This window comes from Benincasa hispida, chromosome 3 (assembly GCF_027475165.1).
Source record: "Benincasa hispida cultivar pf3 chromosome 3, pf3_genome.v1.1, whole genome shotgun sequence".
Taxonomy (NCBI): Eukaryota; Viridiplantae; Streptophyta; class Magnoliopsida; order Cucurbitales; family Cucurbitaceae; genus Benincasa; species Benincasa hispida.
This window is the reverse complement of record NC_143480.1, coordinates 58,994,133-59,066,221: the sequence shown is the minus strand read 5'-3', so window position 1 is coordinate 59,066,221 and position 72,089 is coordinate 58,994,133. Positions and strand designations below refer to the sequence as shown.

Genomic DNA, 72,089 nt, shown 5'->3' with positions numbered 1-72,089 from the left:
CGTTTGGTGCCCCAAACAGCTATTGGACCCAACGGGGGTGCCCCAAGGCCTAATTTTTTTGCAAGTACTTTCCAGCTGACAAAAATTTGAAAACAGAACCAAGGGTTCAGAACGATGAGAAAAAACCGTGCGCGCAGATGGTTTTGAGAACGGAGCTCGTTTGGTGTCCCAAACGGCTATCGGGCCCGACAAAGGTGCACCATGGCCCAATTTTTGTGCGCGAACTTTTCGGCGGGTGAAAATTTGAAAATGGACCCAGTGGTTCAGAACGATGAGAAAAAGATGTGCGCACAGTCATTTTTAAGAATGGAGCTCGTTTGGTGCCCCAAACGGCCATCGGGCCCGGCGAGGGTGCCCTAGGGCCTAATTTTTGTGCGCGAACTGTCCAGACAGAGAGAATTTGAAAACGGACCCAGTGGTTCAGAATGATGAGAAAAATCTGAGCGCATAGACGGTTTTGGGAACGGAGCTCGTGTTGCCCGAAACCTCTATCGGGCCCGGCGGGGTGGCTTTGTGGCCAGTTTTTGTGCGTGAACTTTTTGACAGGCGAAAATTTGGAAATGGACCCAGGGGTTAAGAACAATCAGAAAAATTCGTTTGCGCATACGGTTTTGTGAACAGAGCTCGTTTGGGGCCCCAAATGGCTATTGGGACCGACGAGGCCCTGCCTGGGGCTTAATTTTTGTGCGCAAACTTTCTGGCGGGCGAAAATATGAGAACGGACCCAGGGGTTCAAAACAATGAGAAAAAGCCACGTGTGCAGATAGTTTTGCGAACGAATCTCGTTTGGTGTCCCAAACGGCTATCGGGCTCGGTGGGGGTGCCTCGGGGCCGAATTTTTGTTCAATAACGTTTCAGCGGGCGAAAATTACAAAACAGACCCGGGGTTCAGAATGATGAGAAAAAGTCGTGTGCGTAGACGATTTTTCCAACGGAGCTCGTTTGGTGCCCCAAAGGCTATCGAGCCCGATAGGGATTCCTCGGGGCCCATATTTTGTGCGTGAACTTTCCGGGCGGCGAAAATTTGAAAATGGACCAAGGGATTCAAAACGATGAGAAAAAGTCGTGCGTGTAGACTTTTTTGGGAATGGAGCTCGTTTGGTGCCCAAATGGCTATCTGACCTACTGGGGGTGCCTCGGGGCCCAATTTTATGCACGAACTCTCTGGCAGGTGAAAATTTGAAAACAGACTCAAGGGTTCAGAACGATGAAAAAATTCGTGCGCCCAGACGGTTTTTGGAATGGAGCTCGTTTGTTGCCCCAAACGGCTATCGAGCCTAGCGGGGGTGCCCTGGGGCCTATATTTTGTGAGCGAACTTTCTGACGGGCGAAAATTTGAAAATGGACCAAGGGGTTCAGAAAGATGAGAAAAAGTCGCGCAAACGATTTTGGGAATGAAGCTCATCTTGTTCCCCAAACGACTATCAGGTCCGACGGGTGTGCCCCGGGGCCTATTTTTTGTTCAAGAACTTTCTGGCTGATGAAAATTTGAAAATGGACCCAGGGATTCAAAACGATTAGAAAAAGCCGTGCACGCAGATAGTTTTGGGAATGGAGCTCATTTGTTGCCCCAAACAGGTATCGAGCCCCGTGGGGGTGCCCCGCTCTCAAATTTTTGTGAGCGAACTTTCCGGTGGGCGAAAATTTGAAAATGGACCCAGTGGTTCAAAACGATGAGAACAAGCCGTGCGCACAGAAGTTTTTAGGAATGGAGCTCGTTTGGTGCCCCAAACGGCTATCGGGCCAGGCGGAGGTGCCTCAGGGCCAATTTTTTTGCGCGAACTTTCCAATGGGCAAAAATCTGAAAACGAACCTAGGGGTTCAAAATGATGAGAAAAATCCATGCACGCAGATGGTTTTTGGAACGGAGCTCGTTTGGTGCCCCAAACGGCTATCGTGCCTGGCGAGGGTGCCTTGGGGCCCAATTTTTGTCCGCGAACTTTCCGGTGGGAGAAAATTTGGAAATGGAACCAAGGGTTAAGAACGATGAGAAAAAGTCATGCGCATAGACAGTTATGGGAACGGACCTTGTTTGGAGGCCCAAATGGCTATCAGCCTCAATGGGGGTGCCCCGAGGCCCAATTTTTGTGCAAAAACTTTCCGGCGGGCGAAAATTTGAAAATGGACCCAGGGGTTCAGAACGATGAGAAAAAGCCATGCGCGCAGACAATTTTGGGAACGGAGCTCGTTTGGTTCCCAAAACGCCTATCGAGCCCGACAAAGGTTCCCTGGTGCCTAATTTTTGTGCAAGAACTTTCCGGCTGACGAAAATTTAAAATGGCCCCAAGCGTTCAGAACGATGCGAAAATGTCGTACACCCAGACAGTGTTGGGAATAGAGCTCGTTTGGTGCCCCAAACGCTATACGAATTTTTGTTCGCGAACTTTTCGGCGGGAAAAAATTTGAAAACGGACCCGGGGTTCAGAACTATGAGAAAAAGATGTGCGTTCAGATTGTTTTGGGAAGGAAACTCGTTTGGTGTCCAAACGGCTATCGGGCACGGGGGGAGTGCCCGGGGGCCCAATTTTTTGGCGCGAACTTTTCGACAAGCGAAAATTTGAAAACGAACCCAGAGGTTCAGAACAATGAGAAAAAGCCGTGTGCGTAGACGATTTTCGGAACGGAGCTCGTTTGTTGCCCCAAATGGCTATCAAGCCCGTCGGGGGTGCCCAGAGGCCCAATTTTATAGCGCGCAAATTTTCCGGCGGTCGAAAATTTGAAAATGGACCCAGGGGTTCAGAACAATGAGAAAAAGTCGTGTGTGTAGATGATTTTGGTAACGGAGCTCGTTTGGTGCCCCAAATGGCCATCAGGACTAATGAGATGCCCGGGGCCAAATTTTTGTGCGCGAACTTGCCAGCGGGTGAAAATTTGAAAACGGACCCAGGGGTTCAGAACGATAAGAAAAAGTCGTGCGCGCAGATGGTTTTGGGAACGAAGCTCGTTCGATGCCCCAAATCGCTATCGGGCTCGACAGGGGTGCCCCGAGGCCTAATTTTTGTAACTGAACTTTTCGGCGGATTAAAATTTGAAAACGGACCCAGGGGTTCAAAACGATGCGAAAAAGCCGTGCGCAGACGGTTTTGGTAACGGGGCTCGTTTGATACCCCAAAAAGCTATCGGGCCTGGTGGGGGTGCCTTGGGACAAAATTTTTGTGCACAAACTGTCCGGCAGGCGAAAATTTGAAAATGAACCCAAGGGTTCAAAGCAATGAAAAGAACCCGTGCGCGCAGATGGTTTTAGGAACGAGGATTGGTTGGTGCCCCAAACGTCGAACTTGCGGGGATGCACCGGGGCCCAATTTTTGTGCACGAACTTACCGCCAGGCGAAAATTTGAAAACGAACCCAAGGGTTCAGAATGATGAGAAAAAGTCGTGCGCGCAGACGGTTATGGGAACAGACCTCGTTTGGTGCCCCAAACAGCTATCGGGCCCTACGGGAGTGCCCTGGTGCCAAATTTTTGTGTGCGAACTTTCTGGCGGGCGAAAAGTTGAAAATGAACACAAGGGTTCAGAACGATGAGAAAAACCCGTGCGCGTAGACTATTTTGGGAACGAGTCTCGTTTGGTGCCCCAAACGACTATTGAGCCCAGCGGGGGTGCCCCGGGGCCCAATTTTTGTGCACGAACTTTCCGGCGGGCTAAAATTTGAAAACGGACCCAGCGGTTCAAAAAGATGAGAAAAAGCCGTGCGCAAAGACGATTTGGGGAACAGAGCTCGTTTGGTGCCCCAAACAGCTATTGTGCCCGACAAGGGTGCCCCGTGACCCAATTTTTGTGCGCAAATTTTTTGGCAAAAGAAAATTTGAAAACGGACTCAGGGGTTCAAACACAATGAGAAAAGCCGTGCGCGGAGTCGGTTTTGGGAACAGAGCTTGTTTGGTGACCAAAACGGCTATCAGGCCCTACGGGATGCCCCGGGGCCCAATTTTTGTGCGCGAACTTTATGGTGGGCAAAAATTTGAAAACGAACCCAGAGGTTCAGAACGATGAGAAAAAGTCGTGCGCGCAGACGGTTTTTGGAACGGAGATCGTTTTTTGCACCAAACAGCCTTCGAGCCCGACGGGGGTGCCCTGTTGCCCAATTATTGTGCCTGAACTTTCCGGCGGGTGAAAATTTGAAACGGACCCAGGGGTTCAGAACGATGTGAAAAAGTGGTGTGTGCAGTCGGTTTTTGGAGCGGAGCTCGTTTGGTGCACCAAATGGGTATCGGGCCCCGCGGGGGTGCCCCGGGGCCTAATTTTTTGCACGAATTTTCAAGCAAGCAAAAATTTGAAAGGGACCTAGCTGTTTAGAACGATGAGAAAAAGTCGTGCACAGACGATTTTGGGAAAAGGGCTCATTTGGTGCTCCAAACGGCTATCGGGCCCTGTGAGGGTGGCTCGGGGCCCAATTTTTGTGCGCGAATTTTTCGCTGGGCAAAAATTTGAAAACGAACCCAGGGGTTCAAAACGATGAGAAAAAGCCGTGCGCGCAAATGGTTTTGGGAACAGAGCTCGTTTGGTGCCCCAAACGGCTATCGGGCATGGCGGGGTGCCTCGAGATCTAATTCGAACTTTCTGGCGGACGAAAATTTGAAAACGGACCCAGGGGTTCAGAATGATGAGAAAAAGCCATGCGCGCAGACGTTTTGGAAACAGAGCTCGTTTGGTGCCCCAAACGGCTATCGGGCCCAGCGGGGGTGCCCCGGGGCCCAATTTTATTGAGCGAACTTTCCAGTGGGCGAAAATTTGAAAACGGACTCAGGTTCGATGAGAAAAAGTTGTGCGCACAGACGGTTTTGGGAACATAGCTCGTTTGTTGCCCCAAACGACTATCGGGCCCAACAGGGTGCTCTGGGCACAATTTTTGTGCGCGACCTTTATGGTAGGCGAAAATTTGAAAACAGATCCAAGGGTTCAGAACGATGCGAAAAAGTCGTGCATGCAGACGATTTTTGGAATGGAGCTCGTTCGTTACCCCAAACAGCTATCGGGCTCGGCAGGGTGCCCCTGTGCCTAATAATTGTGCGTGAACTTTCCGGTGGCCGAGAATTTAAAAATGGACCCAGGGGTTAAGAACGATGAGAAAAAGCCGTGCGCGCAGACTGTTTTAGGAATGGAGCTTGTTCATAGTAAGTGGGAGAATGAAGTGTGTCAACACATCCTACGGTCTCTTCCATTAGGTCGCACCGTGAGATTCCTATAATGTGCCTGCATGTCTTCCCTGGAGCGACCTTACCAATGGAGGGCTGTATTATAGGATTCGGAACTTCGCGAACTCTAGAAATTGATAGGGTCTCTCAGGTCCATTTTCAATCTTGTCTTTCCAACTTCGGGAGCATAATGATTCCAATCTTTGAGGTCTGACAATGGAGGGTCACACTTACGAGAATTACTAAATGTTAGTAAATTCTTGACCAAAGTAGCGATAACTAAAGTGCTATAAGAATAAAGAGTTATTCTGGGGTTAGGATCTAGTCAAGATTGTCTAAGAGGAATAATCGACTGCCCTTCGGTGGAGGTTACTCTAAACTTTTGAAATATCGTTGCAAAATATAATAAGTAAGGGTACATTATTAGTTTTTTTTTTTTTTTTTTTTACTAAACTTGATTGGATTTAAAAGATAAATTTTTTTCACTAAAAAGGATATGTTTTTCTTTTTAGCATGACTAGCTTTTTAGTTCAACTATTAGCTTCTGAAAAACTTAACGGCGATAACTACTCAACATGGAAAACAAATCTGAATTCAATACTAGTAATAGATGACTTGAGATTTGTCTTAACTGAGGAATATCTTCAGGCCCCTGCCTCGAAAGAAGCATAAGGTAAATATGATTTACTAGTTGCTGAAACATGTTTAGTGGAGTATGATACCTCAACCTAGATATTGGATTTAGGAGCCAATAATCATATTTGCTTCTCTTTTCAAGAAACTAGTTCCTGGAAAAAGCTTTAAGAAGGCGAGAGCACCCTCAAGGTTGGAACAAGAGAGGTTGTCTCAGTCGAAGCAGTGGGATAATTGAAGTTTTTTTTCAATGATAGATATATCATACTTAAAGATGTTTTGTATGCTCCTAAAATGAGACGTAATTTAATATCTATCACATGTATATTGGAACAAATGTATAAAATATCTTTTGAAGTTAATGAAGCGTTCATTTTTCAGAAAAGGTATTCAAATTTGTTCTGCTATACTTGAAAACAACTTATATATGTTAAGACCAACTAAAGAAAAATTTGTCTTAAATACTGAGATGTTTAGAACAGTCGAAACTCAGAATAAAAGACAAAAAGTTTCTTCTAATGCCTATCTATGGCACTTAAGACTTGGCCACGTAAATCTCAAAAGGATTGAGAGATTGGTTAAGAATGGACTCCTAAATCAGTTAGAAGACAATTCTTTACCTCCATGTGAGTCTTGTCTTGAGGGAAAAATGACTAAGAAATCTTTTACTGGAAAAGGTCTCAGAGCCACAATACCCTTAGAGCTCATAAATTCGGACCTCTGTGGACCGATGAATGTCAAAGCTCAAGGTGGGTATGAATATTTCATCAGTTTTATTGATGATTATTCAAGGTATGGTCATATTTACCCAATGCATCAAAAGTCTGATTCTTTTGAAAAGTTCGAAGAATATAAGGCTGAGGTTGAGAACCAGTTAGGTAAAACAATTAAAACACTACAATCAGATCGAGGTGGGGATACATGGACTTAAGATTCTAGGACTATATGATAGAACACGGAATCAAGTCACAACTCTCTGCACCTAATATGCCTCAGTAGAACGATGTATCTGAAAGAAGAAACAGAACCTTGTTGGACATGGTTCGCTCAATGATGAGTTTGCTAAGTTACCTAATTCCTTTTGGGGACATGCATTACAGACTGCTGTCTATATTTTGAAACACCTTATGAGCTATGGAAAAGGTGTAAAGGAAGTTCACATCACTTTAGGATTTGGGGATACCCGACACACGTGTTGGTGCAAAATCCTAAAAAATTGGAACGTCGTTCAAAACTATGCCTATTTATAGGTTATCCAAAAGAAAAAAAAGGTGGTCTATTTTACGATCCTCAAGAGAATAAGGTATTTATATCGATAAATGCCACATTCTTAGAGGAAGACCACATAAGAAGTCATCAACCTCGCAGTAGACTAGTATTGAATGAAATTTCCAAAAACAGTATAGATAGAGCTAGTTCATCTACTAAAGTAGTAGATAAAACTAGTACATCTGGTCAGTCACATCCTTCTCAAGATTTGAGAATGCCTCGACATAGTAGAAGGGTTGTTCATCATCCTAACCGTTACTTGGGTTTAACAGAAACACAAGTCGTCATACCTGATGACAGCATAGAGGATCCATCGACCTATAAACAGGCGATAAAAGATGTGGACCATGATCAGTGGGTCAAAGCCATGGACCTCGAAATGGTGTCTATGTACTTCAATTCTATCGGGAACTTGTAGATCAACCAAATGATGTAAACTCAATTGGTTGTAAGTGGATCTATAAAAGAAAACGAGACCAAGTTGGTAAAGTACATACGTTTAAGGCTCAACTTGTGGCAAAGGGGTTATACCCAGAGAGAGGGAGTGGACTATGAAGAAACTTTCTCTCCCGTTGCCATGCTTAAGTCAATTAGAATATTCTTATCCATTGCCACATTTTATGACTATGAAATTTGGCAGATGGATGTCAAGACAACCTTTTTAAACGGCGATCTTGAGGAGAGTATCTATATGGCTCAACCAGAAGGGTTTATTGCACAGGGTCAAGAACAAAAGGTTTGTAAGCTTCAAAAATCCATTTATGGGTTGAAACAAGCTTCTAGATCTTGGAATATAAGATTTGATACTGCAATCAAATCTTATGGCTTTGAATAGAATGTTATGAGCCTTGTGTTTACAAGAAGATCGTCAATTCTACTATAGCATTCTTAGTTTTATATGTTGACGATATTCTACTCATTCGGAATGAAGTAGGTTACCTAACTGACATTAAGAAGTGGCTAGCAACGCAGTTCCAAATGAAAGATTTGGGAAATGTGTAGTATGTTCTCAGGATTCAGATTATTCGGAACCGTAAGAATAGAACACTAGCCATGTCTCATGCAACTTATATAGACAAAATGTTGTCTAGGTATAAGATGCAGAATTCCAAAAGAGGTCTGTTACCTTACAGATATGGAATTCATTTGTCAAAGGATCAATGTCCTAAGACACCTCAAGAGGTTGAGGATATGAGACGCATTCCCTATGCTGCAATAAGGATCCTGATGTATGCAATGTTATGTACTAGACTTGACATATGCTACGCAGTAGGGATAGTCAGTAGGTATCAGTCCAATTCTGAATATGATCATTGGACTGCCATTAAAAATATCCTCAAGTATCTTAGGAGAACGAGGAACTACATGCTCGTGTATGGTACTAAGGATTTGATCCTTACTGGATACACTGACTCTGATTTTCAAACCGATAAAGATGCTAGAAAGTCTACATCTTGATCAAAGTTCACTCTTAACGGAGGAGCAGTAGTGTGGAGAAATGTAAAGCAAAACTGTATTGCAGACTCCATAATGGAAGCTGAATACATAGCTGCTTGTGAAGCAGCAAAGGAAGCAGTATGGATGAGGAAATTCTTGACAGATTTGGAAGTCGTTCCAAATATGCATCTGTCTATCACCCTATATTGTGATAATAGTGGTGTAGTTGCAAATTCAAGAGAACCGAGAAGGCACAAGCGTGGCAAGCATATTGAGCGCAAATATCATCTGATCCGGGAGATTGTACATCGTGGAGATGTTGTAGAAACCCAGATATCTTCTGAGCAAAACATTGCTGATCCTTTTACAAAGGCCCTTACGGCTAAAGTGTTTCAAGGTCACCTATAGACTTTAGGTCTACGAAGTTTGTATACTAGGATAAGTGGGAGAACTTTTTGGTATATGCCCTAGTTTATTGTATTCATATGTTTATTGTACTCATATGTTTCTCACTTAAATTAAACATTGTGATACTCCACTAAAAGTTTTAGTCCAAGTGGGAGTTTGTTGGATTTTATGTCCTAAAACTCGTAGTTTGTAAATTAATAAACATATTTTGTTTTGTTTTGCGATAAAGTTGTTAATAAATTGTAATCTTGAATCCAATAAACTAAGGTCTTGGGTTATTTAATGTATTTTGAACTTTATGTAGTGACATAAATGTGGATCAAGTTCAAATATATAGCCAAAATGGTCTATAGGATATGAATAAGGTTGGGCGCCTTATTCTGGGGACACTATGGATGCGACCCACTTTGTAGTTAGTACAAACGATGTGATCCTGAATCATTCATATAGAGATATGTGAGTGGGGGCATCCTATGCAATGAGTTTGCATAAGACTGAACCATGAAATAGTCACTTTTTACGTTCTAAATGTCGTTTTATGTATAAAACTGACTATTTCGTTAATTAATGACCTAGGTAACTTAATCTTAATCCTGAGCTAACTATGAACTCCTATTCACTCGGAATTATCCTTAGATCTGCATAGATGAAGGCAACTCATTATCGTTGTCCCAATAAGCCTCCCATTTCAGGGGTAAGATCAGGTGGATAGCTGGGAACATAGGGTGCAAGACGAAATTCACTCCTACCCATTATAAGGATAGTGATAGGTTGTTCCATTTAGTACTAAATCCAAGTCTTGAACAAGGGGCCCCACCTTCTCCTTAGTCCGAGAGGGATTCAGTTTATAGGTTGGACCATAAACCAATTGTTCATTAGAGGATCAGTGGAACTTAAGGAACAAGATGTAGTCTTGGGGGTAAAATAGTTTTATGACCCAGCCGAGATTACGAAGAACCTGTGAAGGATTAGCTTACTGATCATGGTTATATCAAATGGACACAAATATATCTATAGTGAGGGGAGTGCAACTACGGGACTATAGTGGAATGACTCGTTAGTTAACGAATGTTGATTAGCTCCATCTAAAGAGTTTAGTCAGCTAATCTCGGATCATTGGAGCCCATGATCTATAGGTCCATTAGGTTCCCCTACTAGCTCATATGGCATAAACTTAGAATAGTATGATAGAATTATTCGAATTGTTCCAATTAGGTGAAGAGAGAGAAACCGATAAGTATATATGATATAGTAGTCGGTTTTTAGTTTAGAGATATAGCTTTAATATTTATATGTGATTTAAATATCAAGAATATGAATACGTTCATATTCGGAAGCTCGGAAATAATGGAAATGGTCAAAGATGTAAAAAGTCAACGAGTTGACTTTTGAATTTGAAAAGTCAAACTTTGACCGATCTTATATTCTAATGTGATTCGAATTTCGAGAAATGAATGTGGATTCATGATCAAGAGGTCAAAATTAGTCAACACGAAAAAAATCATAAAAAGTCAAAATGTTGACTTTTCGGTCAATGTTTGACTTTGACAAAATGACTATTTTGCCCTTTGACTAAAGTTAGTGGGAAAATCCAAACTTTTTTTGGATAATTCCACTAACAAAATAATGGGCTAGGTATTGGCTTATAGTGGAGATATTAAGCCCACTTAGATAGTGGATTCTAGGTATTGGGTTTTTATGAATTTGTTTCATGCAATTTTGCATGACCTTTTTCTATAAACATGGGCTTTTCAATTTGGATTAAAAAATTTTGCCACTTTTGCCAAAATAGTTTTCAAAATTGGGCTAAAAAATAAAAACCCAAACCCAACCCAAAATCTATCTTCTAATTCGATCTCTTTCTCTCTCTTGGGTTCTTCATCCATCGGATCCTACAATCCGGTTCTGAGTCCAGAGGATAGTAGGTCAGCTCTAGTGGTGGTCCGGAAGAGTTTGGGTTGAGATTCAGTGAGGAAAAGCATTTCGGGAGCTACAAAGGTTGTATTATATCCTTTTTAATTTATTTTTTTTTCCTACTTTTTGCATGCTTTTTTCCTTTAAATTAAAAGCAATTAGAGTGTAGTTAGATCCTTATTCCGCTGCGTATGTCTCGTGTTCCATCATTTGGTATTAGAGCATGCTTTAATTACACTCAATTGCTTTTGATGGGTTTTTTTTTCCTTTCTATTCAAATGTTAAATGAGATATGCACTAAAGTGGATTTATTATGATTTTGGCATTGTTTTTCTTTAAATTTCTTATGGAAATTTGTAATTGCTCACATGTTTATGAGCAGTATTGTGTGGCAAAGGGTCTTTAAATTTCGAGAAAGAGGACAGCTTCATTTTTGGAGAAAAATGGCTCACAGACCCGAGATCCGACCTGGTTCGGAGTAGCCCCGCATGCGTCAGCTGTCGACGAAGCGCTCCAGCCTGTTTTGCGACCCGACCCGATTTCTCCACCCGCTCCGTTCGACCCCATTCGAAACTATCTTGCGCGACCCCATGCGCCTGCCCGCTCTGTCTCCGTCGACCCGCCCCGTGCTTCCGTTGACTACGCCAGCAATCGTTGACCAGCCGGTCTAGACGGTCTGGATCGGTCCGTTTGACTTGGTTGAGCTGGTTTGACTGGTTCAACTTGGTTTTTGGAGTTTTTGGGTCGGTTCGAGTGGTTTCTGAGTGGTTCCAGATGGTTCAAAGTGTTTGAAGCCGGTTCCGGGAAGCTGGTTGCTGTTTTTTATAATAAATTAGTTATTTGTTTGTTTTTAATCCCAAATCAATCCACTTTAGTGTTGTTTACCTATTATGCATATGATGTATAATGTTGTTTGATTATATGTGCATATAGTATGCCATATAGTTTTAAAACCCCACCATAGGAAAAGTGTCACACCCCTCCCAGATTACCCTTTTAATCTGAATGAGGATATGACCGTGATAGTTACTAACCCTACTGCCAATACCCACCACCAAAGCTTTCTAATCTAAATACCAACCTGTTCAACACATTAGTAGTATACGCATACAACAAGCCTCCCTTAAGGTTCTACAAAGATACATAAACACATGTATACAGCCATGACTTAACATCTATGGAAAAATATTCACAAATGACCCAAAACATTCCTATCAAAGCCCTAGTCCCTCTCAAAACATGTGTACATAAACAAGCCATCAACCTAAGTTCTTTTGAACAAGTCGGGCTTTTCAGTGGCAAGCAGCAGCAAGATCAACCTTGAGGAATCTGACCGCTACTTGAAAAGGAAAACATTTGAAAACGTGAGCTAGAAGCCCGGTGAGTGACTTAATAAAAACATAAATCTCTTGCTTAAACTGAAAGCTCGGAAACATAATACTGGAACTAAAATGTACCCAGCAAACTTGTACACAAAACCTTTAAAGCCACCATTAAACATCATTATTCCTTAGTTGAGAACGAGCATACATCGCTCTAGCTCCCAACGCCTGTTACTGGCCAAGAGACCGATACTTTGGCCTCCCTTTGCTGGTATATAGCCTAGGAGACCCATACTTCGACCTCCCTTTGCTAGTATAGCCTAGGAGACCCATACTTCGACCTCTCTTTATCCTTAGTTGAGAGTGAACTACTAGAATCCTCAACGTCAACCTTAGTCAGGGAGAACCCTTTTGCTCAATCCCTCAACGTCAACCTTAGTCGGGGAGAACCCTTTTGCTTAATCCCTCAACGTCAACCTTAGTCGGGGAGAACCCTTTTTCTCAATCCCTCAACATCAACCTTAGTCGGGGAGAATCCTTTTGCTCAATCCCTCAACGTCAACCTTAGTCGGGGAGAACCATTTTGCTCAATCTCTCAACGTCATATTACCAACGTGCCCGTGGTGTTTTCTATGTACTGTCAACACCTTAGGTACATTTATTCAGATACCTTCCTTACCTTCAGTATCCGGCTCACTTAAGCTATCAAGTTCTCAAAGAGCATTAAAAGAATAGTTTTCAAATATAACATAGAAAACTCTTTAGGATACCTTCTCTACCTTCAGTATCCCTTTTCATTATGTTTAGAAATACCAATATATGTACTTTTCCAACCTTAGGTATTTAAGCATAGTACATCAGTACCGTCGTACCTTAGATACTTAACTAGGATACTTTCTCATTGTCTTTCAGTATCCGTCATATAACTAGTCACAAACTTTTAGTTGAACACTAAGGCTTAGTGCTCAAATCATCATACTAGTTCATCATGAAAACGGGTTACTAAAACATGCTGAAAGTATTTGGACAAGATAACATATTTAAATCGTGTCAATTTTCGTGGAAAACATGCTTTACTTAGCATGAGAAATAGCTTCAAACATATGTTGCTTAGCACTTCATTTGAACACTTAGCATGAGAAATACCTTCTAAGAAATCATAGTTTCTAAATCATTAAAACATTAAATTATCACATAGTCACTCACAACTCGTTGGCCTCTTAACGGGTTATATACCTCTTCTAGCTCTTCTTGGCCTGAAAGGACATAATTCCCAAATAACTACTTAGAATTCTTAACAAAATACCTCAAATAGTTCATTTATTAATGGAACTTCCATCATCAAAGACAGCTTTACTAGCGAGATACTCATCATGAGTGCATTCTTCTCATGAGCGAGATCCTTCTCATGGGCGAGATCCTTCATCCTAGCGATACTCACCTTTCTAGCAAGATTCAACCCAATTTCTAGCGAGATTTCCTTCTAGAGCGAGATCCTCATCACAAAATTAGCGAGATTTCCTTCATTAGCAAGATCCTCAGCACAAAATTAGCGAGGTTTCCTTCATAAGCAAGATTCTCATTCTCCATATTAGTTGTTTGCTTGTTCTTCCCAAGCAGTTGTCTGCTTATGCACAACTTCTCTATTACAACTTCAAAAATTCATAACTCAAAATCCAGCCCTCTTTTGAAGAAACTTTCTTCTACAAACATGTTTATAATTGAGTTAACTTTCTTACCTTAAAATGTCAGCCACAAATACCTTATATTTTAACCTAGAGCTTCCAATCTTCACCTCGGGTCCTAATTAATCCGAGATTCTGCCTCCTCTGCACTTTCTTCACTTCTTGTCCTTCTCCTCCTGAAATATTTCTTCAGCAAGACAACTTCGAAAACTAGATTCTCCCAGCTTTCAAATGGCACATATTTTACTAAATTTGCTCATGTAGATTGCCGAAACCAATCTTTCTAAGTTCCTTTTCCCTTTTAATCTTCCTGTCACCTCCCGAATTCAAGGATTAACCGCCACGTGCCAAACCAATAAGTGAGCTTTCTTATTTTGTGTTTTTCTTTTCCTTTCTCAACAACTCTTATAAATAACATGGTTTTTCACTTATTAGATATTTAATATATCATTCCTTTGGCTAAACATGCTTGTTTAGGAAACTTAGAATTCGGGGTTTACACTTAGCTACACAAGAACTTATTTCTTCTTGCTTCCATCCTCTATCCCTCCTAAAACATGTCTTCATTTAACTCACTAGAAGACATCACATTACTTACTCTTACTTAAAGTAATTAGGGTTCGGGTTTTACAAAAAGCATGTGATATACATTTGTTATATGTTATAAGTGTTATAAAATATATACTATGCATGCTTAGTTTTAATATAAGTGTTATATTAAAGCATGTTTGATTGAAGGAAGCATGTTATAGATGAATGCTCTAGGGTTATAATTGTTATAATTTATTTTATAATTGTTATTAAATAACCAAGACTTCTAAAATCTATAACAAAGATAAGATGCATGCTCACTTAGGCTTAACCATCGAGCAAACCCATTTTTCATAGAAAATAGGTCGATATCTTGTAAAACCGAAGTTACAAGAAAACTCACCCGGCAAGATCTTGGCAAAAAGTCAAATAAGATGACTAAGGTTGAGGTTTTTAAGTTGATGGTTCACGGAACACCTACTAACTGGAGATCGAGCCGGCATCTGAGTTAGATTAAACCGATTTTATGAGCATGCATTAATGGTGTGAAGTAAAAATCCAGTATAAAAGTTATACTCGGATGAATCACCTAGACTTAGGATATGTTTAAATTACCCGAAATGTATTTCTAAGTATTTTATACCTTAACCATCTAGCACACTTCAGCTGGAGAGAAGTAATGTACTTTTAGCTCTAGCATCCCTAAAAGTTCACACCGTGAGATTCATGCTTGGCTTTGGGCCGCCCTGGGAGTGGACTCCATTCGAAGAGTGTTTGCATGAGTCAATACCAAGGTGAATAGGGGAAGTTGTTCATAGTAAGTGAGAGAAGAAAGTGTGTCAACACATCCTACGGTCTCTTCCATTAGGTCGCACCATAAAATTCCTATAATGCGCCTGTATGTCTGCCCTGGAGCAACCTTACCAATTGGAGGGTTGTATTTTAGGATTCAAACTCCGCGAACTCTAGAAATTGATAGGGTCTCTCAGGTCAATTTTCATTCTTTTCTTTCCAACTTCGGGAGCATAATGATTCTGATCTTTAAGGTCTGAAAATGGAGGTTCACACTTACGAGAATTACTAAATGTTAGTAAATTCTTGACCAAAGTAGCGATAACTAAAGTGCTATAAGAATAAAGAGTTATTCTAGGGTTAGCATCTAGTCAAGATTGTCTTGGTTCAAAAGAGGAATAATCTACTACCCTTCGGTGGAGGTTACTCTAAACTTTTGAAATATTGTTGCAAAATATAATAATGAAGGGTACTTTATTAGTTTTTTTTTTTTTTTTTTTTTTTTTTTTTTTTTTTTTTAAACTTGATTGGATTTAAAAGATTAATGTTGTTTTTTACTAAAAAGGATATGTTTTTCTTTTCAGCATGACTAGCTCTTTAGTTCAACTATTAGCTTCTGAAAAACTTAACGGCGATAACTACTCAACGTGGAAAGCAAATTTTAATTCAACACTAGTAATAGATGACCTGAGATTTGTCTTAACTGAGGAATGTCCTCAGGACCCTGCCTCAAAAAAAGCACAAGGTAAATATGATTTACTAGTTGTCGAAACATGTTTAGTGGAGTATGATACCTCAACTTGGATATTGGATTCAGGAGCCACTAATCATATTTGCTTCTCTTTTCAAGAAACTAGTTCCTGGAAAAATCTTGAAGAAGGCGAGATCACCCTCAAGGTTGGAATAGGAGAGATTGTCTCAGCCGAAACAGTGGGAGAATTGAAGTTGTTTTTCAACGATAGATATATCATACTTAAAGATGTTTTGTATGCTCCTAAAATGAGATAGAATTTAATATCTATCACATGTATATTGGAACAAATGTATAAAATATCTTTTGAAATTAATGAAGCGTTCATTTTTCAGAAAAGGTATTCAAATTGTTCTGCTATACTTGAAAACAACATGTATAAGTTAAGACCAACTAAAGCAAAAATTGTCTTAAATACTGAGATGTTTAGAACAGTCGAAACTCAGAATAAAAGACAAAAAGTTTCTTCTAATGCCTATCTATGCACTTAAGACTTGGCCACATAAATCTCAAAAGGATTGAGAGATTGGTTAAGAATGGACTCCTAAATCAGTTAGAAGACAATTCTGCACCTCCATGTGAGTCTTGTCTTGAGGGAAAAATGACTAAGAAATATTTTACTGGAAAAGGTCTCAGAGCCACAATACCCTTAGAGCTCGTACATTCGGACCTCTGTGGACTGATGAATGTCAAAGCTCGAGTGGGTATGAATATTTCATCAGTTTTATTGAAGATTATTCAAGGTATGGTCATATTTACCTAATGCATCACAAGTCTGATTCTTTTGAAAAGTTCAAAGAATATAAGGCTGAGGTTGAGAACTAGTTAGGTAAAACAATTAAGACACTACGATCAGATCGAGGTGGGGAGTACATGGACTTAAGATTCTATTACTATATGATAGAACACGAAATCAAGTCACAACTCTCTGCACCTAATATGCCTCAGTAGAACGGTGCATCTGAAAGAAGAAACAGAACCTTGTTGGACATGGTTCGCTATATGATGAGCTTTGTTAAGTTACCTGGTTCTTTTTGGGGACATGCATTAGAGACTACTATCTATTTTGAATAACGTTCCCTCTAAAAGTGTTTCAGAAACACCTTATGAGCTATGGAAAGGGCGTAAAGGCAGTTTACGTCACTTTAGGATTTGGGGATGCCCGGCACACGTGTTGGTGCAAAATCCTAAAAAAATTGGAACGTCGTTCAAAACTATGCCTATTTATAGGTTATCCAAAAGAAAAAAAAGGTGGTCTATTTTACGATCCTCAAGAGAATAAGGTATTTATATCGATAAATGCCACATTCTTAGAGGAAGACCACATAAGAAGTCATCAACCTCGCAGTAGACTAGTATTGAATGAAATTTCCAAAAACAGTATAGATAGAGCTAGTTCATCTACTAAAGTAGTAGATAAAACTAGTACATCTGGTCAGTCACATCCTTCTCAAGATTTGAGAATGCCTCGACATAGTAGAAGGGTTGTTCATCATCCTAACCGTTACTTGGGTTTAACAGAAACACAAGTCGTCATACCTGATGACAGCATAGAGGATCCATCGACCTATAAACAGGCGATAAAAGATGTGGACCATGATTAGTGGGTCAAAGCCATGGACCTCAAAATGGAGTCTATGTACTTCAATTCTATCTGGGAACTTGTAGATCAACCAAATGATGTAAACCCAATTGGTTGTAAGTGGATCTATAAAAGAAAACGAGACCAAGTTGGTAAAGTACATACGTTTAAGGCTCAACTTGTGGCAAAGGGGTTATACCCAGAGAGAGGGAGTGGACTATGAAGAAACTTTCTCTCCCGTTGCCATGCTTAAGTCAATTAGAATATTCTTATCCATTGCCACATTTTATGACTATGAAATTTGGCAGATGGATGTCAAGACAACCTTTTTAAACGGCGATCTTGAGGAGAGTATCTATATGGCTCAACCAGAAGGGTTTATTGCACAGGGTCAAGAACAAAAGGTTTGTAAGCTTCAAAAATCCATTTATGGGTTGAAACAAGCTTCTAGATCTTGGAATATAAGATTTGATACTGCAATCAAATCTTATGGCTTTGAACAGAATGTTGACGAGCTTTGTGTTTACAAGAAGATCGTCAATTCTATTATAGCGTTCTTAGTTTTATATGTTGACGATATTCTACTCATTCGGAATGAATTAGGTTACCTAACTGACATTAAGAAGTGGCTAGCAATGCAGTTCCAAATGAAAGATTTGGGAAATGCACAGTATGTTCTTAGGATTCAGATTATTCAGAACCGCAAGAATAGAACACTAGCAATTCTCAAGCAACTTATATAGACAAAATGTTGTCTAGGTATAAGATGTAGAATTCCAAAAGAGGTCTGTTACCTTACAGATATGGAACTCATTTGTCAAAGGATCAATGTCCTAAGACACCTCAACAGGTTGAGGATATGAGACGCATTCCCTATGCTTCCGCAATAGGGAGCCTGATGTATGAAATGTTATGTACTAGACCTGACATATGCTACGCAGTAGGGATAGTCAGTAGGTATCAGTCCAATTCTGGATATGATCATTGGACTGCCGTTAAAAATATCCTCAAGTATCTTAGGAGAATGAGGAACTACATGTTTGTGTATGGTACTAAGGATTTGATCCTTACTGGATACACTAACTCTGATTTTCAAATCGATAAAGATGCAAGAAAATCTAGATCGGGATCATTGTTCATTCTGAATGGAGGAGCAGTAGTGTGGAAAAGTGTGAAGCAAAACTGTATTGCGGACTCCACAATGAAAGTTGAATACGTAACTGCATGTGAAGCAACAAAGGAAGCAGTTGGTTGAGGAAGTTCTTGACAGATTTAAAAGTCGTTCCAAATATGCATCTACCTATCACTCTATATTGTGATAATAGTGGTGCAGTTGCAAATTCAAGAGAACCAAGAAGCCATAAGCACGGCAAGCATATTGAGCGCAAATACCATCTTATCCGGGAGATTGTACATTGTGGAGACGTTGTAGTGACCTAGATATCTTCTGAGCACAACATTGCTGATCCTTTTACGAAGTCCCTCACGGCTAAAGTGTTTGAAGGTCACCTACAGAGTCTAGGTCTACAAAGTTTGTAAAGTAGGACAAGTGGGAGAACTTTTGGGTATATGCCCTAGTTTATTGTATTCATATGTTTATTGTACTCATATGTTTCTCACTTAAATTCAACATTGTGATACTTGATAACTTGTAGAAATACAAGTTATTTATACTGTTTTATTTAGATATTGCAGTTAAAAGAAAGAAAAGTTGCGTTGATAGTATATAATTGGCTAAGAAATACAATAATTATAAATTGTCATCAATACACCCACTAACACCATTGTGATGGTAGAAGAGAATGGTTTAGTTTCTGTTTTGCAGGAAATCAATCACCGCATGCATTCATGGCTCAAAGATAAAATAAACAACACATCTACGTTGCAGTGTGCCCATCATTTAGGAATGAAGAGATGATCAATGCAATGATGGCACATGCGACAGTCGATGAAGAGCTTAGATCAACGCAATTTCAACCGCATGTAGTAATAAAAAACAACACCGCATGCGGCGAACGATCGAGGATGTGAAGATCAACGCATTTGCGAAAAATTCTGCAAAATGTACAGCTTTCAGTTGTGTATTTCTGACAGGTTGATTGCATAACATAAGGAATATTCACTCCGCCATTTCAGGAACTACCATAACCATAAAGTGGGGACCACAAAGTCAAAGAGCCAAGCTTCGCCTATAAATAGCTTCTGCAAATTCACTGAAAGATATACATGAATACATAGAGACATGTTTACACTGATTCTGAGAGAGAGACTAGTCTAAAGCGACTGTCTAGAGTAGATCCAGGATAATCACGAGACAAGACCAAGAGGTGAGTCTTCGAGTAAGGAATCCTTCCAATCCCTGTCGTTGAAGCTCTGTGCGAAGGTCATTTCTACCAGGAAAGCCTGAGAGGGAAGCTTTCCTCTCCATTACTTCCACATGCTGGCAGGCATAATCTCCGTTCAGATCTGTGTCAAGACGTTGACACTCTTTCTGTATTTGTTTCTAATCACTTTTTCATCATCTGCAGTCATCTTCTCTAATCTTTCATTCACACCATGTATCGAACGCTTAATTTTATAATTAAATGTTATGATAATTACTATTGTCATCTCTCTGTCTATTTTCGTACATCCATAATCCATTTTCTCCATGATGTTTTCTTAATCCCTTGGGTAAATAGCAAGAATTAAGTGAGTGAGTTATTTTTTGTTAAGGAAATAATTAAGTTTAGATAAAGCATGCTCGACGGCATCTTCACCTGTGAGAGAAGAAGTGAAGATGTTATTCCGCCTATCGAGAGAGGGTTGGAAGAATGCGTTAACTAAAGCAAGAAGTATTTCCAGAGATGGAAAAAACCTTGCGTTCATCACGTTCATCCTATTTCACCATAGAGATATGGGAACGCTGCCGATCACCGAGAGGTGTATGCCAAGGAAAAGCGGAACCTTAGTAGCATCTTTAACGCAATTGACAAACTTGCGATGTTTTTACTATTTACTCTTTCTCTTTCTGTTTCATTCATAAAGACTTGCCATCACATACATTGATACTTTGTACAACTTCACAGTCAGTTCTCAACCTCAGTTTCATGTATCATGTATCTTGTATCATGTATCATATTAGTTTAGGATTTTATTTTATTAACGCAATTTTATTTCACCGCAATTTATATTCCTGTATAAACAACCATTCTTTATTCATTGATAAAAACCGGTCGCATGTATCACAATAGTATCGCATTAATGAAAACAATCCCTATGTTCGACCTCAGATTATTCTGAGAAACTTGCGTTGAAATTATACTTGGTTTCAGCGCAAGGAAACTTGTGACATGCATTACTACATCGCATACTACAAGCATATCAATGCATATATTTAGACGTAGTATCGCAAAAATTCTTTTTATCGCAAAAGAAATTTAGCGCATATTTAGCACATCATTCATTGCATCCACAAGCCATGCGTTAGAGTAGATAAAGAGACCAAATTCATGTCAACAATACTCCACTAGGAATTTTAGTCCAAGTGGGAGTTTGTTAGATTTTATGTCCTAAAACTCATAGTTTGTAAATTAATAAACATATTCTGTATTGTTTTTCGATAAAATTGTTATTGAAAATTGTAATCTTGAATCCAATAAACTAAAGTCCTGAGGCTATTTAATGTAGTTTGAACTTTATATAGTGACATACATGTGAACCAAGTTCAAATATATAGCCAAAATGGTCTATAGTATAGGGATAAGGTTGGGCGCCTTGTTCTGAGGACACTATGGATTCGACCCACTTTGTAGTTAGTACAAATGATGTGATCCTGAATCGTTCATATAGAGATATGTGAGTGGGGGCATCCTATGCAATGCGTTTGCATAAGACTGGACCATGAAATAGTCACTTTTTACATTCTAAATTTTGTTTTATGTATAAAACTGACTATTTCGTTATTTGATGACCTAGATAACTTAATCTTATCTTGAGCTAACTATAAACTCCTGTTCACTTGGAATTATCCTTAGATCTGAATAGATGAGAGTAGCTCATTATCTCTGGCCCAATAAGCTTCCTATTTCAGGGGTAAAATCAGGTGGATAGCTGGGAACATAGGGTGCAAGACATAATTCATTCCTACCCGTTATAGGGATAGTAGATAGGTTGTTCCCTTTAGTACTGAATCCAGGTCTTAAACAAGGGGCCCCACCCTCTCCTTGGCCCGAGAGGGGTTCGGTTTATAGGTTGGACCTTAAACCAATTGTTCATTAGAGGATCAGTGGAACTTAAGGAACAAGATGTAGTCTTGGAGGTAAAACAGTTTTTATGACCCAACCGAGATTACGAACAACCTGTGAAGGATTAGCTTACTAATCATGGTTATTTCATATGGACATAAATATATCTATAGTAAGGGGAGTGCAACTACGGGACTATAGTGGAATGACCCGTTAGTTAACGAATGTTGATTAGCTCCATCTAAAAGAGTTTTAGCCAGCTAATCTCGAATCCATTGGAGCCCATGATCTATAGGTCCATTAGGTTCCCCTACTAGCTCATATGGAATAAACTTACAATAGTATGATAGAATGATTCGAATTGTTCAAATTGTTCAAATTAGGTGAAGAGAGAGAAACCGACAAGTATATATGATATAGTAGTCGATTTTCAGTTTAGAGTATAGCTTTAATATTTAAATGTGATTTAAATATCAAGAATATGAATACGTTCATATTCGGAAGCTCGGAAATAATGGAAATGGTCAAAGATGTAAAAAAATCAAAGAGTTGACTTTTGACTTTGAAAAGTCAAACTTTGATTGACCTTATATTCAAATGTGATTTGAATTTTGAGAAAATGAATGCGGATTCATTCTCAAGAGGTCAAAATTAGTCAACACGGAAAAAATCATAAAAAGTTAAAATGTTGACTTTTCGGTCAAAGTTTGACTTTGACAAAATGACTATTTTGCCCTTTTACTAAAGTTAGTGGGAAAATCCAAACTTTTTTTGGATAATTCCACTAACAAAATAGTGGGCTAGGTATTGGCTTATAGTGGAGATATTAAGCCCACTTAGATAGTGGATTCTAGGTATTGGGTTTTTATGAATTTGTTTCATGCAATTTTGCATGACCTTTTTCTATAAACATGGGCTTTTCAATTTGGATTAAAAAATTTTGCCACTTTTGCCAAAATAGTTTTCAAAATTGGGCTGAAAAATAAAAACCCAAACCCAACCCAAAATCTATCTTCTAATTCGATCTCTTTCTCTCTCTTGGGTTCTTCATCCATCGGATCCCACAATCCGGTTCTGAGTCCAGAGGATAGTAGGTCAGCTCTAGTGGTTGTCCGGAAGAGTCGAGATTCAGCAAGAAAAGCGTTTCGGGAGCTATAAAGTTTGTATTACATCCCTTTTAATTTACTGTTTCTTCCTACTTTTTGCATGCTTTTTTCCTTTAAATTAAAAGCAATTAGAGTGTAATTAGATCCTTATTCCGCTACGTATGTCTCGTGTTGCATCACCAACTATGAGAAAGGCGCTCTTTCTCAGTCTAAACTCATGCCTATTTGGCAGCGGAGTTGCGATCATTTATTTATGCGTAGATCACAATTCCTACCTTCGTTTTGGCTTGCCCCCACAGGTGTCATGCGGATATCCAACTACGAGCAGGATCCGATCGCAACGTAATGATATATTTTTTTTAAGCAAGGCTAAAAATAGCAAGGTCAAAAAATGACTACCGCAACCCCAAATTTAAAATGCGCCAATGTCCTTATTGCTAAAAGATTGAAAGAATTCATGCGATGTTCTTAGGAAGTCTCGTAAAGGGTTAGTTTGAAAGAAAGCTAGCAGACCACTAACTTCTAGAAATTTTTCATGAGGTGATTGTCCTAAAATTAAGTTGACTCTAGTATATACGAAAAAATAGAAGCATGTGTTTCATCATTGAAATCATAATTGGCAAAGAGAAATCATGCGGTGACTTACTAAATTGATCAATGTTAAATGATTGCAGCAACCAAAAAGGATGCGGTGATAAAATTTTCAAAATTAAGATGCGATGCGTTAGTGAAAATTTTGGAATAAAGTCAAGGAAAGATACAACCCTCAAATTTGCCCTATCGTCCGCATTATTTGTAGACGCATCCTGCTTTGCGGCGATCTGCTTTCTTTTGATTGCGGTGACGAAATAAGTAGTTGCGTCTTCGTGTAGTGCCTCCGCAATCGTTTACCTTGATCGTTTGCAAAGAAAAACATTGAGAGGGTCAAATAATAAGAAAACAAAGTTAACAAAAACCTTTTTTTTTTAGACAAGCTGATAGCGATCATAATACTAAACGGGAATAGAGATAAGTTCATGAATTCAGAATTTCAACGGATACTTCACAAAACTCGCGTCCCTGATGAATTTGAATCATATGATTGCGCAGGGACCGCCCACTTCTTTCTCATCAGAGTTTCTCAGGTCCACCGAGGCGACCTTGTGATGCCAGTCTTCTCCGTGATATACTTTCACTTGTTGCTCATCAACTTTGAATATGTTGGTTTTGTCATCATTGGATAACTCGACTGCACCATGCGGGAATACCTCTCTGACTATGAAGGATCCGGACCAACGTGACTTTAATTTCCTAGGGAAGAGTCGTAGTCGTAAATTAAATAGTAAGACCTTTTGCCCGACTTGGAGATTCTTTCTGCATAATTGTTTTTCGTGCCAGCGCTTTGCGCGCTCTTTATAGATCTTTGCGTTCTCGTATGCGTGAAGTCTCCATTTCTCCAGCTCGACCAATTGAAGTTTTCTTGCTTCTCATGCTGCCTTTAAGTCAAAATTAAGCTTTTTCACCACCCACAGCGCTTTGTGCTCCAGCTCCAGTGGTAAATGACATGATTTACCAAACACCAACGCATACGGAGACATGCCTATGGGTGTCTTATAGGTAGTCCGGTATGCCCACAGCGCATCGTTCAGCTTTGTTGCCCAATCTTTTCGCGAAGGCTTTACCACCTTCTCCAATATCAGCTTGATCTTCCGATTGGACACTTCGGACTGACCATTCGTCTGTGGAGGGTATGCGGTAGCCATTTTATGGAGGATATTATATTTGCGCAGCAATTCTTTGACAGTGTGATTGACAAAGTGGGAACCTTCGTCACTTATTATGGCACGTGGAGTGCCAAAATGAGTGAAAATATTTTTCTTTAGGAATTTGGAGACTACCGCCGCATCGCTTGCAGCACATGCTACTGTTTCTACCCACTTGGACACATAGTCAACGGCTAACAAAATATATTTGTGACCATTCAATGGTGGGAATGGTCCCATGAAATCAATTTCCCAGACGTCGAACCACTCCAGTTCTAAAATGGTGTTTATGGGCATCGCATTTTTCCATGAAATATTACCCATGCGTTGGCACCGGTCACACTTCATCGCGTAGTCTCTTGCCTCCTGGAATAGTGTTGGCTAATAATGCCCACTTTGTAATATTTTTGCTGCTAGGCGTTGGGCTCCAAAGTGCCCGCCATATGGTGAATCATGACATTCTGATAATATGCGTTGGTGAGTAGCATCCGGTACACACAGTCGTAGAATCTGGTCTGACCCCCTCTTATACAGATTTTGCTCATCCCAAAAGCATGATCTGCATTCATGCCTGAGCCGCCTCTTTTGGTGTCAGTATAATCTTCGGGAAATTGCTCGCAAACCAGATAATTTACCACGTCTGCGTACCATGGAAATTCCTCAATCTGAAATAGCTGCTCATTTGGAAACACTACGCTCACCTCTGACTGATTGCGGTCAACCTCTGGATTTTCCAATCTGGATAAATGATCTGCAACTTGGTTCTCCGTCCCCTTGCGGTCAATTATTTCCATATCGAATTCCTGGAGAACCCATCTAATCAACCTCGGCTTCGCATCCTTCTTTTTCATCAAATATTTTATCGCCAAGTGGTCAGTGTGGATAAGTACTTTTGTTCCCAGCAAATATGCTCTGAATTTCTCCAACGCGAATATTACCACAAGAAATTCTTTTTCTGTGGTGGTGTAGTTAGTTTGAGCAGGATTCAAAATCTTACTCGCATATGCGATGGGATGTAGTATTGTTTTCTCTTCTGCATCAACACTACTCACATCGCATAACCGCTTGCGTCGTACATTAATTCAAAGGGCAATGTCCAATCTGGTGCGATCAACGCAGGCGTGGTCATTAATGCATTCTTCAAAATCATGAATGCTTTGAGGCATTTGTCATCAAAGTCAAACTTTCTATCTACCTCCATCAATGCACTCAACGATCGTGCAATCTTTGAGAAGTCTTTCACAAAACGTCTATAAAATCCAGCGTGTCCCAAGAAGCTCCTGACAGCCTTTACACTCGTTGGAGGTGGGAGTTTTTCAATCGCTTCAATTTTTGCCTTGTCCACCTCCAACCCATCCCTAGAGACCTTTTGCCCAAGCACAATTCCCTCCTTCACCATGAAATGGCCTTTCTCTCAATTAAGCACGAGGTTCATCTACTCACATCTTTTCAATATCTTCTCTAAGTTGTCAAGACAAACTTTATATACGTGCCCATACATAGAGAAGTCGTCCATGAATATTTCTACAGAGTCTTCGAGATATTTCGAAAAGATGGCCATCATACACCTTTGGAAAGTGCACGGCACATTGCAGAGGTCGAACAGCATGCGTTGAAAAGCAAATGTTCCATACGGGTAGGTGAATATGATTTTTTCTTGATCTTTAGGAGCGATCATGATCTGATTATAACCGGCATACCATCCAAGAAGCAGTAGAAGTCATTTCTAGCTAGACGATCCAACATTTGGTCAATAAAATGTAGAGGGAAATTATCCTTCTTTGTTGCCGCATTTAGTTTGCAGTAGTCCATGCAAATCCGCCATCCGGTGACGGTCCTTTGTGGTATCAGCTCGTTATTAGCGTTAGGGACTACCGTCATCCCTCCTTTCTTCGGCACACATTGCATGGGGCTGAGCCACATGCTGTCTGCTATCGGATAGATGATGCTCGTGTCTAACCACTTGATTATCTCCTTTTTTACGACCTCCTTCATCGCAGGGTTGAGTCTACGATGATGTTCGATCGATCCTTTGTGATTCTCTTCGAGACAAATTTTATGCATACAGTATGCGGGGCTAATTCCTCGAATGTCTACGAGCGTCCAGCCAATTGCTTTTACATATTTTCTCAAAATGCTCAACAGCACATTTTCTTAGTTTTCATTAAGTGCAAAGGAAATGATTACTGGTAGCTTTTCATTCTGCCCCAAAAACGCATACTTCAGGTGGTTAGGAAAGGTCTTCAGCTCTATTGTTGGTGGTTCTAAGGACGGTTTTGTTGTTTTTTTTCTTTATTCACTATCAGATTAACTTTTTGGGATGCGAGCACCTCATCTTCCTTGTTTGTTTTTTCTGTGATCGCGCTGCATGCTACAATGGATGCGATCGTATCCTCATCTTCGTTTTCATCTTCAGGCTTCTCTTCTTCTTTCAAACTCTGTTCATCGTCAGATTCATTAAGGTCTTCTTCATTAGGATATTTCATGGCACAGATAATGTCAAACCTGAGCATCTGTCCATTCACGCTCAAGGTGATCTCTCCTTTGTGCACATCAATCTGGGCACGGCCGGTTGATAAAAATGGTCGCCTCAGGATGATGGGCACATCTTTGTCTACTTCGTAATCCAAGATGATGAAGTCTACTAGTAATATAAATTTTTCGATTGTAACCAGCACGTCCTTCACCTTCCCTTTGGATGCACCAGAGATCTATCCACTAATTGGAGAGTCACTATCGTGGGCGCAAGTTGCCCACATTCAGCTGCTTGAAAATTGACAGAGGCATCAGGTTAATGTTGGCTCCAAGATCGCATAGCGCTTGCCCGATGTACAATCCTCCAGTGGAGCAAGGTATAGTGAAACTCCCAGGGTTATGCATTTTCGGTGGGATTATAGATTTTGAACTCTGCACCAAAGCCACTATGGTGAACTTACCAGTGCCTTTCTTCTTTGTCACCATATCCTTTAGAAACTTTGCATATGCAGTGCATATGCAGGCATTTCCTCAATTGCTTTAGTGAACAGAATATTAATATGCAATTTTTTTAACATGTTCATGAAGCGTTGGTACTGTACCTCATCGTTTTTCTTCTTTCTGAGTCTATATGGGAAAGGTGGTAGTTGTATTCTTACGGTCCCCTGTTCTTTTGGCTCCAAGGTGGACGCAATCTCAGGTTCCATCGCTTCTTTTTCTTCTATTTCTTCTCGAGTCACCGCAATCTCTGGTTCCAGCGCAATTAGAGCAATCCGGCTAGGCTCCTTCTTCTCCCCTGCCATAGTCTTTCCACTCCGCATCATCATGACTTGAAATTGCTCTTTACCTGTACCCCCTGGGTTATGTGGGAGTTTTGTTGAACTCGGCAGGGCCCCTTGTGGTCTGTTCTTGAGTTCGCCCGCAATTTGGCCTATCTAAATTTCCAAATTACGGATGAACATCACTTGGTTTTGAAGCACAGTTTCATTCTTTTCAATGTATTGCTTCAACAAACTTTCCAAAGAGGAAGATTGCGTCGCTTGTGAACTTCTGGCTTGATTACTCGTCTGAAAATTGGTTTGCAGGAAAAATCCGGGTGGCCCTTCTTTTTGCGCCACTAATTGGAAATTTTGCTGTTGATTTTTTCATGCGAAATTGGGGTGGTTTCTCCACCCAGGGTTGTACGTGTTAGAGAATGGATTATTTTTCACAAAATAAATTGACTGTGGGTTTTGCGGGCATTCCTCCATTATGTGTCCTTCACCGCAAGTAGCACACCTTGCGTTCCTTTGGTTGATTGCGTTCACTTTCCCATTATGCGTTGATGGGCTGTTGATTATGATTTCTTGTATCAAGTTCATCATCGCAGTCATTTGAATCTGAAGGGATGCAATAGCACCATTGTTCGCGTCACTATCCTTTATTCTCAATCTTTGATCGCTCTCTTCAGTCTTCATAATTTTTAGAAATGTGATCAAGGATGTTCTTGGCCTCATCATAAGTTTTATCTAGCAGACCTCTAGTAGCTGCCACATTGGCAGCGGTTTATGAAACAGGGTTAATCCGTGATAAAAAAAAAATCTCCATCTGCAAGCAATCTGGTAAGCCGTTATGCGGGCAATCTCTTACCAACCTCTTAAACCTCGCCCAAGCATCGGTGACCGATTCTTCATTGTTCTGTTATTGGTTATCAACTTCCTTCTTCTGGCATTCTCTATTGGAGGGAAGTATTTCTTCATAAACTTCTCTACTACTTGCTCCCATGAGGTAATCTCCCCAATTCGAGAGAGTAAGCCCATTTTCGTGCCTGGTCACACAACAAAAATGGAAACAAAGTTAGTCAAACTTCTTCGAGGGAGATATTAAGGAACACTAAAGTATTGCAGATCTTTATGAAGCTCCAGAGGTGAGCATGTGGGTCTTCGCCACACCTCCCACTAAACTGTCCAGCAATCTGGATCATCTGCAGCATCACCAGTTTCATTTCGAATCTCGATATGTCAAGAGCGAGCCTCATGATTCTTGGGGAGAAATCGTAAAGGTTTGGTGACGCATCGTCTCGAATGGGCCTATTGCTGTCGTTCGCCAATAGGATGGGATTCGCCATGACATTATTTTCATTTGGTGCTCCATTTCCAGGTTGTTCCGCCATGTTATCTTTCTCTTCTTGTTGTTGTTGGCGGCTATCTCTCAATCTTCTTCAGAATGTTCTTTCAATCTCTGGATCGTAATTCGCAAGAGATTGAAAGCTGCAAAGAAAATCAGAAAATTATCATTAGCACACTGTATTGCTGAAGTCCCCTGGCAATGACACCAAAAACTTGATGCGTTATTTTATGCGGTGAAATAATGAAAGGGATTATGGTGATGGAAAATGCGTTGTGCAACAAGTTTTCCCATCAGAACCCAAGTATAAATCCCACCGAGTTTCCTGGTAAGCCCAAGGTCAAACTCAGGGACTAAGGAAAACAATATGCGGTGATAATGTCGAGATCACTTTGCGGTAACAAATAAATCAAAGAGTTTGTTGGTTTGTTGTTTACAGTATAAAAAGTATGTGGCGGAGTTAAGAAAAGAGTTAATGTTACGAAAGATGTGATGAATATGTAGGGGAATGGGTTGAGAAGGGGTTCAATTAACACTTCCTAGGATTGCATTCATGTTATGCGATCATGCTACACACATACAATAGAAATCATCTCTCAATGCAAATGCCACGGCTTCTAGTTTTAGAAAGCATGCAATATATGCGATGATGTTTATAGGACTTACACATAAGCCTCTATTCTTGTCTATGCGATGACGGTTGACACACACACATACAAGGAGACCGCATAATACCATAACCTATCTCTAGGGTGCATGCGATGCATGTTGACAAATAGAGCTTATCTCTAAGTCTCTATCTCTTGCTTATGCAGATCTAATCTTGCTCTCTCGAGTCTAGATTCTAACCTAGCTCTCTCAAGTCTTAGGTTCTTTCTTTAGGCTCTCTCTCGAGTAGCTCTAAAGGGGTGATGGGCATAACATAAGACAAGATGATCGCATGCAATGAAAATCCTAGGTCATGTTAGCTAAGTTCTTCTCAACCCCTTCGATAGATTTAGCTACTCATGCGTGTTTTAAAGAGAGTGAATAGATGTAGATAAGCAAGTTCCATTTTATAAATATATAATCGAAATACATAATGACAATGTGGAATAAGAATAAAGAGCCTGGTAGCAATCTCTTGCTTCCCAAGGCTTTTACACTGCTCTTCTCTACTCTGCTCAAAAGATAATCTTGCTCTCGCAAGAGTCGACCCTCTCTCTATTTTTCCACGCCTCCTGGGTTCTCTCTCAAGCTAACCAGGGTGATCTTCCAGCGTCTCTTCCTTTCTCTCGCTCCGCCTTCTAAGTGTAAGAAAACTATGAACAATGCTACTTCTATGTGCGGAGAAAATTATCTAACTGTCGAACTTCTTCACTGAAGGTGGCCTTTGGTATTTAAAGAGCTTCAGGGTGAAAGGCTTCTTCTCTCTTATGATTGCACTAATGGGATGGCATTAGTTCACTGTCTGATGTGCTGAATATTTTTCACCGAAAAGTTGAGTGTACTTGCTACAGTAGGTCGTTAACGGCTTGTCAACCTAATTTGGAATCGATCGTCATCAGCTTTCTATCCCATCGTGATTTATTACGCTTTTCACCCAGATGCGCCCACCATGATGCACTGGCTCTATACGGCAACCTTTTTTAGAAGATATTCACGAGCGATAACATAGCCTTGCATCAACGCAATCTCTTAATGTGCTCAAACATTGATATCTTTGGATCGCATTTCGGCCTTGCGTCAAACACATTTTCTCCACAAAAATACATAAGTTAACTATTTTCATGCGATCACAATGTTGTGAACTTAATGCTTTTGGACGCAATATTGTATATTTTATCATTGCATCCTGCATTGTTTTATAACTTTGTGTTGTAATAATGTGCATTTCTACCCGTTATCAGAAGGCTATGCGATCGTTTGCACTCGCAAAAATCTGCTCAAGGAGGTGGCCACATAGAGTCGGCGCATCAAGGTGGGCGCATCTGGGTGAAAGCTTAATAAATCATGATGAGACAGAAAGCTGATGACAGTTGATTCCGAATTAAGTTGACAAGTCGTTAAAGACCTACTATAGCAAGTACGCTCAACTTTTCGGTGACAATTATTCGGTGCATCAGACAGAAAATTAATGCCATCCCATCAGTGCAATCATAAGAGAGAAGAATTTTTTCACCCTGAAGCTCTATAAATACCGAAGGCCACCTTCAGTGAAGGAGTCGCTCAGTTTACAGAATTCACCATACAGATAGAACTTAGCCTTATTCATAGTTTTTCTTTTGTTTAGAAGGCGTAAGCGAAAGAAGGGAGATTACACCGAGAGATCGTCTTAGTGAACTTGAAAGAGTGTTAGGAAGCGTCAAAACCAGAGAGAGAGCCAACTCTTGCGGAAGTAAGAACATCTTTTGGGCAGAATAGAGATAACAGTGTAAAAGCCTTGGGAAGCAAGGAATTGCTACCAAGCTCTCTACCCTTATTTTCCATTGTCATTTTGTACTCTGAACTTATTTATAAAAATAGAAATTGCATTTTTATATCTATCCACTCTCCGTACATTACACATGAGTAGCTAAATCTGCCGAATGGGTTGAGAAGCACTTAGCTAGCATAACCTGAGATCTTCATTCTATAAGATTATCTTGTATTATATATGCGACATTCATCCATTAGAGATACTCAGGAGGGTAGTCTAAGGATAGAATCTAGGCTTGGAAAAATAAGATTAGAATCTAGGCTCGGGAAAGTCAGATTAGAACCGCATAATCAAGAGATAGAAGCTTAGGAATAAGTTTTGCTTGCTATTAACGCATCGCATGCACCCTAGAGATAGGATATGATTGTATGTGGCCGCCTTGTCATTGTGTGCATCTTTCGTCATCGCGTAGGAAAGAAGTAGAGACTTAGGAATAAGCTCTATAGACATTATTGCATTCATCGCATGCGTCCTGAAAATTAGGAGCTATCGTATTTGCATTAGAAAATGATTTGCTGTCGTATGAGTGTAGCATGATCACATAGCTTGAACACATTCTCGGGGGATGCTAGCTAAAGACCTTCTCAACCCGTTCCTCCGCATACTCAGTGTATCTGTCGCATAATTGATATTTTCTCAAATTCGCTGCATACTTTTTATACCTTAAACAACAAACCAGCCAACATCTTGAGATATCTGTTACCACAAAGTGATCTAAAATTACCATCGCAATTATTTTCCTTAGTCCCTGTGTTCGACCCTGGGCTTACCAGGCAACTCAGTAGGATTTATACTTGGGTCTTACTGAGAAAACTTGCATGCATAACCCATATTCCACCATCGCATTCTACTCCATTATTTCATCGCACAAAATAACGCATCAATGGCGAACTCCAAGGAGCCGATGAGTCACAGACACGACAAACACATAGAGCAGAAGTATCATCTGATCCGCAAAATAATGCATTGAAGGGATGTGATCGTCACGAAGATCGCTTCAGAGCACAATGTTGCTGACCCGTTTACGAAGGCTCTCATAGTTATAGTGTTTGAAGGTCACCTACAGAACATGGGTCTATAGGATCGCTCGCAGCTGGACTAGAACAAGTGGGAGATTTTTTTGTACTAGGATTTTATGCCCTAGTTTATTGTTTTGTACTAGTTTTTTGTACACCTCACTTCGCTTTAGGACAAGTGGGAGATTGTTAGGGTTGATGCCTTAAAGTCTCATGTCCTGTAGTTTATAAACAGTTTGTACGAACGTTTATGTTGTATAATATATGATATTTACTTCACATCTTATTTTTTTGCTCAGTTGCATGTTTTATTTGCTTTACCACAAACAAATAAATATAAAATCCCTGGTTATCTGTATGTAACTCAAGCATGTATGTGGTGACATACAAATGGATCATGTTTTGAGTGATAACCAAAATGGTCTGTAGTATATGGATAAAAGAGGGAAACCTTATCCTGGTAACGCTACGAATGCGGCCCGCTTTGTAGAATGGTCACAAGTGTTATGACTTGTCATAGATGGTCTGATCCTGATCATTCGTGTTGGGGACATGCAAGCGGGGGCGTCCTATATAAAGAGTTTGTATAAGACCTATGTAGGATTGTATCAACAGCAGCGGAAGCACAAGGAACATCTAAGCACTCAAATTCACTAATTTTGGCAAGATATAAAGCATGCTTTTGCAGAAATAAGTGGGTTTCAAGACATACCTCTTGTAGAATTTCTTCAAAGCTCCTTCACCAACTTCTATCTTCTCCAAATCTTGTTGTAGACAACCTCAAGATCTTCCCCAGTATTCTCTTGGTACTCTAGATTGAGTTGTGAGACTCAAAACAAGCTTGAATCAAGGGTTGAAGGAGAAATGCTCACTGCAGAAAAACAGCTGAAGAGCTCTTTCTTCAAACCAGTTTTTCTCTCAAAACTCTATAGATTGCATGTCTGATTTTCACTCCAATCTCTTCATTATATTGTAGATCAACATGCAAAGAGAAGAGTTACATGATTTGTAGCTCATGCTTGGAGAAGACAAGGCCAAGATATTGCTTCATGTGTGAGCTACTTAGGTGATGGATAATAGAAAAAATCTTTTTTCCATTTTGTGTGCTTTTGGTTTTCAATTTTCCAATTTTATCTAAAAATCAAAATTTGATTTTATAAAATCTATTTTGATTTTAAAAACAAAAATTTAATTCATTTCATAAATTAATTATTAAATAAAACTTAATTAATTTAATATCAAATATTAAATTAATTTTAACACATATCCATCTTTATATATTTAAATCATATTTAAATATATAAATTCTCCTATTCCGTTTAATTCTAAAATTAAACATATAATTATATCTCATATAATTACCAATTCCCTTAATTCTAATTTGAACGTTTCAAATTAACATATCACACTATTCTAGAGCTAGTCCGTTAGAGCTAGTAGGGGGACCTCGCGGACCTACAAATCATAGGCTCCAATGATCCGAGATTAATTGGCTACATTAGATCAAATTAATTCCCATTCGTTAACTAATAGGTCATTCCACTAAAGCCCATAGTTAGACTCCCCTCACTGTAGATATATTCTGTCCACAGATTTAACCATCATCAGCAAGTCGACCCTTCACAGGTTGTTCGTAATAACGGCTGGGTCAAATATCTGTTTTACCCTCGAGATTACGTCTTATTTCTCAAGTCCCTACTATCCTCTAATGAACAACTGGTTTGTGATGACGTGAAGCCAACAGACATCATCCTCCTCTAACGATACCTATTGACCCTACTGAATCGTTAAACTTGATAAACATACTAATCTTAGATATAAAATACTTTACAGGTAACACAACACAGCGGAAATCCCTGAAAATCTTTAGACACACATGAAGTGCAGTCCTGACATAACTCGGTTTGGAAAATAACCTGATAGGGATATCACAACCAAAAACATATCCAACAAGGGTTTACACAACCACGACATCTAGTGCTTACACAACCATAAACTATCTAGTTCTTACAAAGACATTTACAATATAAACAGACACAATGTACAACTCCACCCATGTATGAAGCTTGATCTGGAACCTTTTAGGAGAAAACAGACTTTGGCAGTTATCAGGCACCGGAGCTCGATCTCTACCTGAAAAGTGGGAAAAAATTTTGAAAGAGTAAACTACGAAGCCCAGTGAGTGACTAAATTTAAAACTGTAAATCCGCAAATCAGAACACGTGATAAACCTTTAAACGTATAAATTTGTTCAATCAAAGCGTTAAACATAAACGTGTAATGCTAAAAGCTTTCTCAAATGTTCCGCAAGTACGTCATTAAAATCTAACAAGTCATATCAAGTATATAAAACATTTTAACTAACATGACAAATCAACGTTATGTAGGGCACACCCAGTACAACCTACGTTTACTAGCTCTACGATGTAGTGGGGCCCGCCCAGCACTCCCATCGTCTTTGTCGTAGTGGGGCCCGCCCAGCACTCCCGACAGCATCATTGTCACGGAGTACACTCAACATCAACAACGAAATATAACCTGTGTGCACATAGTACCATATAGCCTCAGGCTCAATATCTCAGTCATATAGTCAATAAAAGTCTCAAAAAACCACATGAAAACATTAAAACATGCCTGCTTATCTTTATCTCTCGTAAAAGTCAAGCTTACTCGGCTTGCTCGTGAAAAACTGAAAATCTTTAAACAGTACTCGCTAATACATACTTTACCTTAAATGGTATTGTTTCAACTACTTTTCACGAAGTCAATAATCACGTGCTCGTATATAAACCTCATTAGAAAATCTAAGCTCAAAACTTATGCTTGAAACCATTCATAGAAATCATGTATCATTTATAAGTTCATATTCAAGCATGTAACCATTTAAGCATAAATTACAGTTTAGAAATCATTTTTGAAATTTGTTTTGTCACTCACAGTCTTGGCTAGTTCCCTGGTCTGTAAACTTGGCCTATTTCCTCTTGGCCTGTCAAACAACCGAAACCGAGCATCAGAACTATAAATCATCTTGTCTTTCCATGCTCATGAATTCTAAATTCTAGAAATAAAATCACACCACATTTTCTTTCCAGATTTTCCAGATTCAATACCCTAACTTCAAACACTCATAACTTCCTCAATAATTGACCAAAATTAATGTACTATATATCAAACTCTTCATTTTGGAACCCTCTACAACTTATCTGAAGGAATAAAAACGAGATTCCCAACGGATTTGTCCAGAAATCCCTCGAACATAGCGAATATAGATTCGTGCTTCTCTGCTACCCTCTACATTTCTCCTAAAATTAAACCTATTTCTAATCATTTTTGGCTCACGAATTCTTCATGAAAGTTATAGAAAATTGAATAAAATTTCAAACCATACCCAATTGAGCTTCTAAACCAACCTGTACACCCAAGAATGTTTGAAAAACCAGAGAAAAGCAGAGATCCTTTTGATTTGGACGAAAATTCTGTGCTCTGTATTCCTTTTCAAAAACCATTAACTTAACATCAGATTTAGCTCAAGCTTCCTTCATGAAATTTGTTAGAAAATAGATTAAATTTCAAGAAAGTCAGGCCTCACCTCTTAGTTCTTCTTTTGTAGCTCAAACTGACTTAAAAACCAAAGATAGGTAGGTTGAACCCAAATTCTTCCATGGTTGCATCTGCATGAGCTTTTCCTCCCTTCTTCAACCTCCAACCTGCAGCAACTTCTTCTTCCTCTTCCTTCACTCTCTTCTTCCTCTTCCTTCACTCTCTCTCTCGAAATGCTCTTAAAATATAATGGGAAATGATGGAGAAATGGGCTGAAATGAGTGGGTTCTCACTTTAAACCCTAAGCACCGAATGGGTTTTCAATTTCTTTCATTTTCTTTTTTCTTTTTTTCCCTTTTCCCTTTTCCTTTTCCTTTTCTTTTCTTTTCTTTTCTTTTCTTTTTCTTTATTCCCTTTCTTTTCTTTATTCCCTTTCTTTTCTTTTCTTTATTTATAAATTCCAAAATTATTAAAGACAACTTCAACCAAAAGCTTTGCCATTTTCTTCAATAATGGAACAACAATAACTTAAATCCAACATCCTACAATGTGTGACAAGAGCAAATAATCCAAGGAAAGTCTCGGGTTTACAGTTAGTGCTTAGAAGAATCTAGGAAGTAAATAGTTAGACATTGAGTCAGTTCAGATAGAACTAGCATAGTATGGTCCAAGTATGGATAAGAGTGAGTCCAGTCAGGATTAGAATGTGGGTAGAAGTTTAGTATCATGCATCTGAGTTAAGTATCTATAGCATGTCTGATGTGTTGATATGTTATAGGAGTCATGCCACCATGTACTAGCAAACGACGCAGGCAGAATCAGGATGGGACACAGGATCCTACCCAAGGTCAATCTGAAAGGGGAACTAGTACCCCGAGAGTTCAGACTGGAGTAGGAAACGAGTAGTTTTTTAGATCTGCACAAGAGGTAGGTAGGCCAGAGAGCAGGGCCTAGTGATCCGGAAAAGATGTATGGAATAGAATGGCTGAAGAAATTAGGAGCCACAGTGATTGAGGGTTCCACAGATCCAGCTGACGCTGAGGTTTAGTTAAATATGCTTGAGAAATGCTTCAATGTGATGAGCTGTCCTGAGGAGCGAAAAGTCAGATTGGCCATATTCCTACTGTAGAAGGAGGCAGAGAGATGGTGGAAATCCATATTAGCCAGGCGCAGTGATGCACGTACGTTAGACTGGCAGACTTTCAGAGGCATATTCGAAGACAAGTATTATCCCAGCACACACTGTAAGGCAAAGATAGATGAGTTCCTGGGGCTGAAGCAAGGGTCACTTTCAGTGGTCGAGTATGAGAGAAAGTATACTGAGCTTTCACGGTATGCTGATGTGATTATGGCATCTGAGAGTGACAGGTGTCGAAGGTTTGAAAGAGGGCTGCATTTTGAGATATGTACCCCGGTTACAGCTATTGCTAAGTGGACAGATTTTTCTCAATTAGTAGAGACTGCCCTACGTGTGGAGCAGAGAATAATAGAGGAGAAGTCAGTAGTGGAGCCTAGTCATGGGGCTTCAACAGCTAGTGGTTTTCGAGGTCGTGAGCAGTGGAGGTTCACACCTAGAGTGAATGTTTCAGGCTGTCAAGACTTTAAGCATCGGTCTGGTGGCCAGTCATCAAGGCAGATGAGTTCAGGTAGTGCCTATCAAAGGCAGAGCCAGAGAGCACCCAGTCAGTCTGCTAGTTCAGCAGTAAGACCGTGGATGGAGTCTGTTGCTAGTGAAACCAAGAGAACCCCATGCGCAATTGTAGTAGGAATCATCGGGGTCAATGTCTTGTTGGTGCCGGTGTGTGTTACCAGTGTGGACAGCCAGGGCCTTTCAAGAGAGACTGTCCATAGCTGAGAATAGCAGTTCAGAGGGACCAGGGCATTGAGTCCCACGCAGTTGAGCAGTCGAGAGTCTTAGCGGCTGCAGGAGAGGGCACCAGCGGTGCAAAGCAAAAGGGAGTTGTGGAGAGACCTAAGCAGTAGGGAAAAGTCTACGCTATGACTCAACAAGAAGTGGAGGATGCACCAGACGTGATTACTGGTACGGTTTTTATTTGTAATGTACCTGCACGTTTTTTATTAGATCCAGATGCTACACATTCCTTTGTTTCTAGTATGTTTCTAACTAAGCTGAATAGGATGCTAGAGCCTTTATCTGAGGGTGTTAGTTGTATACACTCCAGTTGGTGACGTTTTACTAGTCAATGAAGTGCTGCGTGATTGTGAGGTTTTAGTAGAAGTCTCAGTATGCTAGTGGATCTTCTTCCACTAGAGTTGCAAGCGTTGGATGTAATTTTGGGAATGGATTTCTTATTCACTCACTATGCTTCTATGGATTGTCATAGGAAGGAAGTGACTTTTAGGAAACCAGGTTTGGCTGAAGTGGTTTTCAGGGGTGAGAGGAAGATTATTCCTATGAGTTTGATTTCAGCCCTAAAAGCTGAGAAGTTGTTGAGAAAGTGTTGCATAGCGTTTCTTGCACACGTAGTAGAGGTGCAGGAAGAAAAGCTGAAACCAGAAAATGTTCCTATAGTGCACGAATTTCTCGATGTTTTTCTAGCTGATCTATCAGGTTTGCCACCTAATAGAGAGGTGGAATTCACTATTGAATTGTTACTAGCAACAACACCTATTTCACAGGTGCCGTACAGAATGGCTCCGAGTGAGCTTAAGGAGCTGAAGGTGCAGTTACAAGAACTAGTTGACAAGGAATACATCAAGCCTAGTGTATCACCTTGGGGAGCTCCAGTGTTATTCATGAAGAAGAAAGATGGTACTCTCAGATTATGCACTGATTACAGGCAGTTAAACAAGGTCACAATACGTAACAAGTATCCTCTACCACGCATTGATGACTGGTTTGACCAGTTAAGGGGAACAGCAATGTTCTCTAAGATTGATTTGAGGTCAGGATACCAGTTAAAGGTTAGGGAATCAGATATTCCTAAGACATCATTTAGGACGAGGTATGGGGCACTATGAGTTTTTAGTGATGCCATTCAGTTTAACGAATGCGCCAGCAGTTTCCATGGACCTCATGAACAGGATCTTCCATCAATGCTTAGATCAGTTTGTGATAGTATTCATCGATGACATACTAGTTTACTCAATTGACAGGAAAGCCCATAAGGAACATATGAGGATTTTTCTACAGACACTACGTGATAAACAGTTGTATGCTAAGTTCAGCAAATGTGAGTTCTGGTTGAAACAGGTAGTGTTCTTTGGGCATGTAGTGTCAGCAGACAGAGTTAGTGTTGATCCGCAAAAAGTGGATGCTGTTGTCAACTGGGAGAGACCAGCTAGTGCAATAGAGGGACGTAGTTTCCTAGGCCTGGCTAGATACTACAAACGTTTTGTTGAGGATTTCTCACGATTAGCATTACCCTTGACAGCTTTGACAAGAAAGAATGCTAAGTTTGAGTGGTTGGATAAATGCGAACAGAGTTTCCAGGACCTAAAGAAGAGATTAGTGACAGCACCTATTCTGACACTTCCTATAACAGGGAAGGAGTATGTGATTTATTGTGATGATTTGAGGCAAGGATTAGGTTGCGTGCTTATGCAGGAAGGGAAGGTAATAGCTTATGCTTCAAGGCAGTTGAAGAAGCATGAGTGTAATTACCCTACCCATGATCTTGAGCTAGCAGCAGTTGTTTTAGCATTGAAGATCTGGAGACATTATTTATTTGGTGAGAAGTGCCACATTTTCACAGATCATAAGAGCCTGAAGTATATCTTTGATCAGAAAGAGTTGAATCTGTGACAGAGGCAATGGCTAGAACTGATTAAAGACTATGACTGTACCATTGAATACCATCCGGGTAGGCTAACGTAGTGGCCGATGCATTAAGTAGGAAGTCGAGACTTCCGAAGAGTGCCTTATGTGGTATTCGAGCAACCTTGCTAAGTGAGTTAAGAGGTTTCAAGGCGGTTGTGACTGCAGAGAGTTAAGGGAGTCTTTTAGCTCAATTTCAGGTTAGGTCTTCTCTAGTAGCAGAGATTGTGAGAAGACAGTCAGAAGATAGTAATTTACAGAAGATGCTTGCAAATTCCAAACAAGGCTCAGAAGCAGAATTTGAGTTGAGAGCAGACGAAGCCATAGTTAAGCAGAGAAGACTATGTGTTCTGAGTATTAGTGAGCTTAAGGGTGCTATACTAGAGAAAGCTCACAGTTCAGCTTACGCTATGCATCCAGGAAGCACCAAGATGTATGGAACTTTGAAGAAAACTTATTGGTGGCCTGGTATGAAGCGAGAGATAGCCGAATATGTTGATAAATGTTTGATCTGCCAACAGGTTAAACCAGTGAGACAGAGGCCAGGAGGACTCCTTAATCCACTGCCAGTGCCGGAGTGGAAGTGGGAGCATATTACCATCGATTTTCTGTTTGGATTACCTTGTACTACTGGTGGACATGATAGTATATGGGTAATAGTAGAAAGACTCACTAAGACAGCGCGGTTTTTACCGATTAAAGCGACGTCTACAATAGCTCAGTAGATCAGCTAGCTGAGCTATACGTCGACAGGATTGTGAGTTAGCATGGAGTGTCAGTGTCCATAATTTCAGATAGGGATCCAAGGTTTACTTCTAAGTTTTGGCCTAGTATGCAGAAAGCAATGGGAACAAAGTTGAAGTTCAGTACAGCGTTTCATCCCCAGACAGATGGTCAATGAGAGAGAACCATCCAGACCTTAGAAGACATGTTGAGAGCATGTGTCCTTCAGTTTAAGGGAAGTTGGGATACCCACTTATCAGTTATGGAGTTTGCTTATAATAATAGCTATCAGTCTAGCATCGGCATGGCACCATTCGAGGCTTTATATGGTAGACCATGCAGAACTCCTGTATGCTGGAACGAAGTGGGAGAGCGAAAGCTAGTTGGTCCTGAGTTGGTATAAGTTACGTCAAACAACATTAAGTCTATTAGAGAGAACCTGAAGATAGCTCAAGATCGACAGAAGAGTTATGCAGATAAGCGATAAAGAGACTTAGAATTCCAGGTTGGAGATCAGGTTTTCTTAAAGTTATCTCTGTGGAGAGGTGTTCTTCTCTTTGGGAGGAAAGGTAAGCTGAGTCCTAGATATATTGGTCCTTATCGAATAAGAGAACGAGTTGGACCAGCAGCCTATAGACTTTAGTTGCCAGCAAAACTTGCCCGAATACATGATGTTTTCCATATGTCCATGTTGAGGAAATATATTCCAGTCCGTCACATGTGTTGCAAGCACAACTGATTGAGTTGAAAGAAGACGAGTTATAAAGAGGAAGCGGTTCAGATCCTCGACAGAAAGGAGCAAGTTTTGAGGAACAAAACGATCCCACTCATGAAGGCCCTTTAGAGACATCACGGAGTGAAGGAGGCAACGTGAGAGTCAGAAGACCAGATGAGGAGGAGTTACCTGACACTCTTCACCTAAGGACTTCTAAATTTCGAGGAAGAAATTTCATAAGGGGGAGGTAAGTTGTAAACCCGAGACTTTCCTTGGATTATTTGCTCTTGTCACACATTGTAGATGTTAGATTTAAGTTATTGTTGTTCCATTGTTGAAGAAAATGGCAAAGCTTTTGGTTGAAGTTGTCTTTAATAATTTTGGAATTTATAAATAAAGAAAAGAAAAGAAAGGGAATAAATAAAAAGAAAAGAAAAGAAAAGGAAAAGGAAAAAGGGAAAAAAAAGAAAATGAAAGAAATTGGAAACCCATTCGGTGCTTAGGGTTTAAAGTGAGAACCCACTCATTTCAGCCCATTTCTTCATCATTTCCCATTATATTTTCAGAGCATTTCGAGAGAGAGATTGAAGGAAGAGGAAGAAGAAGTTGCTGCAGGTTGGAGGTTGAAGAAGGGAGGAAAAGCTCATGCAAGTGCAACCATGGAAAAATCTGGGTTCAACCTATCTATCTCTGGTTTTTAAGTCGGTTTGAGCTACACAAGAAGAACTAAGAGGTGAGGCCTGACTTTATTGAAAGGATTTTCTAACAAATTTCATGAAGGAAGCTTGAGCTAAATCTGATGTTAAGTTAATAGTTTTTTAAAAGGAAAACAGAGCACTGAATTTTCGTGCAAATCAGAAGGATTTCTGCTTTTCTCTGGTTTTTTGAATATTTTGGGGTGTACAGGTTGGATTAGAAGCTCAATTGGATATGGTTGGAAAGCTTATTCAATTTCCTATAACTTTCATGAAGAATTCGTGAGCCAAAAATGGATAGAAGTAGGCTTAATTTTAGGGGAAATGTAGAGGGTAGCAGAGAAGCATGAATCTGTATTCGCTGTGTTCAAGGGATTTCTGGACAAATTCTTTGGGAATCTCGTTTTTATTCCTTCAGGTAAGTTGTAGAGGGTTCCAAAATGAAGAGTTTGATATATAGTACATTAATTTTGGTCAAGTATTGAGAAAGTTATGAGTATTAGAAATTAGGGTGTTGAATCTAGAAAATCTGGAAAAAAAATGTGAAGTGTGATTTTATTTCTAGAATTTAGAATTCATGAGCATGGAAAGACAAGAAGATTTATAGTTCTGATGCTCAGTTTCGGTTGTTTGACAGGCTAAGAGAAAATAGGCCGAGTCTGCAGACCATGGAACTAGTCAAGACTGTGAGTGACAAAACAAATTTCAAAAATGATTTTTAAACTGTAATTTATGCTTAAATGGTTTACATGCTTGAATATGAACTTATGAATGATACATGATTTCTATGAATGGTTTCAAGCATAAGTTTTGAGCTTAGATTTTCTAATGAAGTTTATATACGAGCACGTGATTATTGACTTCCTAAAAAGTAGTTGAAACGATAACATTTAAGGTAAAGTATGTATTAGCGAGTACTGTTTAAAGATTTTCAGTTTTTCACGAGCAAGCCGAGTAAGCTTGAGTTTTACGAGAAATAAAGATAAGCAGGCATGTTTTAATATTTTTATGTGGTTTTCTGAGACTTTTATTGACTACATGACTGAGATATTGAGCCGAGGCTATATGGCACCGTGTGCACACAGGTTATATTCCGTTGTTGACGTTGAGTGTACTCCGTGACAACGATATTGGCAGGAGTGCTGGGTCGGCCCTACTACGACAAAGATGATGGGAGTGCCAGGCAGGCCCCACTACATCGTAGAGCTAGTAAACGTTGGTTGTACTGGGCGTGCCCTACACAACGTTGATTTGTCATGTTAGTTAAAATGTTTTATATACTTGATATGCCTTGCTAGATTTTAATGACATACTTGCGGAACATTTGAGAAAGCTTTTAGCGTTACACGTTTATGTTTAACGCTTTGATTGAACAGATTTATACGTTTAAAGGTTTATCACGTGTTCTGATTTGCAGATTTATAGTTTTAAATTTAGTCACTCACTGGGCTTCGTAGCTCACTCTTTCAAAATGTTTCCCCACTTTTCAAGTAGAGATCGAGCTCCCAGAGCCTGATAACTGCCAAAGTCTATTTTCTCCTAAAAGCTTCCAGATCAAGCTTCATACGTGGGTGGAGTTGTACATTGTGTCTGTTTATATTGTAAATATCTTTGTAAGAACTAGATAGTTTATGGTTGTGTAAGCACTAGATGCCGTGGTTGTGTAAACCCTAGTTGGATATGTTTTTGGTTGTGATATCTCTATCAGGTTATTTTCCAAACCAAGTTATGTCAGGACTGCACTTCATGTGTGTCTAAAGGTTTTCAGGGATTCCGCTGTGTTGTGTTACATGTAAAGTATTTTATATCTAAGATTAGTATGTTTATCAGGTTCAACGATTCAGCAGGGTCAATAGGTATCGTTAGAGGAGGACGACATCTCCCTGACTAAGCTAGTAGGTAGTCTGGGAGAGAGTGTGATAGGACACTTCCAAAGTGCCACGGGGCCGAGCATGCATGAAGCCTCACTTTGCAAACTAATGAAGGAGACTGTAGGATGTGTTGGCACATGTCATTCTCCCACTTACTATAAACACATTCTCCATTGACATTGATATTGACCTATGAAAGAAACCTTATGAAGGGAGGATACTTCTAGGTGCCACAGGTTGAACTTTTACGGAGAGCGTGAAAAGAAAAACGACATATCATATATATCTTTTTCCTCACAATAATTATTTTAAAACCTAGGGTTTATTGCTTAGGTAAATCTGGCTAATAACTTATCTAAATCCTTGTTAATTTGCCTAATATAATATTTATATTGGATAGCTTAACAATGTATGTTTATCACTTATTAAACACTTTTTAATAAATTTTAATCATCTTTTGCATGCTTATAAAATAATTGACTAATTCACCTTTTAGATCGATTCCCAGGAAGGGATGTTCCTTTATGATTAGCTTAAATACCCCATTCTAGACAAAACGTTCTTTAGCAAAGGTACCTTATCGTCAAATAATTTATAAAATCGATCTTTTATTCTCTCATTTTAATCCTATTAAAAGAAAAATAAAAAAAATAACCTATTTCTAATCTTATTAGAAATAATTTAACATGAAGTCTAATTGGATAAATTTTAAATTATTAAAAATTTAATTAGGACCTTATGTTTGCATGTAGTTCTTATTATAGATTTTAATCTAACTCATTAATCAGATAACATTTATATATTAATAATCCATAAAAACCTAGAACATATATTCCAATGACATTATATAAATATAGCTCTTATATTTACTAAATAATTTCATGTTCAATGTATTTTCATTTTCATTAAACAATATAACAATTATATTATTTCTAATGAAAACCATACAAATGCCACCATATGATATAACATTTATATTTATAAATGATGTGTTGTGATGCTTATATTATCATGAAACCATATAATATAACACTTATATTATGATGCATGAACTTGTTTATCCTAAGGTGGGATTTTAAACTATATGACATATATTATGCAACATACATTAATTTAATCCTACAATACAAGTAATAAAATGTAAATATATGACATATTTAACACTTATATTAAATATGATGCATGAACTTGTTTATCCTAAGGTGGGATTTTAAACTATATGACATACATTATGCAACATACATTAATTTAATCCTACAAGACATGCATAAAATTTAGACTAATCAGCAAAATAGACCGAATTTGACAACCCTAAAAATAAAACTAATTAATATAATCTAAATTCTTGAATTTAATTAATAAAAATAAAAAGGAAGAAAATTGATACAAAACTGCATGAGTGCACGGATGGAAGAAAAACTGCCAGAGTACCCTTCCATGATGTATAAACAATGACGGATGACAATAAAAAACTTTTAACATACAAAAGATGACGGATGACAGAAATCTACGCAAAAACCTCTTGGGTTTGCACTTTGAAATCTATCTTTCTAGCTCTGTTTTGGGCCTTTTTCACATCAAACACTTTGCCACAAACAAATGGACTTACAAACTCGGTTACAGAATTAAAAGGCCCAAAACAATGGGCCCTTACATTGATTCATCAATGGAGAACTATAATCTAAATGCTGAATTCTAAATTATCTATTTTGTAAACCCAACATTCATAATACAGAGAACAACCCCAAATTTCTCAATTTTTCGATTCCAAAATGAAAAAAAGGCACAATTTGGCTCTGATACTAGTTGAAGGGATCGAATCCGAATGTGGAAGCGTGTGAACACCGGTGTCAATGATTTCAATTTTGAAAAATCAAGAAAAATAGATAAAAACATGAAAATATAGGATAAATATTCTAAAGCATGCTAATATAAGGAAAGAAATCTTATTCTTGAAGATTGTCTTCTATGTATTTCTTTCCCATATGAACTCTCATGAATTCTTCCTCAAATAAGACCCTATAGGACACTATCACTAGTGTTACCTTGCTATCTGCATGCAAGAACCAGATGATGAAATCCAAGCTTCTAAAGAGGGAATGGGTTTTACAAAAGAATTTTGCTGCAAAAACCTTTTTAGAGTGAGAGAGATTTCTTGGGAGTATTGAAAGTTCTTGTAATGATGTATCATCATTATCTCACTTATCTGCAAAATTTACGATTAAAAAAAGAAAAGTTAATTGGAGGAGGAGTTACAAGTTACAATTCCCCCCTATTAACTATGGATAACTCTCCCTCGGAATTATCTTTTATTTAGTTTTATATTAAATATAATTTAATATATAATTAGATAAATAATATTAACTAATTAACAATTAATTAATTGATTGATTAATTGAATATCATATATTTAATTATACTTTAATTATATTCAAATATAATCCTCTCTCATAACTTATAGTTTTAATATGAATCTCATTCACATTAATTCTAACTTATAGTTTTATATGAATCTCATTCATATAAGTAATATTTCAATCTTATTCAAATATCTCTCTCTTATATTGTAAAGATTAATTTTGAATATTGTAAAGTTTAGTTTTGAATCTCATTCAAAATTAACTTTATATTAAATGTATCCATATACATTATATTAATTACATCTTATACAATTAATTTATATTCCCTTATTGAATTTGAACAATTCAAATTAATCCAAAACTAAATCATTCTTGTTTTATCTTTAATGAGCTAGCAAGGGGACCTAATGGACCTACAAATTAAAAGCTCTAGTGATACAGAATTAATTAATCAAACTCTTTGATTAAATTAATTTATATTAATTAACTGTGGGTCACTCCACTAATTACCTAAGTGTCTACTGATGTAACCATTACCAGCAAGTCAACCCTTCACAAATTGCTTGTAATCACAACTAGGTCAAAGTATCGTTTTACCCCTGTAATTATCTCTAACTCCTTAAGTATCACCGATCTCTTTAATGAACAATCAATTTATAGCCCAACTATAAACTAAATCCCTCTCAGACCAATGAAAAGGTAGACATTATTGTTCAAGATTCAGAATCAGCCCCTAAGAGAGCAATTTATCTACTTACTCTCAAGACAGGAAGAAGTGAATTTCTTCTTGTATAGTTATGTTCTAGCTCCATACTTGGGAAAATTCCTAAGATGGTAGGTTTATTGAGTCAAGAAAATTGGTCACTCTCACCCATACAGATCAAAGGACTGTCTTCATAGACATAAGTTCATAACTCACTCAAAATTGAGATTGGGTTACTAATGGTCATCATATAAAATGTTAATCTCTTCAATCAATGGTGTTATAAAGAGAGATTAACTATTTCGTAGTTCGGTCTTATACAAAATCTTTGTATAGGATACCTCCATTCACATATTTCCACATGAACGATGTGGATCACATCGTTTATAACATTTACAAAATGGGTCTATCTGTAGTGTCATCAGGATAAAGAACCTAACTTTATCCATATAGATTATTACTTGAACATCTATATGTCTTCCACATGTGTTAAAGTTACATAAAATATCTTGAATCTTAGTTTATTAGATTGATTTAATGCAATGTAAATGTCAAATAGTTTTTTATTAAATAATTCGTATATAAAATTTACAAACTAAGAAAACCATGAGATTTAAGACTCCAATTTCAAAAGAAAGTAAGAAGATTGTAAAAATGGATGACGAATGTCATGTTAAGAGGTCAGAAGCAGGTCAAGCTGACATGTCAGTAAGGAGAGCCACGTCTGTCCTCCAGAGAAATTTCTGTCATGGGATTGTTATTTTAGATTTAATTGGGCCTACTGGAGCATCCTTATAGAATTTTTATTACTAACCATTCTTTAAATCGTCCCAAAATTATGGTAGAATCATGTATAAATTGTATACTCCCTATTGAACAAAAATATGATTTCTTTAAAAAAAATATATGTTATTTTAATATTCATTGATAAAAATAAAGTTGAAAGGAAAGAAATGATAAATTTAGGATAGTCTGTTATCTTTCAAGTTAGTTGTTATGTTTGCTTCAACACCACAACTACTCTATTTTTGTCAATAGTTTGTTCTTTAGCCTTACTTCTAAAATTTGTTTCTTTAACAAATTTATTTTTAGAAAATTTTTCCCAAATACCTTACTTTTGTGATTATTTTCAAGAACTACATCATTCTTGAACTTACTTCCAAAAATGGGGAAGAAGTTGAGAAAGTTTTTCTCCCAAATTTCTAGAATATTCAAACCTTGAGTTGAGATTCTTATGCATGATTATGGGATCAATAAGGCTCGTTGGCAATTTGGTATGCAAAATGGAAACTAGACCTAAAGCTTGGGGAATAAAAATGTTTTTATTTTATTTTATTTTATTGAAATGAAGCATTGAACTGAAAGAAAGAAGAGAGAAGAGATAGAGCGAAAATTTAAATTTAAAAAAAAAAAAAAAAGCTCCCGCCACTTATTCATTATCAAGTCAATGGCACATCCCCCTTCCCCTCTTGAACGCACCGTCGCTTCTGCTCTCCTCCTCCTCTCCACTTCGCCGCCTCCTCCGCCCTCTCCTCCGCCACCTACGTATGAAGATATTCAATTTTCTCTCATTTCCTAATCTTCTGTTGTACGATTCTATCTGATCGTCTTTTTTATGTTTTGCTTTCAACCTTTGTTTCTCTGTTTTCTTGGCTGTGTAGACCGATTTCTCAAGATGAATGGCTGTTTGCGAACAACATTATTGGAGGAAAATGCTCCACATAGATTTCGCCGTTTTGTGATTATTCCAACTCTTCCTCTTCCATACTCACTGTATCAGATGAATCGTCCGAGACTCGAGCGAAGGAACCGTTGTTGTTTTCTACCCCGCCTTGTCTCGATGAGCTAAAGCTTACTGTAATGGTTCTCGCTCTTACCTCTTTTGTTTACTTTCTCTTTCTTTTACGTTGTTTGTTTGTTTAGGTATTTTACGCTCTGTTTTTGTTTTCGCACTCTCTGCTGTGTGTGATCCTTACGCCTTGGTTTGAGTAAAGGAACTATTGATTTGGTTCGGCGTTTAGGATTTTTCTTTTTTCATTTGAATTAGTTTCTGCTGGATGAGTTGAAGTTAATCGTATTCTGTTACTGAGACTGGTAGCCGAATTTAGTTTGCATTCGATTATGCTTGGCTTATTATTTCCTTTTATTACCGATGTTTGGCTATCGGATCCTTGTTGTTTCTTCTTCGGTATCAACTTCAATCTGATCAGAATCTTGAAAACTCTACTTCCTCCTCCTGATTACTTACCTATCTGTCACTGAATTTCAATTACATGGATTCCGAGTCACAATACTTCGATCGATGAAGCGTTTAGTTGCTGATTAGTAAATTCTTTGTTGATTTTGAGTGTATAACTCTTCAAAGTCTAACGAATTCCTCACAGGTCGTGAGAAAGAGTCGTTCGAAGATAATACGGATTTCCGAGAAGTGGAATCTCAGTTCTACAGACGATGTTACCTTATCTTCAGACTCGGCGTTCTCGGAGACAACTTCTTGTTTGTCAAGCAGCTCAAGCGTGGTCACAAGCGCGCCGATCCATCGCTTGGTTGCAAGAGCAGAGAAGAAGTTAGAAATGATCCGTCACGCGTGGAGGAAAAAGCAGGTGGTATCGGCTCATATGCGACGGCGTGCGGAAGCCATTCTGAGTTACCTCTCCGGTGGCTGTTCGTCTGAGGTGAAAATACGGCAAGTGAATGGAGACAGCCCTGACACAAGCAAGGCTCTCAGAATGTAATTAGTAATTCATTATTCCCTCTCCCAACTCCTCACCACGTTGGCTCTAAAGTCATGCTTTTATCCAGTGCCTTCCAATTCTCTCACATTTACTGTACACGGTAGGATCATCTATGCCCTCGGATTAATCACACCTCTCATCATAATTTATAATGCATAAGGTTTAAAGATAGAAATTGGGAATGAATTTAATCAATGCTTTCATATGTGCGTTCAAATACTAGGCAATGAATAGATCCATATTTTGAAGGTTATTAGTATCAGTTTTATGTTAATATAATTGATTTGGGTCTTGTTTCACCTTCTTTTGGCGGGCTGTTAAAACTGGAAGAGATCAAAAGATCCGGAACAGGTGGGCGTCAAAATCCCTATATGTACAAGGTACAACACACTCTCAACTCCCTGCAGTTTCCTCTCTAATTGATGGCTTCAAAGCAAGCAAGTCCAATAAAACCCATTATTAGTTTTCACAGATATACTGACCAAAATTTCCAGTGAAAATTGAACATGTTTCTTTGCTTTCCATTTCCCTCTTTTGCAGATTGCTTGACAAACTCCGAGTTAATGATCCGTTCATTTATTGCCTGAGCCGTATTGATTCTCAAGCAAATCCAATTGATTGGGAAGTTTTGATTAGGCCTGCTTTGTAAGCAAATTAAGTATCGTAGAGTAACATAGGATACTAGAATTGATTAAAGCTTCATACGAAACATATGGCTTTGAAGTATAGATCTTAGCTTCATTTTAGAATCTCTCCATATCATTGATTAATTCAGTTATGTGATATAGGTATAATCTTGTACTATAAGCATCGACCCCCTTGTGATTATGGGTTATTTTCTTATACATAAGTTTGAATATTTTATAATCTGTGTACAATTTAATCTTAGTTAGCTTGAGTTTGTAATGTCAAAGAAGAACAAGAATTCTCAGTTCTGTGTAGAAACAAGTCTTCCATCATACAAAGAAGAAACAAGTTCTAACGAAAACATAGCCAAAACATGCTTTCCACTAATTGTGGTTTAGAACAATGGAAAACATTTTTGTTAAACAATCCAACTTCTAAAGCAACTGTTTGATATATATGAGTATTATTTGGGAGCCTAAGATCTAGGCTGGAACAACTATAACATTGTCCAAAATAGGGCCACACAAATGCCCAAAGTCATGAAGCTTGGTGTGATAATAAGCACTGTAAAATGTAATCCTTGTGCTAACTGAAACTGCTTGGAACTTCAAACTTGCAGTTTTGGACCTTCCAATCCCTCTAGATATGAAAGGAACTTTGATGGCTTGTTGAGCAGCAAAAGCTTGGACATCCATGGAGCCATGGCATCCATTTCTGGCATCTCCAATGGTGAAGGTCAAATTATAAAACTTTTTGGGGACTGTTCGGATTATTTGGGCAATGGCACTTTCTCGTCCTGCAACCAATTCAATGGCTGCATTCCCTGAAGGGACAAAGAAATGGCCTCTGTCGATGTATTTTATAGGCTTGAGAGACTCAATGATCCAGCCTGGAAGTGGAGAAATGTGATCAGCTTGCAATGGAGGAAGGAGTATTCCATTGTTGAAGCTCTTTATCACATGAGGTCCAACTTCAAAGTTTCCATTCAACAAAAGGTTACCTGCAAACACAAATATCCCTAGATTAAGTAACTTGGACAAACAAAAGATTTAGGTACCATTTGATTAGAAAATGCATCAGGTAGAGATAGTTTTCAAATTTTGACCAATCTTTAGAAATCAAATGGACAAAAATATAATTATACTTAAATCATTGGCCTAACAAAACATAGATTATAAAAACAAAGAAATCTCAAAGAAAATGGCCTCATATTTTTCATTAACCAACGAGCTCCACCATATTATTGGTAGCAGGGGTGTAATAGATTCAGAACCGAACCGGACCTAAAGAGAAACCGCACCGCTCAAACCACTCAATCAGGTTTGTCCAGTTTGATTCTTTACCTAATGAAGGTATGTGCCATAATAAAAATCCAACACTCCCCCATGTCGAACTCACCACCTTGAGTATATAGGCACACTTCTAGTAACAAACCTTGTGGAAACACTATTTAAAAATATTATCGATGCTTATTACATATAATATCGGTTGATTTGGTTTGTCTTTTTATTTATTTTTCTTTTCTGTCTAACCCAAATCCGACAAAAAGAATTCAATATTATATGATTTCAATCAAAACTTCCAAACCAATCGGTTTCAACTCGAAACGGTGAGCAATGACAATCGGTTTAATGCAGCTTTTTCGATTTTCATGTTTTCATTTGCACCTTAATTGGTAGACTATTATGTCAATTCATGAATGTAACATAAAGTACAAAGACATTTCTTTAGTTAACCTCTTGTGAGAATATAATTAGTTTAGTTATGCACAGATTGATAAGTGAGTACAAACTTTTACTTTACTAATGAGGAGTTAAAGATATCTTACCAGGAAGGCGACGTAGAGGTAACATCTCTTTGATGAAAATGAGATCCAAGAGGGGACCACAAGTGGGATCTTCCTGAATACCAGGGTTATGAAAAGTGACCTTCACAACATTCCTATTAGCCCTAAAAGTAAAGGCATAAGTATCACCTCCATTGCTATACAGTGTCTGAATAGAAAGGTTAGCTGATTGACCCCCAATTTCAATTCTCAACACTTCATCTTGTGCGCAGGTCCTTGTGGCTCCAAATGACAGTGTATAAATGGAATGCCATCTTAACTTCACCATTTGTGAGATTGAAGCCTCGTTCCCCAATCTCGCCGCATGGGTCCCACGAGGAATTGGAAAGTAAAATCCACCTGGTTGGGGCCCACCTGATACATATTCAACGAGGCCATTGATTTCCCATTTTGGGAGGGAATATTTGCCTACAATCACTGTTTTGTTTAAGTTTGATCCGTGTGGTGGAGTTTCAAAGTCACCATTTGGGAGAAGACCTAAAGAAAAAACAAACATAAAAGGAGATTGTGTTAAGAAAGGGAGAAATGGGATTTTAGAATAAGACTGTCATAAGTATTCAAGAATTTAAAAAATAAATAAATAAATAAAAATAAAACACATACAAAATTCTCTGTTTAATCAACCGTAGGAAATAACAATAGAACCAATTTAGTTGATAATAGAAATGGAGGAAGAGTAAGAGAGTGATTTGGGCTTACCATCAAGATAGTGATAAGTATGACGAGGAGCTGGAGAAACAGAGACACCAAAGATTGTGAAAATGAACGAAGAAATTAGAACCAAATTACCCAAACTTCCCATTCTCTCCTAAAATTTTGTTTGGGAATTGGAATTTCAAAGATGTTTTCCTCTCAATTATCTCATCTCTCTCTCTCCATTATATACACACATTTACATTTAAATAAATGGTTGATAATTTAATTTGGAAGTCAAAAAAAGAGGAAAAAAAAAAAAAAAAAAGTAAAATCCACAAACTCCAATGCACCATTTTCTAAACCTCTTTGCCGCTTAATCTGCCGTCAGTGTGTTTCTCTCTCATTCATACCCTCGTCAAATTGTCAATGTATAGGTTAACTTAGTTGTCTCTGGACTAATTTACCAAACAATCTGTCTCATCTTACCATATTTAAAGGATGTTTGAAGTAAAAAATAGAATAAAGAGTTCCAAGAAATTATGAAATCTAGAGAGTTATGAACTATTAAAATAATAATGTAAGAAGTTGATATAATATAAAATTATTTTTGTTTAACACTGAGATCTACAAATTCCTTAGACCAAACAAAGAGTAAAGCTCTCAACTCCTCAACTTCCTAGTCAAACACATCTTTAGATGTCGGAAAAATTTGTATGATGTTAAATCTTAGGTAGGTAGCTATTATGAATTGAACTTATCTACTCATGACTCTTTATTAAATTCACTCATATTTTAATACATTACTAGATTATAGATTACTTTTATTCATCTGTCTCATGTCATTCTTGGATACTTTTATGACTAGTGATAGATGTAGATAAAAACTCTTGGATAGAATATTGAGTAAAAGTTAGTGAATAAATTCGGTCATAAGTTTGTAGTTAAAAACTTTAATTACCATTTTAGAGATTTGTTAAATTAAAGAGAGTGTAGCTAGCATAATATGAAGGCCCTTAATATAATTGTTGCTTACATCCAACAACCCTAAATTGTCACCTGCATTATTTTATTCTACTTTAATAATACAATTTCTTGGAAAATCCATTTCCCTTTCATGTTAGAGATCCATCTTCATCTCTCTCTAGAATTTTGAGTTTTGGTTTTTCTCCAAGATAAGTGCGTGGAGCCCACATGAGCTTTAATTGATTGCCATAAGAGACTGAGATTTCTTGCTTTTTGAAATATGTAATTTTCTGAAATATAGTGCTCCATCTTTAGATCTCTCTTTATATTTTTTTTTCTTTTAATTAAAATATATATTTTGTACCTTCAAAAAGCTTCCTCGGTAAAATAGTGCAATAAAGAATGGTTGGTGTCCACTGTTCCATTAACTCTATATGTTGAGTGATTAGAAGAAGAGTAGTTGACCTATAATAGAGGAATAAACTCTTGGTATGGTAGACAATGAAAACATATAAATTATTGTTTGAAGAGACGTGTTAGACCCCTAATATTCGAAGCTTATGGCATGGCAAGAGAGCCATGTCTGAGGGGCGAGGAGTACGCCCAAGACTGACTAGAGATTAGCCAAGACAACACGCCCGTAGTGTCATGCAAGCTGGCACACCAGGCTGACAAGATGTTAGCTAGACACCGAGTGTGGCGTGGACAGGTGGCCTATGCCTCGTACTTTAGAAATTAGCACGGGCACTCCTTGCGTAGGAGATGCACGGGACGGTACTAAGAGTGGCAGTCACATTAAGTCTGTAAATGTCAGGCACAACCGACAGAGGGTGCATCCACGACCCTATTGGAGTTTGGTTCGTGGAGGAACTAATGTAAGTTCTCTGTGATCCCCCTGGACAACTTTGACATAATTCTAGGAATGGAATTTCTAGTGGAGGCAAAAATATCCCTAATGCCTTACCTCAATGGGGTGATGGTCAATGATGAGACCACCCAAATGCTTTATTAGAGTGGCATCGATCGATTCGAGTGCGACAAGGCTTCACTTTGCCCCGACCGGGCCAACCAAGTCGTAGGAGAGGCTTGAAATAGTTTTCATGTATTTCTTCCACATTTAGCATGAGCGCCCTCAGGAAGTCCAAGTGAATGAACAGCTAGGATCGAACCTTCATGGACCTTAGAAGGTTCAGAGTAGAGACGCCCAGATAGAGGGCTCATTCTATCAACAGTCTTGTGAGGTACAGACACAAGGATGCTGGGAACGTTGGTGAGAGTTGACGGTGAGACCACCAGAAGAGGATAGACCCAAAGAGGACGTTGGCTAACTCAAGCGGGGGAGGTTTATTAGACCCTTGATATGCGAAGCATATGGCATGGTGAGAGAGCCATGTTCGATGGGCGAGAAGTATGCCCAAAGCCAATTAGAGGTTAGACAAAACAACAAACTTGTAGTGTCATGCGAGTTGGCGCACCAGGCTGATGAGAGGTTAGTCGGACACCAGGCACACCGTGGACAGGTGGCCCACGCCTCGTGCTTTAGAGGTTTGCACGGGCACTCCATGCACAAAAGGCACACGTGAGGGTGCCAAGGCATGCGCTAACACTAGGGCGAGCAAAGCATGCGACACACATGCATTGGCGCACGACACTAGACACAGGCCCCATCACGAGCACCATTAGGCACACCGCAGCACAAGAATGTGCAGCATTGGGTGCGCACATGCCAAACAGACGCATGGGCATACGAGGCGTGCACTAAGCAATGAGCAATAGGCACGCATGTACAAGGCGGAGCACAAGAGGTGCAACCGACGCTCACCTGGTAGTCACGAGTGGGCAGTGCACTTAAGTGCACACTAGATTGAGGACCCATTAGAAGACTACCAAGGCATGGCGAAGCCCATGGATGAACATGGGATGAAGCGTGTACGGATAGAGGAGATTTCCAAAGGGAACTACCTACAAAGTAGGATCAGGAGAGTGACCCTACAATCTAGGGTAATGGTGTCCTAAAAATAAGATGTGGGAAATGGAACTAAAATGAAGAAGTGTGTGGGCATGTCCTTCATAAAAGACTAGTTTAGGAGTATAACCATTAGATCCAAAATTGTCTTATCTTTTTTCCTATAAATCTTACAGGGTGATTTTGGATATTTGATTTAAACTATACTTGGCCTCACAATGCTTGCACCTAATGTACAAAAAAATTTTTGCCCTAAGGTTTGACTCAGCTTGATGATCTATTATAAGAGTGATCAACTTGAATCTTTTAGGCTCAAACTAATCTTGAAATATAACTTTATTCGAGTGCATAGGGGTAACATTTAGTGTATTTAATGAACTAAAGATCGATCAATTCAACCTTTTGGGCTCGTACCAATCCTGAAATTGTAAGGTTGAACTTGGCATGATTTTAATTCGTCGTCATAATGCCTGCCTCATACTAACATACTTAAAAGTGATCAATCCCAACCCACTTAGGCTCGAACTATTCCTAGGTCATACTTTACTTGACCTCGTAAGGTTGCACTTAGTGATAAAAATTTGTTGTTGTGATGTTTGACTTGGTTTAGCAAATATAGAGTGATTAGTTCAAACCTTTTAACCTCGAACAAATCCTAAAATCACACTTAGTCTTATAAAACAAACTTAGTGTGATTTGATGCCTCTACTAGGCATGTTTTGGTGGATTTAAACAAAAGCTTTCATTTTTAGCATCGGATGACAAGCAGAGACATGGCATTGGGGGGAAACTCACTTATCAACACATGGAAACTTGAGATTGAAGGGAACATGGTGAATTGGAAAATTCTAGCTTGCGAATTTTTCTCAGCATGTGGATGATTTGGGCTTTAAATTTTGTAGCATGTTAAACATCGATCCATTTGGATTGACTAAAGAAAAGAGCTTTTTAAAAAAGTCATTTATTTTAACTCTTTTGATAAAGTTGTTTAAAATACATTTTGATAGTGTTTCAAAAGCTATTTTGAGTAAGTTTCCAAACATTTCAATTTTATTCAAAATGACTTATTTTAAAATTTACACATTTGAAAAGTTAAATCAAACACACCCTTCGGTACTCGAGAAAATTAATTTCTTTGGACTTTGCATTACCTTAACAAACCTAAGATGACCCTACATTTGGATTTTCTCCTCCTTAGCCTCGGCCAAGCTAAGGCTCTTTTCTTCTTTTATTTCAGCCTTGCAATATACTCCTTGATGTTTTGAAGTTTTTGTTGGTCCTCGACCTCGGCCTCAACCTCAGTCTAATTCATCATCTAGACGTGATGGTGGATATTTTTAGCCTCTTTGTACTTAGAGTCGGTCTCAACCTTCATATGCTTACAATTAGCCTTAGGTGGCTTGTGAACATTTGCTTGTGGATTCACCTTTCATCAACAAGATTGAGCCTTGTAAGGATTTGTTCAATTATAAGACATCAACGCAATTATGGTGGAGATCATTGGCCTTTTACTGCTTAAAGTCGACCTCCGCCTTCTTATGCTTAAAGGAAAATGTCTTTTTGGTTTCAAGTCTTGAATTTAATTTCTCTTTGGTCCCTGAATTTCAAAATGTTACACTTTTAGTCATTGAGTTTTGAGTTTGATTTCAATTTAGTTCATATATTTCAAAATGTTAGATTTTTACCCATGAAATTTGAAATTTGTTTCAATTTGGTACTTAGATTTCAAAATTGGATGCAAAAAAATGAAATGGAATTTGCATGCGTGTCTCAAACTTTTCCCTTTTGCAGATTTAACAAAATCATGGCCTCGTCCAAGCATTAAAAGAGTAAAAGTTTAAAATACTCTATGCTATTGATATACTCAATATCGAGTATATTTGTTAAGTGATATACCTTATGTTGAATATATATAGATGATATACGATTGAAGTACTTCATTTTAACTATATTAGTTAATCAAACATTTATTGATTGGCGTTTGATACACCCATGTTTTATATTTGATGTACACTTGATACACTTGATTGACATACTGTTGATAAACTTGATAATAGTGCACTTGACTGATATACACTGGATACACTACTGATATACACTTGACTGATATATTTGATAATGATGTGTTTAACTGATATGCTTGATATACTTGTCAATCATGCACTTGTTTATACTACTGATAAACTTGATAAACTTGATACACTTGATACACTTGATTTGTATATATGATAATTATACACTTGACAGATAATCTGTTAATCAATTTGTCAATCATTCACGTGTAAACTTGATATACTTGATTGAGATACTATTGATAAACTTGATAATGATGCATTCTTTTATAATGCCAATATAATTAATTGATATTCTACTAATACACTCGATTTATATATTGTTGATACACTTGATAATGATGCACTTGATTGAGTAGATATACTTTATAATAATACACTTACATCATAAAAAAAAATGGAGTTCTCCTCCCCCCAGCACATCATTCTTTCACACAAGCACTCCTCTACACCATCTTTCGTCGCTCATTGCTCCACTTGCCTGTTGTTTACCTCCATCGACTATCACACGTCCAGTCGATGGTCGTTGATCACTATTCACCACTTTTCTCCATCTCTATCTTTCTTTTCTCCAACATCTATTTTTCACTAACTAGCACTGTTCCACGTCGTCTCTTATCGGCCACCGCTCCACCTCCTCCCTACTGACCTCCCTTGACCATCGCATGTCCGTTCGCTGTTTTTCTCTCTCTATCAATTGATTATTTATGGCAAATATGGAATAAAAATAATTATAATTCCAGATTTTGAAGATTTTTCCATATTTAAAAAATAACAAATATGGGTGATATACCTACAAAATGTCATATTCAAATTGCTACCCATTGCAATTTTTCTTTTATTAAATACTTACCCTAGTCTCTGATTTTAGTATATTAATTAATTCAAAGTAATCATAAAGTCAAATTTTAAAATTAATTTTAATAGTATTAAAAAAATGGTAAAACTTAATTAATTTAATATAATTTTTTAAAATGAATTAATACACATCAATCCAAGATACTAGAAATAAATATTTAGTGCAAAATTGAATTTAAAAGTATAAATTTTGAAATTTATCGATTAAGTTGAATTAAAATTAAAATTTAAATGATAAAATTGTAACATCCTAGAAGTTAGAGACAATTTGAATTCGATCCAGAATTTAAAATCTAAAAATACAATCTTTTAAAATCTAACTAGCGAATAGGAAACTAGACTCATTTTGTAAAACTTAAAATTTCATGTAAGAATGGATGCACTTCAAAAATTTTGGAGTAACATAAATAAATAAGTAAATACCGCCGGGGGCTTCCTTTCTCTTTTCTCGAATTTCCGTCTGACAGTAGGTTCCACGCACGTGACCATACAACAAAATCCGTCCGAAACTGGCGTGGCTTTTCATTACCGTCAAACTCCAAATCATCCGCTACAATCAAAACCACTGTAACTTCTGTACTAGTTTTTTAAAGGCGACACGTGTATATTGTTGACTTTTGAGTAGAGCTTCGTACGAATTACGGAGAGAATCCACGTGACACTTAAAGAACACAGAAACAGTTGATTGTGTTCTGAAAACGGAAACCGACCTGCTTCCTCCGTTATTTCCGGCGCACCGACTGAGATGGCTGTCTTTGTCTTGTCACTATTCAAATTTGGGAAATATTCTTTTTTAGTATTTGAATTTCAAAATCGGAATACATTTTATTATGATTTGTTTGATTTAACTTTTTCGGTAGAGTTGACAAAATTTTCTGTGGGTCCTTTTGGGATTCCGTCCCGGTATAGAGAATCCCTAATTTGATTGAGGATGGGTCAAATCAGGGACCTCTTTAAGATCCCGACTCCGTCCCCATTAGATCTTTAAATATTTTTTTATGTATATAATTAGATTTTTAAATATTCTATATATATATATATATATATATGAAGTAGTTAACTTTTTTTAAATTTAGCTTGGTTTTTAATTTAGTTCAATCTAAGTCCAACTAAAATGTCTAAGCCTAGACCAAAGACATTTTTTTTTTTTTTTTTAAAAAAAAGTTTCCATAGAAAAATAGAAGGGAAAATGGGGAATGGGTCTCCAAGGGACCTGTTTCCCAAACGGGAAATCTCCGTTGCCATCCCTGTCTTGAAATGGCGGGGATGGGGATAAAATCCCCCATTGGGGACGAGGATGGGGGAGGGTACCGACCTCGTTGCCAACCCTACTTTTCAGGCGTGTTTGGCTTCGGAAAATTTTCAAACTTACTCAAGATTGTAAATATTTACGTCTATAAAAATATCAAGATTTCGATTTTATGAAAATATTAGTAAAAATGTTCATATCAATGAAAATTTTAAGAAACTTTATGGATATTAATGGAAATTATAGTGTGGTTGAGTCATACTATAATTGTCCATTTTTTATCATTATGTCTATCAGGTAAGACAATATTTAGATGTATATTATAAAATATTTATGTAAATGTCAATGTGAGAACAATTTTTTTTAAAAAAAATGAAAAAATAATTATAAAACAATATCAAATATTAGAAACTAATTACAAGACATGAAATATTTGGATATAAAATAATTGTAAATTGTTTACTATAAAATGAAATAATTACAAAAATGAAAATCATAACATTAAACTAACATAACATAATAACATAATAAGAATAGAAAAATCATAACACAAACATAAAACGTTAACCACAACATAAAGAAAAAGAAAGAAGAAAAATAAAACTCTACAAATAGATTGAGTTGGAGAGAAAATGAGAGGAATATTAAAGAACACACATTATTTCTAGTTTGAGATAAAATAATGTGAAAATTCAATGAAATATATTTAAATGAAAATGAAATAATATATTTTATATCGTAAAAGAGAAAAAAAAAAAAAACATTAACTGTACTTTCCTTAATTAGCATAGCTAATTCCTTAAAAAAATTGAAATTTCAAAATTTTGATAGAAATTTCGAATTTCGAAAAATTGGAAAAAAAATAAAAATTCAATTTTGAACTACGATCGTACCGTAAATCTTCTATACTTCTTTCCTTTAGTAAGTGACATGTGATATGCTTGGTACAATTTTATTTACATATATGTTTTATATGGGCCCACATATATTTAAAATTAACGTTTTTACCACACATATTTAAAACTAACGTTTTTACCATTTGTTCCCTCTCCATCAACCCATCTCTCTCTCAACTTTAATTTAATATTATTTGTCTCATTTTCTTTTTAATTAATTTCCTACTATTCACATTCTTTTTTTTTTTTTGAAAAACTTTTATTCTCAACACAATTTCACTCTTCTATCCTTTCACACTCTCATCTTCCTCTTCTCTACTATTTTCTTTATCTATTTTCAACACGTTTTTTCAATTCACCCTCATCACCACTAATGCCTCCGTTATAAACTCCAACAATTATCGGCAGCGACCATCTTACCAACTTTAACAATCATTATTTTAAAATATTAGTTCATAGTATTTTATAGATATCGTTTATAGTAATTTGACATTAATAAAAACATTTTTAACTTATAATAAACAAAATAACTTATATATAAAAATATTTTGAAAAGGAGTTGCTAAACACATGAATGTTTATTTTAAATAGCTTTGATCAAAAGTGTCTAGATGAAATGACTTTTTAAAAACATTTTTTTCTAAGTTAATCTAGAAAAATGTTTGTATCGTGACAAAAAGATAAGTATGAATTGGAGTTTGAGAGATGGAAGGAAATTATTAGACATATCTATTAGATAGATGATTTGGATGAATGTTTATGTAATTTTTTTGTGTGTGGACTTGACCATTTGTTGGTCCATATCATATATAATTTTTTTTTTTTTTTTTGAATCATATAATTGTGAAGAAGAATGTGGCTATCTATTACATATTTTTTGTGACAGCCATGTTACATGACCATTAATAGGGCCATTATTGTACATTACATTTTGAGGATATTCCACTTACTATATAAATCCAAATTTGTGTTGTTCCAATGAATCTAGTATAATTTTGTCCAACTTAACCAGAAACGTTATATGTACAAATTTATAAAATGATTGCTTAAATTACAATATTTTTTAAATATATGATCCAAAAGTAAACCTGAAATCCCGTTTCCCAAAACTCCCAACAATACATTACTTGAAAAAAAATCAAATAAAATACAATCCATAATTTATTAAAAAAAATATATGTAGAATAATTTAATAAAAAAAGGTTTCAAAAAAAAAAAAAATAATCACCATAAAAATAAATTAATTGTCAGGAAAACTGCACCAGATATCTTGGACATATGAACTCAACTCAATACCCCAAACACAGGCTTCTTAACTCACAAAACAACTATGCACTTCAAACACAGAAATATGAACTTCAAAGATATATAAACTTCATATACCTATGAACTCAACTCAACACTTCAAATAGTCTCTTAGAGTTTTCAAAATTAAAATGTATCATTTTATGTCGTGTTTAGTTTAAATTTTTAAGTGTTTATTATTATTTTTAGAATATGTGATATTATTATATAACAAAAAGGAAGATCCCACAATCTGGGATCAAGATATCAAAGCAACAAAGCACAAGCAAAGACAGGGCATCAAAACCAAAACAAAGCCAACAAGATAAGACCAGAACAAAACCAACACATAGACGTCACAAACCATCAAGAGGAAAGACAGAGAAAAGAACCCAAAACCCCATAAACTAGGGGTTACAGGAAAATAGAGAACAACGTGAAGTTCAAAAGGAAAAAAACATCCGTACACACACTAGATAAGACCAAGAAGGTCAATCCGCTAAGAAGTAGCACGAGCACGAACCGTAGAGACCATAAGATGAACTAGAGCAGACACTGACCTCGATCGACCTCCATGCGGCACCGATTATGCTCCTGCCAGATGTAGTATATGGACACACACCAAAAAATACGGAACAACTTACTACGCATCCCCTGACCCAACCCCACTCAGCACAACCAACTTAACTCTACATCCCAACCAGCCACCCGATGCGTCGAACCCAACTGACGCAACACACTAGATCACACCTCTCTCCCAAACCCACACTCAAAAAATAAATGATCCCGCGACTCCATACCTCCCCCACACAGAAACACCCCCCTCTGACAACACACCCCAACTCCTCAACCAATCTTGCGTACCCAACCTGTCCCTCACTATTAACCACGCATAGAAAGAGTGACACGGAATACCACCCCCCGCCCACAAAATACCAACCCAAGACACCCTAGGACGACGAGGACGTATACTCTCCCAAGCACTAACGATAGAAAATCGACTACTAGCATCCGGCACCCAAACCTAATAATCCTCTCCCCTCACCATAGGCCCCACTGCCTGGATAAATCCTAAAATCTCAAGTAGCTCCCAAGACTCTGTAGGCCACCTCCAACCTCCCTCACCATCCAAGAACTCCGACAATTGTGCTTTCAAACTACTCCTTGCATCATGAACCACCATAGACCCGTATGAATCCAAAATCGCGCTCCCCGGTAGCCAAGGATCCCACCAAACAAAACAAGATCGCCCATCGCCAATCATCAAATGAACCGGATGCTTGAATCTATCTCTACTTCGCAAGATAGCCCTCAAGCACCAAGACCTCTCAACCTCAAGACCTCTCAACCTCACTCCAAACAGCCCACAATGACCGCCCACGCAAAACATACACCTCCACCCACGCCACCCAAAGTGACCTTGATTTAATTAAGAGAAGCCAGAGCAGCTTCATAATAGCAGCCTGGTTCCAAGAGGCCACATGCTTTACACCCAACCCCCCTCTCCTAATGACAAGCACACCTTATCCCACGCCACCCGTCCACCATCTCGACTCACAACACTACCCTTCCATAAATAACTACATAACAGACAATCAACCTCATGAGTTACATATGCAGGCAACACGAATATGCTACACCAAAAAACCTGAAAGGACTATAAAACAGACCTAACAAATTGTAACCTCCCAACAAAGGAGAGGGACCTTCTGCCTAGCTTATAATATGGGCTGTAATCCTCTATATCAAAGGCGCACAATCCACAGCCCTCAACCGACCCGTCGATAAAAGTAAACCTAGATACCTAACAGGCAACAAACCAAGAGAGACACTCATATACGCAGCTAGTTCCTCCGCCTCCCCAGACTCCACACCCGTAACATACATGGAACTCTTCCTAACATTTGCAACTAACCCAGACAGCTCTGTTAACTCTGTAAATACCTGCCTCACAAACTCCAAAGAATCTCTCTCAGCTGCACAGAAAACTATCAAATCGTCTGCAAAAACCAAATGAGTTAAGCTCAAGCACTCACACCGATCATGGAACCTAAACCACACAGGAGGTTTATTCAACAACCTAGACAAAACCTTTATCACCATCACAAACAAAAAAGGAGACAACGGATCCCCCTGCCTCAACTCCTTCCTACCAAGAAAAAACTCTTCAAGGGAACCATTAATCATCACAGAGAACTTAGGCGAAGTAACACAAGCCCTCACCCAACTAACAAACTGAAGGGGTGTACTTATAGCCAACAACACACCAAACAGAAAATCCCAATTTACCAAATCGTAAGCCTTCTGAAGGTCTACCAAACACACAATGCGACTTCCTTCTGCCCTTCTTAGCTCCCACGAGCTCCTAACATAATAAAATGTTATAAAAAATTGACATACTCGGAACAAATGCAAATTGATTACCACTGATGAAATCAGGCAACCACAACCGCAATCTCTCAGCTAAGATCCTCAAGATACACTTATACACAACATTGCAACATGAAATAGGACGAAACTCATCCATACATTCAACTCCCCGCCTCTTAAGGATGAGAGTAATAGTAGTAAAATTAACTCCACCAGGCAGGTAACATGTTTAAAAAAAATTCAGCACAGCATCACAGAAATCATCCCCAACCACACTCCAAGTAGCTCTGTAAAAATCCACTGAAAACCTATCAGGCTTAGGAGCCTTCCCAGATTTCATCGAGAATAAAGCCTTCTGAATCTCCTCCCGACTCACTAGCTGACCAAGTGCCTCCACCCCCTCCTCAGGCTAGCTGAACTGCACAATATCCCGAATTCAGGCAGTAAGATCCCTATACCCCACATGCTGAGCCCTAAGCAACCCCGAAAGAATTCTACCACAAGCCCTGCCACCCTATCATGCACCGTCTAGCGAGTCCCCTCAGCATCCACGGTCGTAAATAAACCACTGCAGTTGCAACGAGAACGAACACAACGATGAAAAAAACTGTGTTCATATCACCTAACTCCAACCACCTGACCCTGGCCTTCTACCGGAGCGACGCCTCCTCCAATCTCGCCACTGACCAAAACACCTTAGTGGCCCGAGCCACCTTTGTACACACCGACTATGAATCAGGATTCCTTTCTACCGTAGCCTGAGATCCTCCATAACCTGCCTAGCTGCAGCACCTCATTAGCTAACATAGAGATACGCCTACTAAACGATGCACGAAAAACCCGTTTCATTGCCTTTAAATTTCGCACAAAACTAACCATAGGAGACACATCCTCAGACCTTCTCCACACTGACCTGATAGTATCAAGAAAACCCTCTGCCTCTGCCCAATGAAAAAAATAACGAAATGTAGGAGGCGGTCTACTCCTCGTCTTCCCTATAGACACTAGAAGAGGGCTATGATCAGAAATCCCCCACTGACCAACTCTAACCTCCGAATATGGAAAAGCTACCTTCCACGCTCATTAGACAAGCATCGATCCAAGCGGCGCAAGATACCATTCCCGTGAAGTTTACTAGTCCAAGTAAACTAGTTACCTGTAACACCCAACTTAAACAGATCCGCCTCCAATAACACCTCATCAAACTTCTCCATCTCCCTCAAGCTAGGGCAACCACCAAAATCTTCCGAACTACTTCGAATAGCATTCAAATCCCCCAAAACAACTCCAGGAAGCTGCCACGAGGCACATACATCAATCAACTAAGACCACAAGTTCCTCTTCTCGCTGACGTGATTAGAGGCATACACCGCACCAATATGTACCCTAGCACTAGATACAATATCCACTAAGATTCCAGAAATGAATTGATCCCTACTGACATCAATGGAAAAATCATAGACATTCTTCTGCCACATCACCCAAATCCTCCCAACTCCCTGCACACTATAGCTACACACACAACTCCAGGCATCACCAAATCTACCCATCACCATACCAAAATTTTCACAACGAACCCTCGTCTCAAGCAAACAACAGAAAGTAACAGAGGAGGAAGCCAGAAAGTCTGCCACCACCCTACACTTGATAGGGTCATTCAACCCTCTAACATTCCAGGAACACCAAATTATGAATCTTGCAAGAGATCACACCTACCACTTTCCACTGGGCCTTTGCCTAAACTCCCGAACATCCCATCCATAACAAATAACGGATTAGGATCTTCCTACACTAGAGCCAATGCCAACAAGTCTCCCCTCTTATCACACAAAACATCAAACTGATTAAGATCATCAACATGCTTTACAAACCCCGTAATTCCAGGGGAACCATAAACTACCCTGCTTTTCAAGGGCGCCATACCTGGTGACCTACTACTACCCCTATGCCCTACACCTCCTTTATCACGCCTACGTCGGCTAACCATAGTAAATTCTTCAACCCTCTCCGTACCCTTAATCTCATCCACTAGGCTAGCTCCCTTCGCACCCATACCCAAGTCTTGCCCCTTCCTCACACTCTCAATTCCCTCGTTCTCCTCCAAACACCCCTCATTGACTGCCATAATACACAACTCTTGACCCTTCTCCACATCATTGCTCACACACCGCCCAATTAGCCAATTAGCCAATTATGATTAAAAGTCCAAACCAGCACTAATTCAGTTTAAAACTTTTCCTTCTTAGCAACATACAAGTTAAAACTAAAAAGCATTAAGAAAGGGTTCAATTGTTGAGACATACACAAGCTGGAAAGCCATACTTGTAGCATGATTTATTTGGAAAGATTACACTAGGGCATACATGAGTTTGGCTCGAAAAAGTCTAGACCCTAACATGCGATCCTAATATGTGCAACTAAATCAATCAATGATGCATAGGCTAGAGTGATTTTGCAAACAATAATTTCATCAAATTAATTCGTCAGAAGAATTTATCAAAATTCCATTAAAATTAAAACAAATCCAACCAAAGAATTCACAAGATTGTAGTTAAATTAATTAAGAAAACTTCAAGAAATTAAATACATGGCTCTTGCTCAAAGAAACTAGGTAGAGATTACCTCTCAATTCATAGAAAAATCTGAGATACACATCTGTTCCATTGATTACAACCCAAAATAAAAAGCGAAACTAACCTAAAGATACTGAAAATTAAAGGGCATGGACGAAGGAAAGAGTTTTACTTCGGCCTGCATCAATTTGGCCTCCCAAATTCGACATATTTTGACTTAGAGACGAAGGGGAGTATTTATAGGAAAGATCGCAGTGTCGGAATGCTGAAAACAACGTTGTACCACTAGTGTTGCACAACTTTGGAGTGTTGCAACGCTGCACATTCTGCCTTAGACCGTCAGGGTAGAGCATTGCAATGCTGTGACAGTGTAGTGGCAGTTTCGTAATTTTCACTGTTTTGAAGCTGTCCTCAGTGCATGATACCTACAAAATAAGACAATAAACTGCCACTACACTATCAAAATTGGAATAAAAGTTAAAATTATTTACTAGGTCAAAATTGGGATAAAAACAAAATTATTGACTAGGTCAAAATTGAGATAAAGTCAAAATGTTGACTATAGAATTTGAGAGTCAAAGTTTGTCAAGTTAACTAATTTAATGGTAAAATCAAAGATTGATCTAGTGGGAAAATTCAATTTTGATTTGATAAAAACAATTTTGCTAGGCGTTCTTCCCACATTAAGACACTAATCCCACTTAAAGTTAATGGTTTTTTTAGTATTAAATTATCATTAACTCAACTTTGCATGATTTGCATGAATTTACCTATAAATAGAATGATTCTATGAAGTTTAATCTTCTTGGTTAAATGGAAATTCTTGAGTTTTTTTTAGAACCCTAACCCTATTTCTCTCTCAAACCCATATACAATTTCTCTAAAAAACTTTGTCACTCACTGGATCCACCATCCCAATCTAAGACCGGAGAATAGTCGAGAAGACTCTCGTGGTAGTCTATGAATCGATCGTGAGAAGAATTGATCAAAACCAAGAAGGAATTTTGTAAACCTCGTACTCCATTTTTCCTACATAAGTGAGTAATGGGCATGTTAAAGTAAAGTTGTAAAAAAGAAGTAAAGAAAGTAGGAAGATGGAAGAAGAAAATTCTAAGTAAAGGAAAAACCTAATCTCAAGTGAGCTATGCGTTGGCCAAGTTGGGCGATGTATTGTTGAAGGAGACATGCTGTAACGACCCGACCTCCTAGGACTTAAGTTAGGCCGTTACTAAATACATGCATGCATGGAACTCAAAACAACACTCGGTTATGGCGAAATAAATGCTAATTAAATAAGGTAAGTTCAAAAGACTTTCATTAAATTCAAATACTAAAACAATAATAGGGTACCCATAATTCATGAAGAATAATAAATGAGTCTGAAAAACAATTCTTAAAGTGAGTTTTAAACATCAAAACTAAAAGTTAAGAGAAACATGAAAAGAACTCTAAATTTCATGATGCGGAAGCGTAAAAACTAGTCCCAGTGGCTCGATCACAAATTCCGCTTGTCCATCGCCGGTGCATCTTTACCCTTACCTGAAACAACAACATGAGAAAGAATGAGTATAAAATACTCAGTAAGTAACCCCACTACTGGGGTCAGGCTGGGCATCTATGTTCTTTAGATACCCACCTCTGGTGAAACATATAAACTACTCTAGTCCTCATGGGACACATCTACACATGAAATAAGAAGGAGACTAAGTCCTATCCTAATGTAGTTAAGTATGCCCACTACCTTTGATGAATCCCGAAGGAGACACAAACTGGTGAATCCCGAAGGAAACATAAACTGGTGAATCCTGAAGGAAACACAAACTGGTGAATCCTGAAGGAAATACAAACTGGTGAATCTTGAAGGAAACACAAACTGGTGAATCCTGAAGGAAACAAAAAATCTAATGGGCATCTAACTAATCAGTAAGGACACTTGCATGGTCTCAACATCATAATTATCACTATATGAATCTATGACATACATATATATCTCAACATCATGGCTCTACAACATACACATACCTCAACATCATCAGATCAAATACAACCATATGGAATTACATACCATCTCATGCTAGCATTCAAGTGTCTATGTACACAAATAAATATTTCAGATCTCGTACCAAAACATACATTGGTCATACTAAACTATCAGTTCATCATGCTGTCATTCTACCATAACATTCATCCATCATGCTAGCATACATCCAGTGCCTGTCCCGTGGGCAGTTCCAGTAGTAAGATCACTTACCTTGATATTAGGTCGAACCAAAAAGCAATTGAATCTTTGTGAAATTCTTGAATCCTTAATCAAGTCTAAACATAAACCAAGTTTTAAAATTAATAGTTAAGGCCAAATTCCAAACACCAAAATATTACAAAATATTTCTAGATAACCTTATCTAAGGTGTGGTCCAATTCGAATTCACCTTCCAAACCTCCAATTTTAAGCCAAAATAATTAGCAAACCAAACTCTTCTTCATCTTGAATGAAATTCTTGAATCAACTCCCTAATCATAATTTGAAATTAGGCTTACATGATTAAGCTTGAATCATATACTTCACTACCAATGTCTCAAATAATTATCCATATGTAGCTTCGTCCAAAAAATCACTTCCAAATGAATTTACCAAAATTTCTCAACAACCAAAATTAATCCACAAGAGGGTCATCAAAGCATAAAACTTACTAAAACTCGCTAAAACAAACTCCAACTTCACTGAACAACACCTCAATACCTTCACAAACTTGAATCCAAAGTTGAAACACAATGGGTATCAACCAATTGATGCCAAAAGTAAATGAGTATTCAAGAATCAACCGAAAACAAACCCAAACGGAAGAAATCTTACCCAAATCGATAGATCCAATGACAGCAAAAGTGAACGACGCTTGAGCAGTGGTGGACGGAGGTCATGAAGAAGAAACTGACGCGACGGCTTTGGGCGGCGTCGGATGGGCTCAAGAACATGAGGAAGAAAAGGGGGGTGGGGTTTGACTTTTTATAAAAAAAAAAAAACAATAATAATAATAATAAAACAAAAAGGGAAATAAATATAATTACATTTAATTCCTTTCCATTTTATACTATTAAATGCCTTTCTGTTTCAAAAGAAAATTAATTCCTGCCATTAATTTTCAATTTGAATAATTTCACGCCAACAATTAAATTCCCACACTTACACTTGAAGTCCAAAATTCCAAAAATGTCTTCCAACTAATAACAATTACTGAAATTCCAAATAATAAAGTTACTGAAATTACATTATTACTAAAAAAATATACGGGGTGTTACATTCTTCTCTCCTCAAAGAACTATCGTCCTCGAAAGTTCATTCTTGGAAAAAACTCCGGGGGTGTTACATTCTTCCCTCCTCAAAGAACTTTCGTCCTCGAAAGTTCATTCTTGAAAAAGCTCCGGGTACTGGGCCTTCATCTCATCATCTCGCTCCCAGGTAGCCTCCTTGAACTGGCGATTCTGCCACAACTTTAACAAAAGCAATTTCCCTGCGGCGCAACGTCTTTACCTCTCTGACGAGAAATTCTACAGGCTTCTCCTTGTAGCTTAATGGCTCAAAGTCAACTACATGGGACGGGTCTACCACATACTTCCTTAGCATCGAAACATGGAAGACATTATGAATTGAAAACAGTGCTGGGGGTAATGCCAATCAGTAAGCTACAAGGCCAATTCGCTCTAAGAGCTCGAAAGGCCCAATGATCCTCAAACTCAACTTCTCTTTCTTGCCAAACCTCATAATACCTTTTATAGGTGCCACCCTTAAGAACGCTTTATCACCAATCTCAAATTCCAGGTCCTTTCGTCTCACATCGGCATAGCTTTTCCGTCTGCTCTGAGCTGGTTACATACGAGCTTTGATCTTCTGTATTGCCTCATTCGTGGTCTGCACTAGCTCAGGACCTAGCAATTTCCCCTCACTAACCTCACGCCGGCATACTGGAGACTTGCAACTCTTTGCATATAGGGCCTCAAATGGCAATGTGCCAGTGGCAGTCTGATAGCTATTATTATATGCGAATTCCATTAAATGCAGGTGAGAGTCCCAACTCCCTGAAAACTCTAGTGCATAAGCACACAACATATCTTCCAATATCTGGTTCAGACGTTCTATTTGACCATCAGACTATGGGTGAAAAATTGTACTAAAATCCAATGATAACCAATGCTAACTGAAGACTCTTCAAAAAAACTAGATGCGAAACGAGGGCCATCGTTTGACATAGCTAAAACTAGTACCAAAAGAGGTGTAACAACCCCTTCCATAAATAACTATGAAACTTAAGATGTTGAAAATCAGCAAGACTTCTACACGTCCGAGCTGAGAACTGTGAAAACGGTCATGAAGTTAAGAAAGTCTTATATACTAAAAACATATATCTGAGCCTACCATGTCACAGGGAAAACTTCATATGTGCAGTGAAGAAACTGGTCATACCATGTCACAAGGATGAGGTGGCAGCTTAACAATGAAGGGTTATTATGCAACTGTTAGTATAAAGGGAAGCTTGGCTTTGAAGAGAGGGTTTGAGCAATTCACTCGTGCAAATGGAGTGATTCCAAAGCCATTCAAACCCTGAGTATGTCTAATTGCTGAAGTTGAATTTTCGAAAGGAAATTTTTGGAGGAATCAAGCTGGAGAGTAAAGAATCTGGCTAAATGTCGAGCTCTTGGGTAAGCTTGGGCCAGTCTTGGTGATTTGAGGATTCCGGCCAAACTATGAGGAGTTTTGAACTAAAATTTTAAGGTAAGCTTGTTAAGAGTAGAAGGAAATTTCTTGAGTGTGTCTCGTTATTTAAATTGTAATTTGAATCTAGAATCTTGAACAAGCAGGTAGCTACTTGGGATGAACAAGCAATCGGCTTAAAGGGCCAGACGGTGATGTTGAGCGCACACGATGAGTGTTGAGTTGTGTGCAAAGGATGAGTTGGCGTGATGCGCTGAGATGCATTGGACCATGTAATGTATTCTGAAGCCGTAAGCGCAAGTGCTGTATGGGTGTTGGACTGTTCAAATAGG

The 72,089-nt window shown here is 38.4% G+C and overlaps 1 protein-coding gene, 2 long non-coding RNA genes and 2 pseudogenes across 9 annotated transcripts; 3 read left to right on the top strand and 2 right to left on the bottom strand.

The window, feature by feature from the left end:
• Positions 1-34,382: 34,382 nt before the first annotated feature.
• Positions 34,383-36,484, bottom strand: LOC120069454 (uncharacterized). 6 transcript variants are annotated; one of them, XR_005479538.2, is made up of 5 exons: positions 36,179-36,484; positions 36,000-36,080; positions 35,527-35,575; positions 34,998-35,127; positions 34,383-34,722 (listed from the first exon to the last, which is right to left on the bottom strand). It is a non-coding gene; the product is annotated as an uncharacterized LOC120069454 (long non-coding RNA). The 6 variants fall into 6 exon arrangements; XR_005479537.2 differs by having other exon boundaries at positions 34,994-35,127; positions 36,179-36,462; XR_005479542.2 differs by having other exon boundaries at positions 34,994-35,127; positions 35,978-36,080; positions 36,179-36,451.
• A 428-nt stretch (positions 36,485-36,912) lies between these two features.
• On the top strand, positions 36,913-39,111 carry LOC150037422 (uncharacterized; annotated as a pseudogene).
• Positions 39,112-41,875: 2,764 nt separating this feature from the next.
• LOC150037421 (uncharacterized) lies at positions 41,876-43,829 on the top strand. Its single transcript, XR_016528599.1, has 4 exons — positions 41,876-42,078; positions 42,252-42,458; positions 42,678-42,726; positions 43,126-43,829. It is a non-coding gene; the product is annotated as an uncharacterized LOC150037421 (long non-coding RNA).
• A 4,466-nt stretch (positions 43,830-48,295) lies between these two features.
• On the top strand, positions 48,296-50,576 carry LOC120069457 (uncharacterized; annotated as a pseudogene). The gene is made up of 4 exons (XR_005479543.2): positions 48,296-48,519; positions 48,636-48,831; positions 49,359-50,089; positions 50,250-50,576. The product of XR_005479543.2 is annotated as an uncharacterized LOC120069457 (transcript).
• Positions 50,577-50,641: 65 nt separating this feature from the next.
• On the bottom strand, positions 50,642-53,227 carry LOC120069455 (protein TEEBE-like). The gene is made up of 3 exons (XM_039021221.2): positions 52,882-53,227; positions 52,165-52,659; positions 50,642-51,336 (listed from the first exon to the last, which is right to left on the bottom strand). The coding sequence occupies exons 1-3, from the start codon at positions 52,982-52,984 to the stop codon at positions 50,819-50,821; spliced, it is 1,116 nt and encodes a 371-aa protein (XP_038877149.1). The 5' UTR covers positions 52,985-53,227; the 3' UTR covers positions 50,642-50,818.
• Between the last annotated feature and the right edge of the window lie 18,862 nt (positions 53,228-72,089).

Coding starts and splice junctions, on each gene's coding strand:
- LOC120069455 (XM_039021221.2), bottom strand. CDS start 52,984: ATGGGAAGTTTGGGTAATTTGGTTCTAATTTCTTCGTTCATTTTCACA. Junction 52,660..52,881: donor TACTTATCACTATCTTGATG/GTAAGCCCAAAT, acceptor TTTTTTCTTTAG/GTCTTCTCCCAAATGGTGAC. Junction 51,337..52,164: donor ACCTCTACGTCGCCTTCCTG/GTAAGATATCTT, acceptor TTGTGTTTGCAG/GTAACCTTTTGTTGAATGGA.